The sequence below is a fragment of the Manis javanica genome, chromosome 5, assembly GCF_040802235.1.
Source record: "Manis javanica isolate MJ-LG chromosome 5, MJ_LKY, whole genome shotgun sequence".
Taxonomy (NCBI): Eukaryota; Metazoa; Chordata; class Mammalia; order Pholidota; family Manidae; genus Manis; species Manis javanica.
Genome location: NC_133160.1, coordinates 32,696,230 through 32,768,318, shown reverse-complemented (window position 1 = coordinate 32,768,318; position 72,089 = coordinate 32,696,230).

Sequence of the window (72,089 nt, the reverse complement as noted above, 5' to 3'; positions counted from 1 at the left end):
TCCTTCACTTTATAAAGTTAAAGGCATTCCTTTGATGATTAAATCAATGAAAATCTCATGCCCTGTGGAAAAGATCTAGACACCGAGCAATGGATGATACCACCAAATTCTGGAAATATTGATCTTCTAGAAGGCCCTGCCAATGATAACAAATACCTCTTAATCCTGGTATACTAGTAAATCCCATTTAAAGCCTTTTGCCAAAAACCAAGAATAGCTTACTTATTTAAAGAACAAGATGGTTCTACTGTAATCAAAATGACTTAAATAATTTATCTACTTCTTTTGATAGCTATTTGTACTCAGTCTCTACATGATATATTATTGAAACATGAAATATTTATAATATTTATGTAGGGAAAAACCACAGAATCTGCAGCATTATTTAATGAATGGTAACTGCTTGAGGACTTCAAAGGAAAAGATAATGAAGAAAAGAAGTAGAACATTTTAGATAAAATGAAATAAATTATAGTACCCTTATCTCTAAACAAAAACTTGTAACTTGGCTTAACATTGTATACTCTATATTCTCTTTAGTTTCCTACAAAGCAATCAAATAAAGTGAAATATCAAGGAGATTTCTTTAAAATTTTAGAGTATCTGGGATCTGTTATAGCATTTAGTACCCATTTCAGCTACCTGGTCACTACCCCTACCTGAATGCTAAGAGAACCTGTAGGTTATGAGATATGTAGCAATTATATTTCAGTTACCAGACTGGATATTTTCAAACAGTGGGATCACTGTAGTAGATATTATTATTTAGCAACTATTCCCTCTCTTTCATTTTCAAGGGATGAATGCACTGCCCCACTCCATTGATTTGGGGTTTGATTGGCTATACATCCAATGGAAAGTGGGTGAGCCTGAGTACTCAGTAACACCTGTTTCTGTTTCCTACCTCCACCATGAGAAAAGCCTGTCCAGTTGCCAGAATGAAATAACACTGAAGAGACCTGCATCTAACCTACAGACTGAAACCCAACCCCTGAGCTGAGACCAGATCATCTGAACCACACTGGGCCTGCTCTTCCGTGAGTGTAAGAATATGTTGGTTATATCCCACCCAGATCTTTTGGTTGTTATTTCTTATAGCACTAACTGCCTGATATATTCAGGGTTGAGTTGCTTTTTATTTTTATCTTTTTATTGGAATATAGTTGATATATAATATTGGTTTCAGATGTACAACACAGTGATTTACAATACTAAATGCTCACCAGGTTAAGTATAGTTAGCCCTGTTACCATACCAAGGTATACAATATCATTGGTTATATATTCTATGCTGTACTTCATTCCTGTGACTAATGTATTTTGTAATTTGAAGTTTGTACCTTTTTATCCTTTTCACCTATTTCACCTGTCCCCTCACCCCCCACCTCTATGGTAACCAACAGTCCTTTGTTAGTATTTATGGATCTATTTCTTTTTTGGTTGCTTATTTTGTTTGTTAGGTTCCACGTGTCTGTTCATACAAATTCCATATGGCATTTGTCTTTCTCTGTCTGACTTATTTCATTTGAAACAATGTGGGTGGACCTAGAGGGTATCATGCTAGGTGAAGTAAGTCAGGGTGAGTTGCTTTTTAAAAAATTACACCTTTCTGTAGTAGATGCTCTGCTCCAGCATCGGTGCTCCTCACTTTCACCTTCTCACACACATAATCTCCTCTTCTGAAGCTGCTGACGAGCAGCAAAGGATGTTCAAGCCACTTGAAACTCCAAGCACAGCCCAGATCTGGCAGTTTTACCATCACCTTAGAGCTTGTTAGAAATACACATCCACAGGCCCACCCCAGACCAAATGAATCATTATCTCTGGGCATAAGACCCATAAATCTGCACTTTAACAAGTTCTCCAGGTAGTTTTCTGGTCACTGATTGCCCAGGACCATTTTAGATTTAGCCAGAAAGTCCACTTTCCTTGGAAACCCCCTGGAAGTTCGGTCACCCTGTAAGAATTAATGGAGTATCCGAACCATGAGATTTCCACAGCACTGAGAAAGCATAGTTCTCCCGAAATCCTCTTTTGGAAAATACTTCTGAAATATTGTTAATACTTCATGGCTTTGGCAATGGCCAAACAGAGATTCCCTTGCTAATTTGTAAATCTCCACAGGAGGGTAGTTCACTGAATCTTTCCATGTGGAGTGTATTGCTTCATGAGAGAGGACAGCCTTCTTACATGGAAGGGAGCAAGGATTCGTAAGTTCCTCACTGACGCTTTGGGCCTAGAGTATAAATTAATGAAACTTTCAGGTTCTTACCTGTGAGCCAGTCTTTGCCCTGAGTATTGGAATAGGGGCTGGAGACCCTATGGGGTTACACAAGAGACAAGGAAAGAGAAAACACTAAGTGTAATTTTCTAAGTCTAACAATTTCGCTGTAACCAGTCTTTGTTCTCCAACATGACTTTTCCTTTCTTCAGGGAGAGAGTGGGGATGCTTTTAATCCCAATTTCCTTAGGCAGCTATAGCATGAATTTACTCATGTTCGATCTTACACTAGGTATGTAATTCCCTGTGTGGGTTAAGCTGTTGTGCCTTGTGAGTCCAGGGTTCTCTGTTCTAGCTGACTCTTAGCCTAAGTTGCATCCCATTAGGCTGTGGGGCCCAGAGCAACCCAACCACTTTTGGATAGAATCCATCCAGGAGTTCACCCAGTGCCCTGAAGTTCTGCACATGTGCAGGAGCCACAGGAAGCCCTTAGATCAAAGAGAGCCGAGAGAGACTCGATGGGGCTGCAGGAACATCATGTAATTTACCCAAACCATCTGCGAGTGACATAAATACCAGACGCTTAACACCTGCACCAGATGACTCAGCACCAAGTTGGGAAGCCAGCAGGGGGTTGAAATAAAAGAAAACAAAAACTTCAGTGACTGGAGCAAAACAAATCATCACATTTTGGCACCAGCTGCACTGGAAAGAAAAAAAAATGAAAGAAAGAAAATGAGTTGGCAATTTTTAGACAACTTCCAGTCAGAGGGATCTGCCAGCTGGACATGCCAAAGTTTGTGTTGGGGGTGGGGGCAAGGGAGGGGGGCTTAAAAAAACTTGAAGAAATACTAAATCTCAGAATTAAATATTAATTCCTCCAACAACAGTTTTAATAATATTTAATAATATTAAAACCTCCAACAGTAGTTTCAAGGTCCTGGGTTTCCAGATACAGAGTGGCTGCTGCTGAACTTAAGACACAGTATTTGCTTATGACCTGGGAAGATTAGAGAAAGAGGGGTCCTTTTGATAGAGATAAGAGAAAGTGAGCCGGTGTGGACTTTGTGTGTGCTAGGCTATAGCAAGCAAGCTCATGAAATCCTGATGGGCTACTTTCTCTCCACTGAGAAGGCACTCATTTATTTAGACACAATCCTTCAAAAACTGTCAGAAAGTCCCTCTGCAACCCCAGACACCATGAAGAAGTTCAGCCACACAATTTCAAGACTTGCATATACCTTCAATAGGAAAAGAAAAACCTGATTGGCTGTGAGCTCTTCTAATGAGGCAGTTTCTGGAATTTCAATTACTCTGGGTGCCTCCTGTTTGTACAGCATTGACCTTGTGTTTTTCTTTGGTCGACAGGAGGATGTGATGAATGGCGGGCACACCACTTTCTGCCTCATCCATCAGATGAATGGCTGCAGATACTCTTGGCATCTGAAGTGGCCTAGGGGGTCCCTGTGGCCTGATCTCAGCCAGTTTTCTTTTCTCATCTGGGAATTTTGACCCTCTCCCTTTCCAATTAATTGTATCATATTATCTCCTTTTGGTTCAAAACCGTCTTCTCAGAAAAAGGATGTAAAATCTTAGGCCATTGGGACAGAAAGTCTTGATTGACCTCTAACCTTATTTCAGTTGGGTTGGGTTATTCCTTATACTTAACCATGGGCCCCATTAACAGGTAGCCCCAAAACAAAACAAAACAAAACAAAACAACAACAACAAAAAACTGTTGTGACCAGGCTGTAACTGCTGTTAAATGACACTTAACATTGGCTGTCTTGTACTGCTATTAAGGGGGCAGTGTGGGCCACTCAGGCGCACTGGTAAACCTTCGAGTTGTTTGTAATAAAGGCCTCTTTGTATCTCTTTAAGACCTTCATCCAACAGCTCCCTTGATTGAAGGGTGGTCATTTTTTTGGATTGCCAGACCTGACAGCATAGCACAAAGCATGAAGGACAACTCCCACGGAGGACCACGGAAGCCTTCCTCCCCTCCTGCTGCAAATATAATTAGTTTATGTTAGCTGGAAAAGGTCAGAGGTTGTCAAAGGGTAGCACAGTCTTTGTTTTTAGGCAAGATAGTGGAATAATTGCTTGATGCTCAGATCTGCAGGTGCTGCAAGGAGTTCACTTAGGGTTGGCAGCCTGCAGGGAGAGCTCATTTCCTCTGGAAAACCACGGAATTCCTTGTGACAGAGTCTATTTGTCATGACAGGAATGATTATTCATCCATGCCCTCAGGACAATACGTGCACCACTCTGCCCTTACCTGACTCCCGTTTTCATGCACTCCATGCGCTGAGCCCCATTCCTCTCTTTCCTAAGGAGAACAGTGGGGGCATGATCAGAAAGACCAACTTTTATGTGACAGAATGTCTTGGGTATATTAGGACATAGAGGAAGAGGCACAGTTTTTCATGGAGCAATTTTTCAAGATAAAGGAGAAATTTTTTAGAAAAAGAAAAAGTCTGCTGTGAGTCAAGTGTCACAATAGCTTTTAAGTGGGAGAAAGAAGAATGAAGAATGAGAAGGCTTAAAAACAAGAGGGTTTGCTTAAAAATGAATGAATTTTTTTCCCAAGCTCACTACCTTCATTTGGTTTTTCTTACCTGTCAAAAGAAATAGTAATTAAGGTTGGGATGAGATATCTAATGCATGGGTCACAGAATCTTTAAAAACAAAGGAAAGCTCTCTGTACTTATTCTCCAGTGGACTCACTTCAGTTGTGTGGAAGTCCTTTTTCAGTTAACCCATGGGTGTTTTACATACTTATGATGAGGTTATCTTCAGCCATTTGTTGATGAAGCAAAGGAAAGTGACTCTAAAGCCAGATAGGCCAGATTCTCTTTGCACCTGCTAGTTGTATGAACTTGGACAAGGCATTCAACTTCTTTGTTTATTATACAGCTAAGTTTCTCCAACTGTACAATAAGGTAATAAAGCCTTATTATAGTTCTTGCCCAATTGATCTCAAGTTCAAATAGACTGCTTTAGTGTTACCCTTCCTATTCCAACACATAGCTTAATTGTGATAAATCTAATGTAGGTTTTGCTTTTAGTCTTTTTCTAATCTTTGCTGCTGGTGGCTTAGGCTGTGGCCATCTGCATGATGGGAGATCTAGACTCTGGAGGTTCTCATTAAGCCCTTCACTGAGAAATTGAAGGGTTGTATTTGATATCTAGTGTTTCTTACTCCTGAATAGTCGGCCTAACAAGATTTGCATTGTTTGTCTGCTTTCCAGGTCTATGCTTTTACCTGGCATCTCTGCAAAGGTCCTGAAATTATTTGCTAGCCTGACTTGTCTTTGGCCTCTGCATAAATTACTCAGATGGTGGGATTTGTTGGATTAAATCAGAATTTTACACATATATAAATGAGAGTATACTCGTATACTCAATACTGAGGACAGCACCTGAATTAACCCTATGTTGGCAGTAAAACAGTTCGTATGACTAAATCAGACAGGTTTGTAGCTTTGTGGTGGCACTTAAAAAAATAATGAACACATTCTTCTTTGGTATTTTAGGAAGCTGTGCCTTTAATGTGTTTTGACACCTGTTGTGAAGATAATGTGCCTGAAGAAGTGCTGGCTAAGGAGAGCAAGTCAGAAATCTAATTAACTGATGAAAAGAGTCCTGACCTCTTTCATATCCAATATTAAAATCCTTGTACCTAGAGGAAAGGGAAAACATAAGGAAAGAAAGGAAAAGATAAGAAAAACTAAATAAAGAATGGAGAAAGCAAGGGAAGGAGGGAGAAAACAGGGGGGACAAAGGAGGGAAGTAATTGGTGGGTTATATCCAATCACCAACAAGAATAAATCTTAACATGCCAGAACTCCAGAAAGAGGCCATAAGGGTTTATAAATGAATAGATTAAAAAAAAAATAAATCAAAGAACAACAATCAAAACTATTGATGAGGGACTATTTTCTGCCCAGCTCCTATCAGACTCTGTAAGGTTATAAAACAAATACTCTTCCTTAATATTTCATTGTCTGACTGGATAGTCCATTAAGAAATAACATTCAAGAACGTAGATCTAAAAGAAGAAAAGGTGGGAGCTAACAGTGAGTGCCTTAAGGTCTCGGGTGCTTGGGTGGGAAAGAAGGCCGATATGATCTCCTACAGAATTATGGACACATGCCCTGAGCCTCAGAGGAAGGTTAGGTGTAGGATCCTGCTAGGCAGGAAATCACAGGAAGATGGGAAGGGCATGGGGAGGGGAGCAAGACCATGTGATGGAAGATGAACTACATCATCAGCTCCACTGTTCAGCCTCTCCTGTATCCATGCTTCTTGCACTGTAATGTGCACTGTCTACCCAACTCTGGGAAGAGGGCAAACATGGTGTCAACAGAGCCTGTAAAAATACACTAAAACTCCAGAAAGTGTCTTCTTTCTACCTTTGTCTTCCAGCTTTTCCATAAGTTATGCTCATATTAGTCTGCTAGAAGATAAGACATAGGCAGAACAGAACTGTCTCAGTTTTCCCAGTGGAGTTCCTCTAGACAAGCTGACGGTGTATCCCAGATACAGGAAAGAGCCTAGCTGAGATCAGCAGAGCCCCCTAGCTCATCCACAGCGGACTGCCAGCACAGGAATAGACCCATTCAATACTACAGGGATCTCTAAACCAACCTACAAGCTCATGATGTAAATATGCTTATATTTAAAATCATTCAGTTTTGAGGTGATCTGTTATGCAGCATTATTATGGCAATAAGTAACTGGTACATATGTCATGTTGTAAATTGTGCATTTATTAATATAGGCTTTAATTTGTGAACAGATTCTTCCATTCTCTATGCTGTATTTGGAAATCATTTTTTGTAGAGGACTAGGCATTAGTATGAAAGGAAAGAATTGTGTTTGTTTACACAAGAGTAAATAGAGTTGAGAAAATTATCATCAGCAGTTCATTCACAACTAAAAGTGTTTCTGAAGTAGCTAGAAACTAAGGAAAAATACTGTACTCATTTAAATTCTCCCAACTAAGTGCCTTAAGTAATCAGACCTTATGGAATTAAAAAAGGCATTTGAAATAATCAAAATTTACTTTCTGGTACTGAACGTTTCTGTTTAGAAAGACAATCCATATTTACTCTTTTTTTACTTATTATGAAATATATACCATATATATGTATATATATAACTTAAATATATGATTTTTGAAAATAATAGAAAATTTGCTTCTAGATTATGGAAGCAAAGATTACCAATAACTTTTAAGACCACCCCTCAATGATCTTCCCCACACAAAGCCCCGTCTGCCTTTGCCTCTCCCCAGAAATGACCACCAATGTATATTTTGTGTTCATTCATTTTTTTCTTTAATGTTTATGCTTATGATTACAAATATTTAGGAGCAATTATGAGCTCTCTGTCTGCAGTGCCGTATTTCTAACTACATACAATTCCATACATGTGGACTCCTTGTTCAGTAGCCTGCTGTCACTTCAGAAATAGTATATCTAAAAACAGATCTACCACTGCCCACCAAAAGCAGCTTCCTTTCCAAAATGTCTGAGGTCTGCCAGTACCCGCACCCCATCCCACAAACACATGCCAAAGTGGCCATGATGTTGAACAAGAGAGGACTCATTAGGCAGGTTGGCATAAGCCCTTTACCACTACAGAAAAGCGCTTTCATCCACATACGGCCAGTGGGTCACTAGCAACATCTTGGAGTCATAAAGGTTACATGTAATTACAAATTGCAGACAGTCCCTATGTTTTTCCACTCACCTGACTGAATAAGGACTTGGAAGCAACCAAGATGTCCTTCAATAGACGAATGGATAAATAAACCATAGTGTAAACAGACCATGGGATACTATTCATCACTAAAAAAAAAAGAGCTATCAATCTGAGGGTAGACATGAAGGAATCTTAAATGCACATTTCTAAGTGGAAGAAGCCAATCTGTAAAGGCTGCATACTGTATGGTCACAACTACATGACACTCAAGAGGATGGAGAAAGTAAAAAGATCAGTGGTTGCTGGGGCAGGTGGGGCAGAGCCAAGAGGAGGTGCGCAGAAGATTTTTAGGGCAGTGAGAATATTCTGTGTGGTATTATAACGATGGGTGCATGTCATGATACATTTGCCCAAACCCACAGAATGTACAATGTCCAGAGTGAACCCTATGTCAACTTTGGACTTGGGCAATAATGGTGTATAAATGTAGGTTCATCAACCATAACAAATGTAGCACTCTGGTGCAGGATGTTGGTAATGGGGAGGTCAGGCACGTGTGGAGGCAGGAGTGTTTGGGAAATCTCTGTACCTTCTCCTCAATTTTTCTGTGACCTGAACATTGCTCTGAAAATACATGGTCTATTTTTTTAAAGGCTATGTAAGGAAAGACAAAAATGTGCAACTAATTCATTCATCAATTAGATGACAGGAACTTCCTGATAAATAAGACAGGAGACACCACTGCTTTCATGTAACTTACAGTCTATTATGAGATGAATAATGAGCAAATAAAGTAATCCCTTTCAAATAACAGAAAATGTTAAATTCTCAGATACTAATGAATTAGAATGATTTGATAGAATTGCATTTGAGTAGAAAGATGTTACTTGAATTAGGACAGTCAAGGAAGGCTCCTTGAAGAGATCCCAGTTGGACCAAAACTGAATGATGAGAAGTTGCCATGTATAGTTGTAATGCAAAACATGGGTTAAAGGGGGTCAAAGGTAGAAGGAAAAAATAAAATTTTAAAAATGCATCAACTTGTGAAGAACATGAAGTTTCTGTATAGAAAGATAGGGGGGTACAATTATAAATTTTATTTAGGGCCAGATTATATGGTGATGATGGGATGCTGGCAGGGGTGTGTTGCACCAGTTCCTGCTCAGCACACTTTTATATTCCTTCTGTTAATTCAACTAACTACTCATTCCTATTTGCTTGGGATTTTCTGTTTTAAAATATCTCAAGTTTGTCTTGTGCAAAGATTATTTATTTCATAAATGTGTGGAGTCACTCAAACTCCCTTATCTGGTTCTCCCTAATGAACCAGGGTACATCTAAATTTTAAAAAGTGGTGTGTCTACAATAGCTTCTATTTGTGTTCAAACTTTTGGTTTGTAAGTTTCAGAAACAAAAGAGAAACATCCTAAAGCATAAAATGTAAAAATGAGCCACGCAACTGAAATGCCCAGGAGGAGCATTGATTTAGGTGTGGCTGGATCTAGGAGCTCAGCAGAGAGTATTAGAGCTCAGAGTCTTGCCATCTTTCAGCACAGTGCTCCTCACATTGGCTTAACTCTTGGGGAGATTTTCTCTACATATGCCTCACAACTTCTCAGTTCGTGGCTTGTTATAACTTCCACTTTCCACCAGTTTCAAGAGTGTCTCTGGATTGGGTTTCAGTTGACTGCTGAGTTACATGTTCATCATTGAAATGGCTCACTGGACATAGGTAATAACACACTGCTTGGACTGAGAGTATAAAAGAGATTTTTCCCACAAGAAAATCAAATTTAGTTACAGAGTTGTGGTGAAATCTGTTCTGGGTGGGCACAAATAATAGATATCTATAGTAAAGATTCTCAAAGTGTTGTCTGCACACCAGCAGTGTGATCACCAGCTGTTAGAAATTCAGATTCTTGGGCTGTACACTAGAGGTGCTGAATCAGAAATTCTGGGGGTGGACCAAGTAATATATGCTTTAGTAAGTCATCCAGGTGACTCTGATACAGAAGGAGGTTTGAGAATAAATGCTCTCTATACCATTATATACTTAGAAGAAAATCCATACCCCCTTTTCACAATGTACAAATGCATATACTATATAGTCCTCTTCTGTCCCTTAAATAACCTCTGTGTCACTTCTACCTTGCTCATTTAATCTTCCTTTTAACATTCCAGGTATTGTGGCCTCATATGGCTAGTTGTTCCCATAATTACATTGCTCCTCAAAAGTTATCTCTCAAAATCCTAGTTACAGTAAGGCAATTCCCTCTCAACTCAAACACTATCACATTTTATTCCCTCTATATTTATATTGTAATCTAAAATTCACTTATCCTCTCATTGATTTACATATTCATTTAGAAAAGTATTAACATAGACAATTCTTTTTCTGTTTCTCTGTCCAATGTCCCTAGAATGTAAGTGCTGTCTGGTCAGGAGTGATATTTGGCTTCTGACTGCAATATGCCTAGAATGTAAAACAGTTCCTGACATATAGAATATGCTCATTAAATAGTTATAAAATGATTTAGTAAATAAATCACTGAACACACCGTGGTGGTTTCTGCTGCTTCGATAACATCAGGAATGGCATGGCAAAATCATTAAGCATGGGAGGAGACAGGATGTCCCTAAGGAAGGGAACTACAAAAACTACCAGCATAGTGTCCAGTGATACAAACTGAAGGGGCCCCAATTTCTCAAATAAAGTTATTTTGGTATTCCCACCAAGAAGACCAACCACATACTTTCAGATGCTTGTTCTAGAGGGGAAAAAGGGAGGAATTATCCCTTTCAAATAACAGAGTGTGATACTTAAATTTGGGATTTTCCTTCATTTACAGTACATTTTAATCTTATATGGGACAACACTAGACTAGGGAGAGAAAGAGGAGAGGAAGGCTTATTTTAAACAATGTAAAGACTGAGGAATTTGATTCCAAGGTTGGGGTAGGAGGAAAGCTTCATAAGCAAGGAACTCAAATTGGGACTTAGAGATAAAGACAAACATTTCTATGTTGGGTGAGAAGAAACAGATTTCCAAATAAATGCTTAGGAATAGAAATAATAAACTGCCTTTAAGTAGTCTGCAAAAATTAATTTATGCCAATGGTTCACAAATCCTTTGATGACCATCCTGACCATGGCATTTGTCTGGTGGCATGGTTCTCTATAAATAGATTCAGTCTGATCCTACAGAAGCCTAGGCTGTCTGTCACTGATTTTTTATTGTTCCAAATACATATCACAACTTATTCGTATAAGTAATCCTTGATGTGGAGCAAAAGGCTTGATAATAATTCATCAGTAAGTTTAAACTTCCCTTTCCCCAACATATTCAATATCCCCAATGGCAAAAATGTTTAGAAGTTGAATATGCAAGTGTGAAACTTGAACAGTGTGGACTTTCAGTTGATACATTTTTCTTGCTTAGGGAGAAGCGCATCAGTAATGACATTTTAAATCTACTACTACAGTGGATTTGGAGACCAAAACCCTACGGCAGACCAGGGTGCTATCATTGTGTCTGCATAACAGGAGGGAAACTGAGTTTATGCAAAACTCAGAGTCATTTACAGCCAGTAGGTAAGCTGTGACTAGAATCCAGGTATCCTGGTCCATGTTTTATTATCATTGTAACAATAACATGTATAATCCACAAATCAGACAAAACAAAAACAAAAACAGCCTTGAATGGCAGTGTATTAACAGCTAGCCTCGGAAAGCCATTTTACCCCATTTTAAACTGAATTTAACTTCCAGTACATCAAAGAGGTAAAAAGTATAGGTTCTCGACTAGGATAGCCAATGTTTGAATCCTGGCTCAACCACCCGGGCAGTTTTTAATCTTTGTGAGATGTTTTCTTGTCTGGAAAATGGGCTAATGCTAATCCCAACCTCACAGGGTTGTTATGAGGAATTAATGAGACAGTGTAAATTATGGGTTGAGATAAAGATCTCTAAAACAGGAAATGCTCTAAAAGCCTTTTGTTATTTGCTAAAGTGAGCCTAGAATTCCTGTTTTACCGACTGAGAATGAGAATTCTTGAAGAGTATGTTTTGATGATTTTGTTTTGATGTTCACGGAGGACAGAACTGGATGCCAAGGAAGCAACCTGAAAGGTGGCAGGATGTCTACCCACCGCCTTCACCTGGAATCACAGCTCCAAAGTCTCAGGCTTCCTTTGACCTCAAGTGATGGCGACGCCTTCAGGGATTTCATGGGAGGGAAAACCTGCTGTGAACAATCAGTTAAATTCGGATTCTTCAAATGAGCACAATGTAAATAGTTGAAATGATGGGGAGACACCAAAATCTGCCTCTAACTAAAGGGGCTACAAACACATGTGCATGTAAGATAATCGGTCTTGCCTTTCCTTCTATCACATTTAAAAACTTACCCACCATTTCCAAAGGTTTTGTGTATTACTGATTATTTTGAAAGGAATACCAGGTACCCATGTGGGAGACCTTTCTTAGAATAAAACTGGATTGGAAAAAGCAAGACTATGAATGTTTAGCAAAAACAAACTTTGAAAGGAAACTCATTTTTTTTTTAAAGTTTCCTTGGGCATTTTTCTAAAATCAGCCTCGTTTCTGCATAATATTTTTCTTGGTTGGGCAAAGGCTGGTTAAAATATTCATTATTTTCTTAAATGTACTATGCTTCTATTTGCAGCTTCAGGTAGTTAATATTTGTGTTTAAGCTTTGCAGTTCAAATGGGAAAATCCACCCTAAACAGCATTGCTGAACAGCATGAAGGAATCCTTCGAAACAGGAGGTCCCTTTCCTGAATACCAATCAGTGTGGCTTTCCCCTGTGGCTGGGAGAGGAAGCGCTGACCAATGTTTGCACTCCACCATGTCCTGCATGTCACAAGCTTAATTCCTAACACTGGCCGCCTTGTCGACAGAGTTTCCGGATGGCAGAATGAATTGAACCTCTGAAGACGGACGGCGCTGCTGTGTCTCCAGATGACGTCAATGTCTTCTGGGACAACAGCATGAAAAGGTGAAACATAATCAGCAAGAGCCTGGCTCAGGATTACCCCAAAGAGTGCATGGGGGTGTAAATATGATAAGTCAAACCTATAAAAAAATCACTTATGTATATATACAAGACGGGTTAAAATGCAAGTGTGAGTGGAAGATAGCAAGAGACCTTTGAATAATGACTACACAGGCTAAGGAAAGGATTCTCTTCAACATTTGCTAATTAAGATTCCAATGAACATTTGCTAACATCGACTGTCTATCAAGTCATACCTCCTACCTCATTTAATACCGTAATAGCTCAGAGAGAAGCTGTTCATTAGGAAAATAGAAATAGGGAAATTGAGGTTCAGAAAGGTTTAACTATACTTTACCAAGAGACAAGATATTTATTCATTTTTTTCAAATGTACTAATTGAACACTAACTGTGTATCAGAATCTGTGTCCCTACTAAGAATGGGGGCACAATTATGAGCAAACCAGGGCTGGGACATGAATCAGCTTATGTGCAATATTATATGTTATTGATCCTTCCAGCTGTCAATTCACTCAATGATCTTCTTGGGTCATTGTAGCAAGTTACAGTCAAGTTATAATCCTTGACACTCACATTATCTTTGAGGGGATACGTAGATGCATATTTACTTACATATGTTTTTCTTATATATTTTCTTTTTTTCTCTCATATGGAGAAGGAAGTAAATAATAATGTTATCTCTGTACAATCCCTGTGTGTTATCTCCCATCCTCTCCACAATGGTAAATTATTTACCCGCAGGGGCTTTTAGAACATTGATTGTCAGTATGGTTTTTGTCCTTCCCAAGGCAGAAAAGGGGTAACTTTCAGGAGGCATTGACTTCTTGGCAATGAACCATGAGATGACAGGGAGGGAGAATGAATGTGGCTCTGTTGTCTTCTCCCACCTCTTTCCCTTACCTCAGTCCCTTTCCCAACCTTACTGCTCTCTGGCCTACCCTGGTTTGACTAGAATTAATCTAGGTTACAACTGCCAGGCAACTTTAGCCAATACGTCATCACTACTGGTTCTGAAACTGTGTGCATTCTCTACAAAGAAAGTGTGCGGCCCCTCCATCTAGTCTGCCCTGTGGTCTGGGCTGCTCCTCTCCCCAGAGCTGATTGGTTGTTTTTATCACAGTCCATGTATTTCAATTTTGAGAGAAAAGCTTGATGATTTCTTTGCTTCCAATTCTTCCTTCCCTATGACAATAACAATATCAATCTGATCATAATATTCAACTCTCACATCTGATGCCATTTGGCTGTCCAGCATTCTCCCTCTCTCCACACACACTCATCTATCAACCTCCTGGGCACTCGCTCCCATTCACCCAGCATTAGGACACTGGACTAGTATTTTTCATGTTTTCTCCTAGGACAAGAATGACCCCACACCCACATCCACTCTTACTCATGCCCCCAGCTCTCTGCTCATGCCCACCACCCCCTTGAGCCTCCTTATTTCACATAAATGCTCTATCTCAAAAATTTAAGAATCCTCTTTCTGATTTCAGCCTTCTCCTTGTCAGTATTATACTTTAACTATGTTCATTATGACTCTCCTTTGGCTTCATGATGGCCTCACTCTCCCTTTCCCCACACCTTTACATGTCTCATTAGCCAGCTTACATTTTAAGATGCTTTACATCAATAACTGCCTTACACTTCTATCATAAATAGCCTGCTTCTCTGTCTTTCTGTATTTTGCTCACATTTGCTGAGAATTCCAACACATAGTTTAACATTTTTAGGGGGTACTCCACTCAAGCATTCAAATATTGCTGGAGAAACTTATGCAAGAGGGCTGTTGGATTCTGCTATCAAATTATGATAATTCTTATGGATGGGCTCTCAGTACTGAGGGCTTGTAGAGTGATTGCATTAAGGGTCCAGATTCTTTGCCCCTGATTGTATCCATACCCTTCTGACCTGTGATTTTAGAGTTTCTCCCACTAAAGAGGAAGAGTCTTTTTCCCCACTCTTTGACCCTGACTTTGGGCATGTGACTTGGTTTTGCCAATAGGATGTTAGCAGATGTGACAAACGCAGAGAACTACATGTTTAGACATTTCTATTTCCATTCTTGCATCTCTGCAGGCCACATGCCTTCTCTAGCCTCCTAGAGGTGAGAGCCACAGGAGAGGAGTCATTTCATCCCAGTGGTGCAGCTGGAGCCTGCCTAGATCAGGGGCAGTCAGCCAGTCTCAAAATATGTGAGGAAGCTGGACAACTCCAGAAGAACTAGCAGGCTAATCCACAGATTCACAAACTAAACAAAAGTCGGTTGTTTTAAGTCATTTACCTTCAGGTTGGTGTGCACACATAACACTGCTGTGGCAATAGGTAACTAACATTACTAGTTATTTTTCTTTGATCTACTTGTGCTCTAATTCCCAAAACAATTTGTTTCTTCTCCTCATTCTCAAAAATACAGATAAATGCTTCAAAGAGATAATGACCATCTAAACTCCCTCAATTTCATTCCATGAAATCTACAAACTTCCCAGCATTTACATCATGTACCCTGTGCCACTCAAGTCTCACTAGACAGCTGACTCTTCTGCTGTCCATGGAACCTACACTTTAGGTTCAGTTCCTTTCTATTATCACCTCTTCTGCCTCATGTGTATTCAGCCTTTCCTTCTCAACATCATATCTTTGTCCCTCAACTCATTTCCATCTGGCCTTTAGCCCCTTCCTTCCATGTACAAATGTGACCTTGGGTTATCAATGATCCCAAAATTTAAAAAATTTCAATTGTCATCTTAATTTACCTTTAAGAAGCAGTCAATACTCAGACCATTTTTTGATTCTTAAAGCATTTTCTTTATTTCTATGACACAGGCTGTTTTTGTTCTCCCTTTACTTATTTGTTTACTTCTCTTTAATTTGCACTTTAGATTTAATCTCATTTATCCTGCCAAAAAATGTTATTTTTCAAGATTTCTTCATAGGCCCTCTTATATTCTACATTAAAACAGTGAGTTCCCATCTGAGCCAATGGCTTCAATTATTACCTCACTACAGAAGACTCAAACACTAGTGGTCTCTATCACAGACCTCACTCCGAGCTCCAAAGTCATTTACCCAGCATCTTCCTGGATGTTTCCACTTAGATATCACTAAGGCACCTCAAATTCAGCACTCTCAAAATAAAATTATCTCCCCCTCTTCCCAAATTGACTCTACCTCCAGTGTTAACTATCTCATAGAATGACAACTGTCATCCATATGTCTATATAAACCAGAAATCTCAAGAGTCGTCCTTTACAATCTCCTGTCAAATAAAGCCAGCTACAAGTACTGTGAATTTTATCTTGTTAACATCAGTCAAAGATCGCCACTCCCACCTCCTGTAGGGCCATAACTTCATTCCAAGCTATTTTCTTCTTTTGCCTAGATTATGGCCTCACAGCAGATTCGCTGTCACCAAAGTAGACTTGAAATGTACAAAAATTGTCCTCTCTTTTTCTCTTTCATGCATACAAATAGCCATATTTAAAACACATTATACTTTTTTACTTCACTTGGAATAAAAGTCAAAATTCTTATGATGACCTGCAAAATAGGATCTGGTTACCATCTATTTTTGCAACCTCATTTCATATGTGTACCCCTACTCTCTGCCTTCTAACCACTCGACCTTTTCTTCAGTTTCTCGAACTTACCATGCACCTTCCTGCCATAATCCATACTTTCAGATGAACGACAGCTGCCAACTCCCCAGGCACTTATGACTTCTTTGGGCAGAAACATCAGCTTTCACATGTTACCACATCATCCATAGTTGAAGATCCAAACATCTGTAGTTTTATATGCTGCCTGCTGCTGAAAGTTCTTCTAACCCTATTCTTTATTCTGTCTTATCTTCTTAGTCCCTATTAAACAGCCAGTCTCAGTTTGCCATTAGAAGTGCCCTGATTTTGACACACATTCTTAATTGTGAAACATTTTAACTTCACTGTATTCTTGTATATACACCCCTAGATGGTTCCTATATAAAGAGGAGTTTCAAAGAAATCCTTTATGAATTCTTCCTCTCACTCTAGTTAAGTTCTACTGTCAGGGGCTGTATCTGTCTTGTAAATATATTCCTAGCCCCTAAAGCAGTGTCTGGAAGAACAACCATCCATGGACATTTGTTGTATGAAGGAGGGAACAAAGGGAAAGAAGGATGGAGGGAAGGATGAGGGAAGAAAGGAAAAAGGAAGGAAGGAAAGAAGCAATGAAACCACATGGAATAAATATGATATTGTTGTTATTTTTAGATTCCAGAACTCAATTGTCAATAATCAGGAATGAATCCTGCCCCCTTGCATTATAATTACCAAAGCAGTCTTTCCATAAAGAAAGGTGAAATCTGCTCACCCTGGACCTAGCTCTTTCATATTGTGGTGCTTTTCTTTCTTTCCTTTGAGAATAATACAGATGTATGTTTTTGATGTAGCACTGGAAAGCCAGAGTCTGAAATGGCCTCATAAATTTCCAGAAAATGAATGTGAGTACAAACCTTCAAAGACTCTCTCCTGGGCTGTGCAACGTGCCTCTACAAGCTTCCCTTCCAGCCTTGCAACCACTTTGGAATGCAGTTCCCTCATGGAAATATTTCAGTACCTACAAGATGAGAGTTTCTCTTTTGACCTCTCTTTCCCTCTCTTTTGATCGCTTATGTCGCCTTTACATTTTGACATGTATTAGATGTACATTTCTGTCTCTTGGCCTTGCCCAACAAATATCTAATGCGTTGCTATGGTTGTGCTTTTGGTTTTAGTTTACGGCCAACATTTTGAGAGGTGGGGTCTGAAAATCTAGACATTAGGCATAAGGTTTTTTTGTTCAGTTCCCTACAGAGTGATGATTTCCAATTAGTGCTTCCTGCATATTCAGCTCAATAATTCAGCAAATATATACTGTGGTGGGAAGGAAGCAGAGAGAATCCTGTCTGCTACATCAGAAGCTAAGGCAGGGTCCTGATAGGAAAGATCTGGGGAGTGGGGTGAGGGGTGTATTGGGGGAGTTTAACAAGAAAGGGCAGGGGATTGCTTATATCATATTACTGAAATTCAGAGGCAATTTGTCCCAGGGTTCGTCACCCAGATACATAGACCCAAAAGACAGCAGATCCATCTTTCAAACTTTATCCCTAGTTTGTAATGTTAACATACATTTTGAAGCATTTATATATAATATATATAGATCTGATTCTCTCCATCAGGTAAAAGTCCTCCTGTATCACTCTTTCTCTAGAGGATCCAGAGGATCTTGACCCAAAAGGAGTGGTTTGGATGAAGATGCAAGGGTATGTCATCCCTCTCATTCTGTTGACTGGGATGGGTTTTGGCTTCAGCCCAGCAGGCTTGGTTATAACTCCCAACTCTACTACTCGACGGCTCTAAGGACCTGGGCAGGGCAGGTTATGTAACATTCTTAGGCTTCTGTCTTCTCATCCCTTAAAATGAGCTAATGATAAATACCAACCTCCTGGAGCTTTTATGACGACTAATGCCTGAGGTGCCCAGATAATAGCAGGTTCTTATAGCTGTTGGATTCCTAACTATCTTTCTTGTGGAACATAAGACTTATAGCATCTTATGTAGTAGTATGATTTCTACCTATATTACCCTGATTCAGGAAAAGCTGCTCATCTGTAAAGAGAAATTTGACCTTCTAGAAGAACATGTTATCTAGATTTTTCTTCCAATGTAAAACTGATCCCAAATTAACTCATCTACTCATTTTAAAATTCTATTTGCTTATGCTCTATTTTACCCCCTTCATGGTTGGGAGGTTGTTTTATTTGAAGGTAGCACAAAAAACATTATGGGTATAAAGATATACAAAGCTCTATCTTAACTGTAGAACATCTTAGTGTTTACATGTGCACAATCTTACGAAAGGTACTACAAGAAAGGTTAACACAAATTCCCGCCTTTCAGAATCCTTTTATATTCATTAACACTTACCATGTTTGAAACATTGAATTAGGATTCAGCATCACTTTGGTGACCAGGCACAAGAAAGTCCTTGCTTCCAGGAACTTATGATATAAAAGGGAAGATAAATATTAATCAGGAAATCACACTAATAAATATACAATTGTGAGGCCATGCCACTGTGTGCTTCATGCTCAGAAGCATGCACTGTGCAGTATATCAGTAAATATTTGCTGAATCAGTGAATGAATATGGTTGACTGAAATTGAACTATGTATTTAAAGAAACAGGAAACTTGGTTAGAGAATGGAGAAAAGGAATTTGTTTCATCTGAAAGATGAGTAGAATGCTTCTGTGAATGGTTATTCTAGAAAGAGAGTGTATCAGTCAAGGTTCTCCAGAGAAACAGAACCAATTATGTATGTATTACACACAGAAAGAAAGAGCATTTATTTCTAGGAATTGGCTCATGCATTTGTGCTGGCTGGTAAGTCTAAAATCTGTATATCAAGCTTGCAGGTTGGCAGTTCAGATAAGGGTTGATGTTGCAGTCTTAATGCTGAAATATATAGACTAGAAACTCAAGCAGGGGTTCTGTGTTGAAGTCTTGAGGCAAAATTGCTTCTTTTGGAAAACCTGTCTCTGTTCTTCAGGTATTCTTTTTTTTTATTAAGGTATCATTGATATACACTCTTATGAAGGTTTCACATGAAAAACAATGTGGTTATTACATTCACCCTTATTATCAAGTCTCCCCCACCATGCCCCATTGCAGTCACTGTTCATCAGTGTAGTAAAATGCCACAGTCCCTATCTGTCTTCTCCGAGCTATACAGTCTTCTCTGTGACCCCACACACACCATGTGCACCAATCATGATAGCCCATAATTCCCTTCTCCCTCCCTCCCAACCTGCCCTCCCACATCCCTCCCCTTTGGTAACCACTAGTCCCTTCTTGGAGTTTCTGAGTCTGCTGCTATTTTGTTCCTTCAGTTTTGCTTCGTTGTTATACTCCACAAATGAGGGAAATAATTTTGTATTTGCCTTTCTCTTCCTGACTTATTTCACTGAGCATATACCCTCTAGCTCCATCCATGTTGTTGTAAATGGTAGGATTTGTTTCTTTTTTATGGCTGAATAATATTCCACTGTATATGTACCACTTCTTCTTTATCCATTCATGTACTGATGGACACTTAGGTTGCTTCCATATCTTGGCTATTGTAAATAGTGCTGCGATAAACATAGGAGTGCATATGTCTTTTTGAATCTGAGAAGTTGTTTTCTTTGGGTAAATTCCTAGGAGTGAAATTCCTGGGTCAAATGGTATTTCTGTTTTTAGTTTTGTGAGGAACCTTCATACTGCTTTCCACAATGGTGGAAGTAGTTCACATTCCCACCAGCAGTGTAGGAGGGATCCCCTTTCTCTGCATCCTCACCAGCATTTGTTGTTCTTAGTCTTTTCTGTGTTGGCCATCCTAACTGGTGAGAGTTGATATCTCATTGTGGTTTTAATTTGCATTTCCCTGATGATTAGTGATGTCGAGCATCTTTTCATGTGCCTTTTGGCCATCTGAATTTCTTCTTTGGAGAACTGTCTTTTCATATACTCCACCTATTTTTCAATAGGGTTATTTGCTTTTTGAGTGTTGAGGCATGTGAGTTCTTCAAATATTTTGGATGTTAATCCCTTGTCAGATATATTATTTATAAATATATTCTCCCATTCTGTCGGATGCCTTTTTGTTCTTCTCATGGGGTCCTTTGCTGTACAGAAGCTTTTTAGCATGATGTAGTCCCATTTGTTGATTTTTTACTTTGTTTCCCTTGTCCAAGGAGCTACATTTAGGAAAAAGCTGCTCATGTTTATATTCAAGAGCTTTCTGCCTGTGTTTTCTTCTAAGAGTTTATGGTTTCATGACTTACATTCAGGTCTTTGATCCATTTCAAGTTTACTTTTGTGTATGGGGTTAGACAACAATCCAGTTTCATTCTCTTGCATGTAGCTGTCCAGTTTTGGCAACACCAGTCGTTGAAGAGGCTGTCATTTCCCCATTGTATATCCATGGCTTCTTTATCATATATTAATTGACCATATATGCTTGGGTTTATATTTGGGCTCTCTAGTCTGTTCCATTGGTCAATGGGTCTGTTCTTGTGCCAGTACCAAATTGTCTTGATTACTGTGGCTTTGTAGTAGAGCTTGAAATCAGGGAGCATAATCCCCTAGCTTTATTCTTCCTGCTCAGGATTGCTTTGGCTATTCGAGGTCTTTGTGGTTCCAATACAGAATTTTAGAACTATTTGCTCTAGTTCATTGAAGAATGTTGTTGGTATTTTGATAGGGATTGCATTGAATATGTAGATAGTTACAGGCAGAATGGCCATATTAATTCTTCCTATCCATGAGCATGGGATGTGTTTCCATTTATTGGTATATTCTTTAATTTCTCTCATGAGTGTCTTGTAGTTTTCAGAGTATAGGTCATTCACTTCCTTGATTAGGTTTATTCCTAGGTATTTTATTCATTTTGATGCAACTGTGAATGGAACTGTTTTCCTGATTTCTCTTTCTGCTAGTTCATCATTAGTGTATAAAAATGCAACAGATTTCTGTGTATTAATTTTATATCCTGCAACTTTGCTGAATTCAGATATTAGATCTAGTAGTTTTGGAATGGATTCTTTAGGGTTTTTTTATATACAGTATCATGTCATCTGCAAACAGGGATAGTTTAACCTCTTCCTTGCCAATCTGGATGCCTTTTATTTCTTTGTGTTGTCTGAGTGCCATGGCAAGGACTTCCAGAACTATGTTGAATAAAAGTGGGAGAGTGGGCATCCTTGTCTTGTTCGCGATCTTAAAGGAAAAGCTTTCAGCTTTTTGCTGTTAAGTATAATGTTGGTTGTGGGTTTGTCATATATGGCCTCTATTATGTTGAGGTACTTGCCCTCTATACCCATTTTGTTGAGAGTTTTTTCATGAATGGATGTTGAATTTTGTCAAATGCTTTTTCAGCAATTATGAAGATGATCAAGCAGTTTTTGTAGGACAGTAGTTGTAGGTGCATAGCATGTTTCAAAGAATGTTTTGGGAGGCAAATATTTAATACTTATTATTCATAATATCTCATTCTAAATCATTTTAACTCAGAGATTTACAGTTATCATTAAATTTTTTTCTTAGACCATATTTGTCTAGATTTTCAAAATATTTTAAGAGAATAGACATGTTAAGTTTATGCATCTTTCCAGAAAAAGAGGTATTATTACCTACATTTTACAGATGAGCTACATGAATCAAAAGGTGAAGGAATAGCCTACAAATCATATATAGAAGGATACACTGTTAAGTAAACAGTTCCTATATCGATTCAGGATTTCGCTGTCTTCTGTTACCCAGTGTCAATGTCAATGCCTGTAATAAATGGTTGTATTATATTCACAGTGGCCCATGCTGATTTCTGAGGACTAAAATTTACTATCACCCCTTCTATTCTTCTTTGGTCTTCTCCTTGCACTTCTTTCTTTTGCAAGTTAAATAATTACCAGTCATGATTCCCATTTAAACATCTAGGATTGAGGACAAATAAAAATTTGGTATGATTTGTACTGTGCCCTCTTATAAACAGGAAATGCCTTTGAACTTTCTTTTATTTATCTAGATCAGTAGGGTAGTGAGAAATATTTAAAAAAGAATTCCTTCCCAATGATGTTGCAGCCTTCATGGATTATAACAGTCCTTTAGATGACAAGTTTTCCTGAATAAACCCTGAATTACTCCAACTTATTTCTCTAAGTTGTCCTGGGACCACCATGCTTTATAAAATAATTGTTTACTGTATAAATATCATGATCTAGTGCTCAGTATTCATTGATGAATGGACTAGACATGTTCTGGTCTTCATGAAACTTATATTCTACTAAGGAAATGTTTGATTTTCAAACAACTGATTCTCTAATCTTCAACACCAACTGGGTGTCCAGTAAGTCAATTAAATTCTGACATCACCCAGAGTTAATGCAGGCTCACAAGACTGTCCCCCTTTCATATGTCAGACACCAATGGGGTCCCCATGATGCTGGGGTTCTTGTTTGCAGAGTCGAAGAATGAACTTAGCAAACACTCAAGGTAGGAGAGCCAGGGAGAGGATTTTATTTAGAGATAAAGTGAAAGGACAGAGCTCTGGCTCACATCAGGAGGGGAAAAGAGAGCCCTACTTGTGGATTGTCTAGGGGATTTGTAGGCAATTGAGAATTTTTAGGAATGTGATAAAGGGCTTAGTGGTATGGACTTGTTAAGTAGTCTTAGAATGCTCACCCTTGATGAGACATTAACTCTCTTTTCTCATCAGTCCTAGGTAATTTTGTTAAATTAACCTAAGAAATTTACTGCAGGTTCTTTCTCAGAATAGCAGCTTCTTGGTCTGGGAGCATATCAAGACTGCCTGCCCTGCCCTCAAGGTGGGCTGAGTTTTTGTGTGTTTGCTAAAGAGTTTGTTAAGAACCATATTTCTTAACTTCTGGAGTTTTAAAAGGCAATCTTATGTTTAAGATGGAATCCTTCTTGCTTTCACTATGTTGTTTATGGCTGGGCTTGCCATTATTAATTGCCCAGGTTGCAAAACACTTGATCAGGTCTGAAGGAGGAAAAACAGCACCTAGGCCTGGGCCTTTCAGCATGCTAAAGTGAATCTTACACATGATTACAAATGATTAGTATAATGAAAACATGGGTTGTATGCTGAGAAACTTTCCTTTATCTGGGGAATATTAACTGATCTCACTGAAGAATGACTCTAGAGTTTAATGTTTAACATGGAGTTTTGGTAGGGGGTTTCTTTGCATATAGTTACATTGCTCTGACTGTAATTATCTTGCATTACTTTTTCCAGAGGTCTTCACCCTACTTTGTTTAAGCCCACAGTCCCTGTCTCACCTAGGCTACTTGCACTTCTGCCTAGCTGACTACCAATTGAGGGGCTCCCTTTAACTCTCCCCCTAAGGTCCAGTAATTCACTAGAACACCTCACAAAACTCAGCAAAGTGATAAACTTACTACTAGAGTTTTACTATAAAGGAATACTACTTACAAAGAGCCAAATGGAAGAGACACATAGGACAAGAGCTGGGTGGTGGGGAGGAAAGACTTCCATGCCTTCTCTGGCATTTTAGGTAGAAAAATAGACATGAGCATCCAGGGAAGATGTTCAAGGATCCCAACACCACCCAGTTAAGGGGTCCCACTTGAAGACAACAAAGGCTTTGCGGGGAGATAATGTCCTTGCCTATTGGGACCAGGCCAAACTGGTCCCAACCGGAAACCAATGCAAGCATAATCAAACAAAACTAACAAACCACATTTTATCATAATCTCATTAAAATAAAATTACAGTTTTGCCCCTCCATGGGATTTTCTGTATGCATTCTGGGAAAGGACATGCGCACTAAGAGGGATGGCTATATAAAGGGACCTGTCAATCAAATGGCCTCACCTTGTCAATCAAAGAGGTACCTCCTAGCCAGGATGGAATAAAAAACCTCCCACCTGAAGGATCAGGGCCTTTGTTTACCTTGACTGTGGCCCACTCCTCCTTTGAAGTGTATTCAATTAAAATGTTCACTCTGCTTTGCTATTGTGTCTATGTCTTCCAATTTTTTCTTTTAGCAGGAACAATAACCAAGGAGAACAAACTCAATCCCCAACAGGCACAGCACCCTCGCAGCACATTGATATGTTCACCAACCCAAAATCTCCTTTAATCTCATTGTTCAAAAACTTTGAAATTTCATTACATAGGCATGATTGATTAAATCATCAGCCACTGGTGACTGAACTCCATCACTAGCTCCCCTTCCCTCTCCAGAGATCTGGAGTGCCTACTCCACTTCTCCCTGTTAGGAAGGAAGGAACTTTGCTCGGTGTCTCAGGGAAGTCAGATATAGTGAGATAAGAAACCAAAGTCAAGAGAGAAAAGTATGTTTCAATGCACTCTGCATAGAGTAACAGAGCAGGCCTGCCTAAGATAATACAGGCCTGGATGCTCATTCGGAGGGGCTTCTTTTATGTGGTTTTGGGCAGAGAGGTCCTTGATTGACAGCTGTCAGCTCTCTAGGCTTATTCTGATTGGCAAAATGAGGACATGGGCTGTGCTATGCCTGTACTTCTGATGTTTCTTATCTGAGGAGACCCTGGACGTTTCCTGAGTCACTCTTGGACCCTGTGGCTTCATCTGATTAACTCTCTGAGTCATTTCTGGATCTCTGGCTCTATCTGATTAACTTCCTGAGTCATTTTGGGGGGCCCTCTCTCCTTTTCATCCCGCTCATTACTTTCTTTCTGCCTAACATCCCCATTCATAGCTTGTCAAACACTGTGTGGGGTCCACTGTCAGTACTGGTCAGGAATATGTCATTTCTAGAAGGAGGAAAAGACACACCATGTGGCATTATGGAAAATTTTAATGGGCTTATGTACAGAGAGATGGCAGGGTTTAGACACCCAGCAATAGATGTGAGACACTCAGTAACTAACAACAGTAGAAATCCATCATTACCTCAAGAACTGAGAGCAGCAAAGATGGGGAATCTTATTACTGAGAATTGGTAAGAATTCAAGTAGTAGAAGAAGGGACCCCCAACAGAGCTGCAGTCTTAGAGGGACACCACCCTGGCCAGATTCTAGGTACCAGAAAAGGGAGAGAATGGAGAAGGAAACAACCCAACCTTTCCATTTTCCACCTACCCAGTCTCCTAATGGTTAGTCCTAGAGCTTATGTGAGCCTGGGAGAGGTAGCTATTGACCTAATAATGCTATGACACTGTGGGTAAAATTGCAGTATTTCTAGAATCTCTCACCTGGCTTTATTGCATCTCCATATCAACAGGTGTTCCTAAGAGGTGGAGAGAAATAGTTCATCTCCATATCAATGGGTAATTACCTGGGCAATGGAAGGCTTATGTGAACCTGAGAGGTTGGAGGGAGGCTTGGCTTACTTCTGTCAGAGCAAGAGACAGATGGCCCCTGGAATGCTGCTTGTAAGCAATAAACAGGTTTTAAACTTTATTTCTCCCCCTGACTGATTTTGGTTTCAGCTAGGTATTTTGCCCCAGGATTTCCTCTCCCTGGAGTTACATCTGGCGGTAGTTGGCAGGACCTCTGAACCTGAATTCTGTATAAATGGATGTGACCTTTGGGTGGGCTGCCCCTAGAGATGGTGGGGAGATGCCCAGAACACCCCCTGTGGATAGTTTGGAGGTCCCAGTAGATGCAGCAGCAGAGGGTGCAGCTTCCTCTGTGAATGTCCCCCTATCTTTGGGGCTTCCAATTTGGGAGCTCCTAGTGGAAAATTGATCTAGGGTAAAGCACCTCCTAGAGGGATGGGGCCTTCCCCAGAACTGGGGAAGCGTGGGGACACTGGAAGCTGCAGAATTAGCCCTCTGTGAGATAGAAGACTGCTTAGAGGCCCCGAGTGGCCATGTAACAGCTGGTATTACAGGATCTCTTTTCCTTGAGATAGTGGAAAATGTTATCAAGGAGAGAGAGAGGGTCAGACAGGAGAGAGAGAGGGCTATTGAGGAGAAAATGAGGGTTATTGAGAGGGTTATCAAGGAGGGAGAGGGACTTTGGCAGGAGAGAGAGATACACTTTGGCATTGCTTGCAGGAGCTGGGCAATGATTTATGGGATGGCCTTAGGAAAGAGAGACAGTTATTGAGAAAAAGGATCATGCTCCTGGAAGATTCCTTAGCAGTGGAGAGGGGGGGAGGTGGCAGGAGAAGCCACGTTGTAGGAGGACATGGGGGAGGGCAAGGAAAGAACAGTGCCTTCAGCCCTGGAGATGTTGGAGTGCACAGGGGGGAGAAGGTGAGGAGACAGGGCCATGGGCCAATCTGCTGCTGAGGCCACTGCCCAAGTCACCAGCCTCTCCTGAATTAAAGACCCGGCCCGCTGTAATTAAAAAAATTAAAACAAAACAACTGTGGGATCCTCAGTAGGAGGAGCCATCCCCTCCCCAGGTTGTGGAGCACTCCATGATCCACCCCTACACCCAGTCTGAGCTGGTGGACATGAGTGGCCGGTATAGGCAGAAGCCATCAGAATCTCTGCCTACATGGCTTTTACATCTCTGTGATATGGGGGTGGAAAACATTGTTACATCGGTTACTGAGATAAGTAGACTGGCTTCCCTGATGACTCACCCTTCCCTCCAGCAGCGGTTGCAAAGTGACCGTCACACCTCAGGGAATGAGACACATTTGAAATGGCTGACAGCTGCCATCAGGGCAGCTTGGCCTTATCAGGGTGATTTTCCATATTTACACACTAGCTGGAAAATGTATGTAGAGCTCCAACAGGTATTGCAGGAATTGGGCATGACAAATATCATCTACAATATGGAACCCCAGGGCCCTGATGAGGAGGTATTCACTGTAGGAATGAGAAATCTGGTGCTGCAAACAGCACCCACATCTTTCTTTGGTTCCCTAGTGACCACTCTTGCCCCCCACACAGGGCAACCATAAGTGAGGCTACTCATACTTTAGCAGATCTGGGGGAGTTTGAAACAATAAAAGCACAGACAGAAGTATAGACTACGACTGAAAGGAGAGATGCAAAAGGCCCTGTGAAAGGTCTTGAGGACTCAGATGTGGCTTGATTTGATAAAAGCTGGAGTAGTGAAAGAAAAACATGATGGGCAACCCAACAGGATCTTGTTAGAACTGTGGCACCAATTAAAGTGAGAGCAGCAGTTCCAGCCACTGAGGTCCAGGACATGGAAACTGGAGTCAAGGCCTCATGCCTGCCTGTGTCCCTGCAAAACTTCCTAGGGGACAGTACTCAGGATTCGCCTGGGCCCTCACCCCCACAGGAGGATGATAGGACATTGCAGTTTGACTGGGGAGTGGGGGGCCAAGGTCGTCACCTTGGGGGATCTGGTGAGGACCAGAGGCCACATGTAGAATTAGCAATGAATTGTGAATGCACATTCCCCTGTGAATGTACATGTCCTGGCACTGGTGGACACAGGAGCTGAATGTTCTCCTATTTATGGCAACCCTGAGCATTTTTTTCGGGACCCCTGCTGTGATAGATGGCTATGGATTAAGGCAATTAGAGTGAAGAAAGCCCAAATCCCATTGGGATAGGGCATTTACACTCAAAGGAGTATACTATGTATGTTTCTCCCATCCCTGAATATATTTTGGGGGTGCATATCCTGCAAGGCCTGTGGTTACAGGCCACTGCAGGTGAGTTCAGACTGAGGGTACATGTGGTATAAAGTCAGCTAAGACATGCTAAGCACCTACCTGTAGCTCTGCCTGTACCTAGGTGAGTGACAAATATTAAGCTGTATAAATTTCCTGGGGGTCACAAGGAAATTGGAGAAACTCTACAGGAAATGGAGAAGGTGGGCATCAAAAAGCTGACTCATAGCCCTTTTAATTCCCCAGTGTGGCCAGCGGAAAAGCCAGATGGCTCCTGGTGTATGTGGACTACAGGGAATTGAGCGAAGTCACACCCCCTTTGCATGCTGCTGTTCCCTCTATAGGGGTGGAGAAGGTGGGCGTCATAAAGCTGACTCATAGCCCTTTTAATTCCCCAGTGTGGCCAGCGGAAAAGCCAGATGGCTCCTGGTGTATGTGGACTATAGGGAATTGAATAAAGTCACACACCCTTTGCACGCTGCTGTCCCTTCTATAGCAAACATTCTGGACATCCTCAACCATGAGCTGAGAACATATCATTATGTAGTAGACCTTGCTAATGCTTTCTTCTCTATTGACATAGCACAGGAAAGCCAGGAACAGTTTGCTTTCATGTGGGAAGGCCAGCTGTGGACATTCACTGACATTCCACAGGGATACCTCCACAGTCCCACCATTTGTCACGGACTTGTAGCTTAGGACCCAATTGGCCACATGGAAGAAACCACAAATGGTGAGGCTGTATCACTACATTGATGGTATCATGCTCACATCTGATTCTCTTTCAGATTTAGAAGGGGCAGTTCGTAGACTGCAGCAACATCTACAGGAGAAACGATGGCCTGTGAACAGCACCGAGGTTCAGGGACCTGATTTGTCTGTAAAGTTCTTGGGGGTTGTCTGGACAATAATTTTCAATAATTTTACAACTAAAATTATTCCTGAAGCAGTCATAGACAAGGTCCAGGCTTTCCCTACCCCTACTACTGTGGCAGTATTATGAGAGTTTTTGGGTCTTTTGGGGCTACTGGAGAATGTTTATCCCACACTTGGCACAAATTCTGAAGCCCTTATACTGGTTGGTACAAAGAGTATCAGGTTGGACGGGGATGAGATATGTGCGGCTGCTTTTACTGCTCCTAAGCTAACAGTTAAGGCCATGCAGGCCTTGAGTGTAATGGACTCATCAAGGCCCTGTGAGCTAGATGTTTATGTAACCGAAGATGGTTATGGATGGGATCTTTGGCAGTGGCTTGAACAGACATGCCAACCCATTGGATTCTGGTCAAAACTATGGAAAGGAACAGAGGTCAGGTACACCTTGATAGAGAAGCAACTGGCTTCTGTGTACCATGCCTTGCTGGCTATAGAGCCCATCACCAAAACAGCTCCAACAAAGGTAATAACAACCCATCCCACCACAGGTTAGGCATAGGACTGGACCCAAAGGCCATGGAGTGGTGTGGCACAGAAGCACTGTGGCACTGGCCATATGGGGTGCATATTTACAGCAGTGTAGTGCCCTCTCTAGTAGCCCCTTAAGTGGAGAACTCCAACACTTATTGAAAGCATGAAGAACTTGCTTTTGAGCCATTGGCAGCTGAGAGTCCTTATCAGGAGGGAAAAGCCCCTATACCTGAAGATGCTTGGTATACAGATGGCTGTAGTCATGGGCAGCCCTTGAAGTGGAGGGCTATAGCTTTCCATCCTAAGACTGAGACAATATGATTGGAGGATGGAGAGGGTACGAGCAGCCAATGGGCAGAGTTGCAAACTGTGTGGCTTGTGATCAGCCAGGAGCCCTCCCCTATAGTTCTCTGCACTGACAGCTGGGCTTTCTATTGGGGCTTGAAGCTATGGCTACCGACATGGTACCATGTCAACTGGGTGGTTGGTCACCAGCCCCTTTGGGGGCAAGAGTTATGGCAAGACCTATGGGCCTCTGGTCAGACTAAGACAGTTACTGTATATCACATGACCGGCCAAGTGCCTTTGGCTTCCCCAGGAAATGATGAAGCAGACACATTGGCCCAGGTTGGTTGGCTAGAAGGAAAGCCAGCCTCTGATGTAGCCCAATGGGTACATCAGCCTTTGTTGCATGCGGGGCAAAAGACAATGTGGGCTGTAGCCCATCGGTAGGGCTTGCCATTGAACTTTGAAGAAGTCTGAAGAGCCCAGAAGGAGTGCCTTGTGTGCTCTAAGAGGGACTTACATCGAGTCCTGCAGCAACATGGGACAATAGGAAGGGGGTCGATACCCCTTGTCAGATGGTAGATAGACTATATTGGGCCTCTGCCCATATCAGAAAGATATCAGTATGCCATGATTTATGTAGATATGGCTACTGGACTATTGGTTGCTTTTTCTTTCTTTTTTTTTTTTTGAGAGGGCATCTCATATTTATTGATCAAATGGTTGTTAACAACAATAAAATTTTGTATAGGGGACTCAATGCTCAATGTACAATCATTAATCCACCCCAAACCTAATTCTCATTAGTCTCCAATCTTCTGAAGCATAATGAACAAGTTCTTACATGGTGAACAAGTTCTTACATAGTGAATAAGTTCTTACATGGTGAACAGTACAAGGGCAGTCATCACAGAAACTTTCAGTTTTGATCACTTATTATGAACTATAAACAATCAGGTCAAATATGAATATTCGTTTGATTTTTATACTTGATTTATATGTGAATCCCACATTTCTCCCTTATTATTATTATTATTATTATTTTTATTTTTAATAAAATGCTGAAGTGGTAGGTAGATGCAAGATAAAGGTAGAAAACATAGTTTAGTGCTGTGAGAGAGAAAATTTAGATGATCAGGTGTGTGCCTGTAGACTAAGTGTTAATCCAAGCTAGACAAGGGCAATAAAACATCCACGGGTGCAGAAGATTTCTCTCAAAACAGGGGGGGTGAGGTTCTAAGCCTCACCTCTGTTGATCTCCAATTTCTCACCTGATGGCCCCCCTGCAACTGTGCCTGTCTTAGGTTGTTCCTCCCTTAAGGAATCTTACCCGTCTCTGGCTAACCAGTCATCTTCCAGGGCCATACAGGGAAATGTGAAGTTGGTAAGTGAGAGAGAGGCAATATTGTTTGAAAAGGTTAGCTTTTTACTTCTTTGCAGATTTATGCCCTGTGGCTTCTATGCCCAGCACTTGTCTCGAGGTATCTTTACCACCTGGAGGAATTATGATACTCGGTAAATTCGATATGAGGCACGAATTCTATTTAAGGGTTGTAATTAGGAAGGAAGAAGAAAAGCTATAGGAGTAGCAGACAGAAGATAACATGGGAAGATTGATTATTTCTTTGACATATTTACTTGTAACTTAAGCATGTATAGGTTTTAAACTACTAATTAAATTGTGCACACACATTAACATAATAGGAATACACTTACATAACCAAAGCAGGCCTATAGTTACCAGCCATCTCCAGTGAAACCAAGAAAACCAGTTAGGCACCCTAGTCATTGGTGAAAACTTATCTACAATATGGTGGATATTGTCCAACTGAACTTGAACAGTCTGAGAGAAATCAGACAAATTAAAACAACCCATTCCTGGGGACTGTTCACATCCCATATGTTCTTTTAACAGTAGATAGTCTGTAGTCGTAAGATTTTGGAGCACTACAACTTGCACTTCTCCTGATTCTTGGTTGAGTTCCAACAGTATAGATCCAGTCAAATTTGCTGTTTTACTGTATGCACAGGCCAGCTTACATATCTCCTTCTTCATTCCAATGGCAAGTCCAGGAACCGGTGGGATGAATGCAGCCACAACTGCAGCATCGCCTGGATCTTTGTTGAGGTTTTTTGATGATCATCTTCTGGTATGAGTCTTCCAGAGAGTGCTGATGTTAGAAGTTCTTCATATCATATCTTAGTTCATTTTCTGGGTAGCCAAATTAGGCTCTGATCTTCTGTATAAGCACAAACAGACCCTTTGCCCACACTTTGATATGCCCTTTATACCATTGTGTAGAACTCATTGGAGGTCACCACACAGGAACTGCTTTTTTTTTAAGAGAAAGGAATATTATCAGAAAAATGTACCTCCATAGCTGATCATCTGACACCCTTTAAGTGATCAAAATTAAGGATATTTAAAGCATGCATTAATAGTTGATTTACAGTTATTTTTTTATCCTATCAGGGAGAAATCCCCCTTTTCTTTCTTTCTTTTTTTTTTTATCATTAATCTACACTTACATGAAGAATATTATGTTTACTAGACTCTCCCCTATACCAGGTCCCCCCTATAATTGGTTGCTTTTTCTACATGATGTGCAGATCAGCAAACCACCAAGAGGGGCCTGGAGTGTCTCTTTGCAGTGTATATCCATCCACAGGTGATTGAGAGCGATCAAGGCACCCACTTTACTGGACATGCATTACAAGAATGGGTGCAGCAATTAAGAAAAAAGTGGAATTTTCATGTATCATATAACCCTACTAGGGCAGGAATGGTAGAGACGTACAACAGTTTGTTGAAATTTGGTCTGAAATTGGACACCAATAGTCAGTTCGCTTATGGACAGTGCTACAGCATTTGAATGAGAAGTCCTGAAAAGCAGCCTTGAGCTCTGTGGATATGCTTACACACCTTGCTGCCTCTCCTATACAACTGTGCAAACCAAAGAAGAGTTACTGAAGCCTGCATATGGCCTGCAGAGCAACAGCCTGCTGCCAGCCCCCACTATGTTAAACCCTGGAGACACTGATGAATGGATGTGGCCCTGGACATTTTGACACATGGACCAGTGATGGCTGACCCTTCTGGCATGTTTGGGAGAAGCCTGGAAGCTGGCCTCGTGTGTATTCCTGGGGCAGTAGCAAAGTGGCCCCCAAAGGTCACGGTAGTGCACCCAAAACGTCTGGGAGGTAAGAGCATCTTACGGGGAAGTTTTGTTTTATCTTTATGGCCAGTGCATGTACCTTCTGTAGCCCTATATATTGACCCATCTGTAATTCCCACAGGAAGGGGGGTGAAAGTTCAGTTTACTAGACCAGGACAAGATCCCAATCCTGCCACTGTCCTATCATAGGACCCCTCTCTCTTGCATCTGTCCTACCTGATGGACAAGATTTGCCTATACTGGTGTCATTAAAACATGTATCTTATTGTCCTGAAGGCTATTTTCTATAGTCCTTGTGTTCCCCTGGCTGCAACTGCCTCGTGATAAACTCCCTGCCTGTTCAGCTACTGACTGCTGGTGGTATAGGCGAGCTATGGACTTAATATGCATAGGACTTTGAATCTAACTGAAGCCTCTGGCTTGAGGATTATCATGATTTTATTGCTGTTGCTATTTTATGTTATTAGCCTGTTTACAATGCTCCAGTTTTCTTGCACAGGGGCCACTGTGAAAGATGGGGAATGTGTAGATTGTGAGGTAAGATTTTTGGAGGGGTGGGCTGTGGGTAAAATTGTAATATTTCCAGAATCTCTTGTCTGGCTTTAGTGCCTCTGCATATCAATAGGTGATTCTAGGGGGTGCACAGCTGCAGGCTGTCTACACATCAATAGGAATTCAGAGAGCAGTGCGAGGGTTTATCTGAACCTGAGCTCTCTTCTGCTGCAGCCTGGTCAAGAGAGAGGCAGGACAACTACTTGTGAGAAATAAATGGGTTTCTTAACCTTTATTTCTTACTTTGTCTGATTTCTGTCTCAAAGGTATTTTTTCCTGGGATTTTTCCACCTGGCGTTACACCAGACATCAGGGAACTGAGCACCAATAAATGCAGTGATCAATGCAAACTATAAAATATAGTAATGGCCTCACATGGGACAGCCCAGGTCACTAATATCCAAGTGGCAGTAGTCTTACCTTTTTCATTATCCAGCCTTCTCCACTCAGACACAAATATTTTTATACTGGAAAAAGGGGCCCAACCCTAGGAAATTTAATAGTAGAAATTTTTCTCTTTGAAAGATTACTTGAGGTAGAAGAATTTATATCCAGGAAAGGAAATCTATCACTTGGAAATTCTAACAAAATTCAGGTGACATTTAGAAGGAAAATAGTTCATGGATCTACATAAGATAAGGAAGCGCTTGACTCAGAAGGAACTGAAATTGTTCACACACATGGTAATGATCTTGTTCTTGCCAGTCACTGTCTATAGCCATCTCAAGACCTTTATGGCTATTTTGAACTTCTGAATTCGATCACCTGTTTAAGTTCTTACACATATAAAAAATGACATACTGCTACTTTTTCAAATTATACACTTATATTATATGTAAAATATACATAACACAAAAGTGACCATTTAAACCATTTTGAAGTGTGTATAGAATGAGCATCTGCTACCATCACTAACTCTTTAGTTTAAAAAATTGCTCTTAGGATAACGTCAACATTCCCTCCAAGCCCCACAGGACCACTATCCCTCTCTTCCCAGAATCAGTACATCTCCATTCTGGCATGCCGTCAGCCCTGCCCGTCTGCGCCCTTCTGCTCTGCTGCGCCCACGGGACCTTCCCACACAATGCTCCCTTTCTCTGGACTGTTCTTCCTTTCTCCTTGCACACAGGTGATTTCTACTCACCGTTGAGCTTTCATTTCAAGCGAGACTTCCTCAGACATGTCTTCCTGGATGATCTTCCGACTAGGTCACTTCTCCCTATTAGAAACTCATCATCACCATTTAACCCTGATTTCTGACTTTTGCAGATGTTCAAATTCACATACCCTGAGGCATGTATATGAAGAATGTCTGTCATGCTCACATGCTGATTGTATCACTGTTGGGTCAGCATTTTATGTCTAGTGCAGATTTCACAGATTCCATTCTATTGACATTTTCGGCTGGATAATTCTTTGTTGAGGGAGGCAGTCCTGAGTTGCAGGACGTTTACTAGCATGCTTGACCTCTAATCACTGGATGCTAAGAGGGCCGGCCTCCATCCCCTATGTGGCAACCAAAAGTTCTTCCAGTCATTGTCAAAATGTCCCTGGTTGCAAAGTCACCCCCATTTTAGAACCACTGCTCTAGGGCATAGCATAGAACTTAATACTTAGAATACTCTAAAAAAAATGTTTATGGGAAATGAAAAGAAATTTACTTGGTTTCTTCCCATCATTCATATACCCAAACATTTGTCTGGGTTTCCTATGTTTTGCAATAAGTAGAATGAATCATAATTACAGTAGAATTTGAAGGAAGGGGGGGAGAAAATGGCAAGTTAATTTTTGGATGTATGTCCTTGACTGTTAACCTGAAGGATGGGACAAGTACTAGTAAAACCACACAATATAGGCATCTAAAGAAGTTTACTGGGGAAGTGCATAGGCAGAGAGTCCACAGAATACAAGCCAAACTCACTGTCTAACCATTTCATACAGAGGCGCACTTGGACAGGCAAGCCTCAATAGCCTGTGGATTTTGATCTAGGACAGGGGTCCCATATCTCTGCTGCCATTTCTCCCATTTACAGGGAATTTAGTTGCTCTTTGGTTAGGTGAAATGTCCTTCGAGTTTATGCTTCTGTCACATAGAGTAATTTGTATACAAGTGTCAACTTTGAGTAGAAGTCTTAGATCCATAGCTGGCCACGAAGTTCATTGCTGGTGGCCCAAGATACAAAACGGAGAGGGGACTGAGGAAGAAAGTTTATCTGGGTTGCCCAGCAGAAAAAAAGACTTAATTTTCCCTCCTTGATGAATAGCTCACTATCTTACTCTTTAAACTGGGCAACCAGCTCCTTGGCCTACTAAAGTAAGACAAGGAAACATTCATTTTCAACCCCAAGGCCTCAGTAGGCTAGGTTTTTCATAGATTGCCAAAAAGTTGGCTGGGTTTGGAAGGCATTTCTTTCTCTTTGTTATGCATATAGGTTTACTGTGAGCCTGTCTGTTACTTCACTTGGGGCCTGTGTAAAATGTGTGTTTATACATCTGATGGTTTCTTTCACCTAAACAAGGATTAGTGAGTCATCTAAGGCTAAATATTCTCTTCAAATGCAATTTTATTGGCTAGGAGTAAATATATTCTTTAAATGTATATACTTCAGAAATGTCAGTTCCTATCCAGGCTGGGGGATGAGTTCTATTTGCAAAGTCAAAGACTCAAATTGTAGACTGAGCAAGAAAGAACATTCACTATTAAAAAAAAACCCCAAATCATGCTATGGATGGTTCCCCACTCACAACAATTTGATTTAAGACTTTTTGACTTTATGATGGGGAAAAGCAACAGACATTCAGTAGAAACCATAACTTGAATTTTGAAGTTTTATCTTTTTCTGGGTTAGTGTTAGGTGGTACAACCCTCTCTCATGATGCTGGGCAGCAGCAGAGAGCCACAGTCCCCAGACAGCCACAAGATCCCTAGGGTAAACTACTGATACACTTTCAAGCATCCTACACCCAGACAACATTCCGATTTTCACTTTTGGAATAGTATTTAATAAGTTACATGAGATATCCAACATTCTATTATAACATAGGCTTTGTGTTAGATGATTTTGCCCAATTGTAGGCTAATGTAAGTGTTCAGAGCACATGTGAGGTGGGCTGGGTTAGGCTTTGATGTTTGGTAGGCTAAGTATGTTACATACTTTCAACCTGTGATATTTTTAGTTTATGATAACCTTATCAAAGTCAAACATCTGCAGTGGGAGGTAGCAAAATTCAACTAGAATCCAGGTGATCTGACTGCAGTGCCTGTGCCCCTCACCTTGAATTGGTACCTTTAAATACCTGGACGGATGGTATTTAGATCAGTGTGTGCGCATGTGTGTGTCTTTGCAGTTGATAATAAATGTAAACACATGCTTTGTCATGAGCTGTGATGTCTCAATCCCATGGGCATATTGTGGAATGGGCTCTAATGTATTTTACACTCCCAGCTAAGGCTGTGGTAAGTGTTGATGGCAGAAGTGTACCCAGACATCTCTGGGGACAGCACTCTGAGATTTAAAGGTGTAGAAAGGCCAGAATTTTCTGATTTTCAGACATTTTCAACTGGATATGTTATAAATTCCTCTCAGGCAACCCATCTTTAATTGAACTTCCTATAGTTCACATCAAAACTGCCCTTCTCGGTAAAGGCATCATCTCCCTGTCAGTTGCCCAAGCCAGAAACCTGGAGTCTTTCCTGAGCACTCCTTTCCTCAAACCCTCCATGTCAACACTAACTCTTGGCACTTGTGCACCCTAAATAGTTTTCAAACATAGCCTTCCTGTCCTGGTATGGTGCTGGTGCCACGGCCCCACAGAGGCCACACTATCCCTTCATGCCTGAATGGCTGGGACAGATTCCACCTCTGGAGTTTCATTCTCCATACTGATGCCACAGTGAGCTTTCCAAATGCAAATCTGATTATGGTTTTCCCCTGTTAAAACCTTTCCAACCCTGTGCCTGCCTTCATTGCCTTAAGCATGCAGTACAAATTCTAACATGATGGAGTTCCAACTGAACTGTACCTCCAAGTAATCGACACTGAAATTATTTTGAACTATGTGAAAGTTCCGACATGTGCTTCTTCTGCTTATCTTAACAGACTTGTACTTATCCTTTAGGAATCAGTTTTGGTGTCTCTTCTGCCCTGACTGGCTGTCACAATGACTGATTTACTACCCATCCTCGTACCTGGTACTCCCTGCACTGTACTAATGAACTTACGGATGTCGCTAAGAAGATTTACACACAACCTTCTTTTTAAGTTGCATTTAATTTTAATTTTAATTTTAATTTTAATTTTAATTTTAATTTTAATTTTAATTTTAATTTTAATTTTAATTTTAATTTTAATTTTAATTTTAATTCATGAGAAGGGAGACGTAAACTAAAGAAGGAGATATGGAATTTGCTGGTAGAATTTAGAGGAAATAAGAGAACTGCTGGGTTGGAATATAAAACTATCTAATCTCTACTCTCCCCAGAAAACAAAACGTTCTTAAATAAGAACAGTCTCATAGTAAACATTTAACCAATGTTATACCTGTAAGACACTTAGTTAAGATCTCTGAAAGATCTGTTATTTAGTAAGCCTTCCCATCTAGACAAAAAGGCTTTTATGAAATTTAAGAGCAGAGTCATAAGGAAACCCTATTTCAAATGGCCCTGAAAAAGTCTAAGAAAAAGGTCACAAACAATTGCAGGTGTGTTTGTGTTGAATGAAGTAGATTATAATTTGATATATAGGAAAGTCAAAAGAATTTTCAGGGAGTTACAGCACCTTGATCTATAGCGCAAAATGAAAACATACCTCTGAAGTCCAAATTTTCACTAAGTAAGAAACAGGATGAGGAAGCTACTCAGCTGGAAATATGTGGCATTTCTTATGTAAAGAAAAGACATCTCAGAATCAAAGTGAAAATCCTAGAGGGCAGAGCCAGATAGCCAAAAATGCCAAGACTTAAGGACAGCTATGGACTTAAGAGTCACCCCCAAATTGCAGATCAGGGTCCTAATCAAGGACCTGTCAGCTCTTGGGGAACAGAAAATTAATAGATGCTATATATAAGTTGGTGTGTACCAGTGTCTACTCTGTGATATTTGATCTTCTCCTTTTTAACTGAGAAGTATTTTGTCCCTACCTCAAAACTGTGCATTGGAACATGGAAAGCAGATAATGTATCTTTTTACAGGCTTATTGATCAAGAGAAGCCACACTCAAGAAGCCGCATTTACATCTGGACTAGATGCTCATTTTGATACATTGTACTTGAGTCTGATGTCCTAATTGGAGACTTTCTGGCAGTGGCGTGCAGTAGTGGTCAGCTCATATCAGCTTTCGAGAGCAAACTGTGTGCATCTTTTCCTAACTCACACTTAGTAATATCCTATCAGTAGCTTGAAATTATGCATGCTGGTAGGATTTATATCACAAAAATGAACAAATGATCCAAATGATGGCTCTTTTTTTCCCTTAGAGAGTTGGTTGTCATACACCATTACTTTGGGTGATGTCAGGAGGTGGGTATTTTTCTTAAGAGGAATTTAAATAATGGTACCCAAGGAGAAGGACTTGCTACATTTAAAATGACCACAAATTATTTGCAGTGCCCACCCCCCCACCTTTGATAGGTGAAATCTATTTCCTTACTCCTGAATCTGGGCTGGCCTAATGATTTATTTAACACAAAATAAGGTGGAAGATACATTGTATGACTTCTGAGTATGGGCCTCAAGAAGCCTTGGCATTTCCCTTAGTCCTCTTTGAGCACGCTGTTGCCATGTGAGTGAGCCCCGGCTTGCCAGCTGGAGTGTGAGATCAAGAGGATCAAGGATATGCTGTCCATCTGAGTCCCCTTCTCCTAACTAGCTTCCAGCCAACCTTCTAGCTGATTAGGGCTTATGTGTGGCTCTAGCAGAGGTCAAAAGAAAAAAGTCACACAGCTGAATCCAGCTCAAATTGCTGACCAAAAGTATCATAAGAAATAAAATATTGTGGTTTTTAGCTAAATTATTTAATAGTTCAGTATGCGGCAACAGATATCTACTAAAGAGATACTTTGTTATGCAAAATGTGACAGAAAGTGATTTACACCCCAGCATTGAGCTAGTGTTTGATGGTATTGATATCCAGACATCTACCCAAATTTTATTAATAGTTAAATAGAGGATCAAAATCTAATCCTTGTAGAGCACCTTGAGAAATCCCTTCCAGACTGACATCTGTTCATTAATAGGCAAGTTTTGGATGTGATCATCCAACTCTTCCTAACCTATGAAGTTGTCTACCACTTAGTGCACATTTTTCTCTAACTGTTCATTTAGAGTATTGCATTGGTTTATTAAGTTTCTGTTTTTTATATTTAATCAGGACGATTAAACAGGACCATGCTAACAGTATTTTACTAAGTCTTTACAATTTGCTTTGCCATATTTTTGTTTCTGAAAACTTTTAAGTGAATAGCTTTCAAACTATGCAACCAGAGGCCTATTAGATGTCTGTGTTGTAATATTGCTGTGATTAATTCATTAATTTATGAGCATAGTCCCTACATGTATCTGAGGGAAAACTACATCAGTCCCAGACGTACCACAGAGCTTAACTTGGCTGACTTTCCTGAACTTGACAAAGTAATGCTGAGACCATTTAAGTCTATTACATCTAAGACTTTTAAAGTTCTCTGAAAGCTAAGTCAAACCTTCCATTTTAGTTCAACAGAAGAGAGAGCCAAGAAGCCATGTGAGCTCTGAGCTCTTATTATTAATCTTTCGGATGTAAGTGCATTGATTTATATATCTGAAACAAATTTTAAAACTCATGCCCAATAGCAGGAAACCAGATGCAGATGTGTTTTCCAGAATCACATGCAAGGTGCTCAATTCACATTTACCATGGGTGACTCTTTATGGGAGCACCTGCTTCAAATTCACCAGTATTTCTAAATTCCCTATTTTTATTAATTTTTTTTCCCATGTCTTTGGTGTTTCAATTTAGATTTTGGTCACACTCATAGACTTACAAGGAAATAAAATATTCTCACTCTATGTTTTCTTCTTTCATTCTGTGCTCTGGGGATCTATTAGAAACAGGTGCCATATAAAGAACAATTCAGATTAAATTTGGATTTCACTATTATTGATTAAGCAATTATTATTTTTGCATCATCACAGTAATATTCCTTGTACAGAGGTGATGCATCTTTTTTTTCAGTTTACCAGTATTCAGTACATTTTATGTCCATGAAAATGCTCAAATCTTGTGTTACAGTTCCATGATCTTTGGCACATGCACAAAAATATGTAACCATTTTCCAGATACAGATATAGAATATAGATATAACTCCAGAAAATTTTCTTGTGAACCTTTTTAGTTAATATTCACCCAAATCCAAAATAACCACTATCCTGACTTCCACCACAGGGTAATTTTGCTTTTACTTGGGTTTTGTGTAAATGGGTTCATAGAGTATGTACTCCTTTGTATCTAGCTTATTTTACTCAATACACTTTTTTGAGGTTTAACTATGTGCCTATCAATAATTAATTATATTTATGGTTGTGCAGCCATTATCTAAGTGAAATAAGTCAGTCACAGAAGGGCAAATACTGCATGATTCCATTTATATGATGTACCTAAAATAGTCAAACTCACAGAAGCATAGAATAGAATGGTGATTACCAGGGGCTGGGGAGAGGGGGAAATGGGGAGTTGTTTAATTGGTATAAAGCTTGATGAATAAATTCTGGAGATCTCCTGTACAGCATAGTGCCTATAGTCTATAATGCTAAATTGTGCACTTAACAATTTGTTAAGAGGGTAGATCTCATGTTAATAATTCTTACATTTAACAAAGCAAAACCCAGAAAAAATGAGAGACATACAAGGAAACTTTTAGAGTGATGGGTATGTCTCTTACCTTGATTAAGGTGGTAATTTCACAGGTATATATGTATGTGGGAAGTCATCAAATTATATACCTTAAACATGGATACATTTTAAAAATATCATTTATACCCCCAAAGACATTAAAATGATCTACCTTGATTTCCCATTGACACGATTGGTCTAATTAGTGTCAGAATTAGTGTCAGAATTAGATTGGTCTAATTAGTCATCAGACCAGGAGAAGGTAACATTTATATTGTATGGAAGTGGCTATTGTATAATATAAACATTTTATAACTGCTCTTTAGAAAAGAAATAGAGTAGCATTTGCAGTAAGCAGACCCTGAGCAAGAAGTATGTATCTATTTCTAGGTACAAATGCAAAAAAGTTAGGGCTGCTTTTCAACTCCCCTAATGCCCTGAGGACTGCCCCCTGCCTGTCCGAAATGCTTATTTCAGTACCTACATCCAGGATTTTCTATTTTCCCCAACCTTTACCATTAAAATTTTCACCTGTCTTCTGTTTCATACCTTCAGCCATTTGCATAGATGGGCAATTTTATACCTTCATTCATGATGAAATAATGTAACTTGGGACTAATTTATTACTCTTTCCAGTTAAGATATTCATATTTTGTTGGGAATCCTGTGAAGGCAATGATTAATCCAGCAAAGTCTCTTTAAGAGTGGATCTTAGTAATTACAGCTGATTGATGAGTAAGGGATATATTTGGTGAGGTGGTATTTTCAATACCTCCAAGTGGTTCAAAATAGGCTTATCCATCTGTGTGGAAGCTATTCCTGGCCAACAACACAATCCTGATACAGCCACCAATGCCATTTATTCCTTTCAGTCTCATAAGTATTTTGCTGACACCTAGTAGGTAAGTGAGAACCAAGGGAACTGACAGGTAGGCCAGGAAATAGTAGAGACTATTTTAATATTTTAATGTCTATAACATTATTCTACTTTATAATATGCCAAATAAATATATGTTTATTTATTTCTTCAAGAGGGCTCTTTCTGATACTGCCTGCATAAGTGCTGAGTAATTTTTAAAGGGGGATACCACTAATCAAGTATCTTCTACTGACGTGTCTCTGAAGGCAATACCAGCCAGGAGATCTGGATATGTAGAATAAACAGACTGTTACCTGGAGCATTCCAGAATAAATAACATGAACATAATCATCTTCTTTTTTGAATTTACTATATTAAATGGGGCCCATGTTGTATCACAATATTTAACTGGACTTACAGGAGAGTTTTGCTAAGGCTGGCTAGCTGCTAACCAAACCCACTGCCTCTTCTTCCTAAGCACACAATTAGGCTACATTTCCGGCCTCTCTAGCGCTTAACTGTGACCATGTGACTGAGCCTAGCCAATAGAATGTGAGTAAAGGTAAATATGTGGCATTTCCAGGTCTGGGCAATGCAAAAGTGCCACTCGTGGAGGACAAAGGATGGGATGTAAGGAGTCTGAGTTCCTTTTGTGTGATTTCTCTGAGAAAAAGAATATGTGTAATATCTATGGAAAAAATAAGAACAGTTCATCAAAAACAAAACAATCAAAAACAAAAACACTGCAAATAACGTGAAAGAGACACATCTACAAACAATAAGAAATATCAAACTCTAGAAGGAATTGACATTCTAATTTTTCACAGGTGTCTTTAGCTTCTCATTTGATTTAAATTAGACAATTAAAACTAGACATCATAGCCAAAGCAGTAAGGATTATGCTATTTCAAGATCTAAAATAACTCCAAACATTTCACAAAAATACTTAAAGAAAAGTCCTTGAACCTATGTAAAAAGATCAGTAAAGGAAAGCACATATCTATGTGTAACATTAAAATAAAATGCTAATTATGGATGTATCCTTTTACAAATTTTAGCTTGGAACTGTCTTTTTGCTGTGATTACAATTATCCAGTTAACCACTGGTTCCAATCATATGAAATGAAAAAGGCTCTAGTGAAGCGACAGTATGTGTAAAGTACTCTGGAGAATTAAAATAAAAAACAGAATGGTGGGAAAAAGACTAGTAGGTCATACATTGATACAGTTAGCTTTATCACAGAGGCTCTTCTAGGGAGTCAGCATTAAAGCGGAGAACTGGAGTTTGGGAAGGTGGTAGCACTGACAAAAGTCAGTGCAAAAATGACACAGAACAATCTAAGAAAAAAAGGTTTCTGGACAAAGTGGGAAAGAACTCAGCCTTGTGAGGATATGAAAGTAGGTAAAGTTGTGGTGACTTCAGAGAGAAGTAAGCAGGGGCCAGAGCAGGTAGGGAGTTGCTGTGGTGGGATATTTGGATTTTACTCTAAGTATAATGAGAAGCCATTGCAGACTCTTTAAGCAATAGGCCAGTGAACGTTATTTTTAAATTTTAAAAAGGTCACTTTGGATATTCTCTACAGAATATATGGGGAAGACAACAGTGAAATGAGAATTTTGTGAGAGGATTTTACAGTAGTCTAGAAAACTGAAAGTGATGGCTTGGTCCAGGGTCATAAAGATGGTGATGTAAAACATTGAGTGCATCCAAGATAAATCTAGAGATGGAATCAATAGGGTGTGATTGCATGTGACAGTGACAAGAGGGCTAGGCAAGACAACTGGACATTTTTATTTGTTTGCTTTTTACTCTTTTTGTTTGTTTTGCTTTATTTTGCTTTAGCAACTCTATAACTAATAAAGCCACCTCTTCAGGAGTGAATGACTAGAGAAAGGACAGGGAATTTAGGTTTTGTTTTTGTTTTAATTGTGGTAAGAACAGTTAACATGTAATCTACCCACTTGCCAAAATTTTAAGGGTACAATAGAGTTTTGTTAACTATAGGTACAATGTTGTGCAAAGGATATCTAGAACTTATTTACCCTGCGTATCTGAAACATTACACCTATTGAACAACAACTCACTATTGCCCCATCCCCTATTAACCATGATTCTACTCTTTGCACCCATGCGTTTGGCTGTTTTAGATATAACGTAAGTGGAATCATGTAGTAATTGTCCTTCTGTGATTGGTTTACTTCATTTAGCATAATGTCCTTAAGGTCACTTATCTTGTTGTATGTGGCATGATTTCCTCCTTTTTTAAGGCTTATTATTTCATTGTATGTATACACCCCAATTTTTAATAGGCAATTCTCCAAAGAAGACATACAAATTACCAACAGGTATGTGAAAGATACTCAATCTCAGTAATCATAAGGGAAATGGAAATTAAAGCCACAATGAGATACCACCTCAGACTTGTCAGGATCACAATTACAAGGCAGGTGGGGAAATTAACAAGTATTAACAAAGATGTGGAAAAAATGGAACCCATATACACAGCTGATGGGAACGTAAAATAATTGTTTAATTGCTATGGAAAATGGTATGGAGGATCTTCAAAAAATTAAAGACAGAACTACCATATGATCCAGCAATCCCACTTCTGGATATTTAACCAAAGGAACTGAATCAGGAGATATTTGTACACGTGTTCATCTCAGCTTTATTCACAATACCCAATATGCAAACCACCTAAGTTAGTTCTAACTACCTTTAATGTACCTGCAAAGCACAGTATATATGGAGATAATAAACACACAGTTCAATATATGAATATATGAATATATTGATGACACTTAAAGCCTCAATAAGATTTTATGATGAAGAAGACAAAAAATTTCTTTCCAGAAGTAAATCTGAAGGAATTAATGTAGAGAGAGTATAACTAGTGTGTCTTAGAAAAGTTTGCATGGCACCAAATAATGAAACTAAACGATGAATTTATCACTGTTTATCCCATACTTATGAAGTCACTATTCCCCACTCATAAACACTCAAGAATAGGTCAAGTGTCGTTTTATAATAAAGATAATAGGTTTTTCTTGAGACTCCATTTGATGGGGGAGAAAATATGAATTAAAATTTCCAAAAACTCTGATTACAACAAATGTGAAAAAAAAATTCCTCAAAAACTTTCTGGACACTTTTTAGTTAAAGCTTATTTTATTGTTTTTGTTAGTTTCTGTTCTTATTTTATCTTATCCCATGTAGAAAAATAAAAAGGAAAAACAGGGTTAACTCAACAAATATTTATTGAGTGACTAATATGTGCTAGCCATTGTGTTTATGAGATAAAGTTCTCTGTCTCACAAAAAATTATTTTAAAATGGTTTTTTCTTTTGCACAATTTAAAAATAATGGATTTTTAAAAGACAATAGCTGCAGATACTAAAATAAATGGGGAATAAGTAAGTTCAAGATGATGATATATATATATGATATATACACTTCTGGAGAAGCATCAAGGTTAGAGAACAGAGGTGTGGTTGCACACACTCCTGTCCTTCCCTCAATATAAGAAAAATCTGATGCAAGGCATGAAAAATATTACCAGGTTAGGTTGAAAGAGTAATATGTTCCCAATTATCTTGTTCCATCTCCTGATAAGATGAGAAATGTATTTCTCCATGTCCATCTAGTGTTAAACAAATTGCAAAAATGCTGTTGGCAGTCTGAAGCAGAAGGAGAAGGAAATTCCATCTTAAAGAAAACTCACATGTTACCCACCTGCTTAATTTCCAAATATGTTTCAGATGGATTGGAGAATGAGATGGGAATAGACATTTTTTTTTACCTGAAAAGGTCTTGCTGTTTAAATAGCATTGGAATTTCTTATCCCTTCAGAAATCTAATATTGCTCAGATGGTTTGTGTCCAACAAATGGGATGCACATATACAGTGGTTTCTAAAGAGTATTTTAGGCTCTCTAGGGAACTCTGCCTTCACAAACTCAATCCAGACATAGCATGGCAGGCTCTATAAAAGATAAGGCCTCATGTTCATGACCTGTAGAATCCATCATTTCTGATGCTTCAGGAAATCTTGGATGCTATTTTATTCACCTTACACTCTGGCCCAAACATTATAAAACACTGTCAAGAAAGAAAGAGAGAAAGAAAGAGAGAGAGAGGAGAGGGAGGGAGGGAGAGAGAGAGAGAGAGAGAGAGAGAGAGAGAGAGAGAGAGAGAGAGAGAGAGAGAGAGAGAGAAAGAAAGAAAGAAAGAAAGAAAGAAAGAAAGAAAGAAAGAAAGAAAGAAAGAAAGAAAGAAAGAAAGAGAGAGAGAAAGAAAGAAAGAAAGAGAGAAGGAAAGAAAGAAAGAGAGAGAGAGAGAGAGAAAGAGAAAGAAAGAAAGAAAGAAAGAAAGAAAGAAAGAAAGAAAGAAAGAAAGAAAGAAAGAAAGAAAGAAAGAAAGAAAGAAAGAAAGAAAGAAAGAAAGAAAGAAAGAAAGAAAGAAAGAAAGAAAGAAAGAAAGAAAGGGAGGGAGGGAGGAAGGAAGAAAAAGAAAAGAAAGGGAGGGAGGGAGGAAGGAAGAAGAATTGTAAATGAGACATTGCTGTATTAAATCAATCTTGTTGTAATAATAAAATGTGTCTGTTTTCTATCACACCCAGAACAGTGGACCGTAACCCAGGTCATAAGTAAGTATGGGGCATCAAGAACACTGCTAATTTCCTGGGGTCACCCGGCAAGGTTAGGGGTGGCCTTGCAGAGGACAGAGCAGCTACTTTAAGAATTGGCATTTGCCATGTGTGTACGGCATAGGGTAACATAGGCACCAGGGGTATGTGACAGGAAACATGCTCTGGGGAATAGCAGATGACATGGCACCATGGAAACACACAGCCTTGTTAGGGGACAGCAGAATCGGTGGTCAGACAAGTCTTCACATTTGATCAAGAAAGGCCTTGAGTACCAGTGTACGAAGTTATGGGGAGTTCCTGGAAAAGTGTAAAAAAACGACCAAATTTGCAGTTTAGAAACTGGATTTCCAAAGAAGATTGTGAAGCCTTAAACAACAGTTAGGAGATTTTTCTATAAATTCAGGTAGAAAAGATGACACTTTTGACAGGTATAAAGAGATATATATTTGAGGGAGGTATTTACTTGGTAGAGTCAATGAATTTAATGATTATTTGATGAGGAAAGAAGTTTTAATGTTGTCTTTTTTTTCTCTTATCACCCAGCTATACTATGTTTCCCAACCTCCAGCTAGACTATGTTTCCCAACCTCTGCTACACTTAAGTGGGCCCATACCTTGAGTTCTCATTAATGAATATGACAGAAGTGATGTGTGCTTCCTCTAGAGGAGAGAGACTCCTTCATGCCTTCTTCATCCTTTTGCTGGTTGAATGCCAGTAATAATAAGGCCCTAAGGGATGGAAGAACCATAACACGTAAAACCCTTTGTTCTTAAATCAATAAATAGGAGAGAGTCACTTGCTGGTAAGGAACACTTGGATTGGACTATTATATGAGCAGAAACAAAATTCTATTATTTCTGACTTGGGAGATAGGGTGCATTTCATAAGAAATTAAAATAGGGTAGTAGAGTTGGGTTGGGGAATTAAGTAAGTGCCATGAGTTATTTAAGATTTGGAAAGTTTGATGGTAAAGAAGCAGAGCAGCAAAGTAGACACTCGTTTGCTCAGAACCCTGTAATGACCTTCCCTTTCATTTAGAAAAAAGGCCAGAGTCTTTACAACAGCTTGTGTGGACCTGCAGGATGTGTCCCGTATTGCCCCTCTGACTTGGTCTATTCACCTCCGCCTTCACGCAGCTCTGGCAAGCACCCATCTCCTTACTGTCCAAAAGACAGGCTCACATCGGCCGTACAACATTTGTATCGCATTCCCCCTAACGTGAATGCCTCTAACCAGATGCAAGGCCTAACCCCTACATTTCCTGTAACATTTTGCTCAAATAAACCTTCAAAACAAGGCCTACCCTAATAACTCTTTTTAGGGCTGCAAGCCCCACATTCATCCCAGGCACTCCACTCCTGACCACTTTGCCTTAGGGTGAATTTTTTTTTTTGTAACACTTACCACCCTATTGCATAATGTTTATTTTGGGAAGTATTTATTATCTGCCTCTTTCTGTCTCTCTTTCTATCTCTCTCTCTCACACACACACACAAACACACACGATGATGTAACCTTCACAAGGGCAAAAATCCTTGTGAATTTAAGTATCTCAACCACTTAATTCTAGCACAGAGTACAACTCAAAAAGTCTTTTTTAAAGGAATAAATAAGGGAATGGATGAGTTTGGGGGCCTATAGCTGAGGACATTCAGAAGGCATTTGAAAATATAGGTCTGGAACCAGGATATTGATCTAAGTGAGTTAGGGGTCCATTTCACTATGCTGGGACATGGGAATGGCTGAGATCACCCAGTGGGACTCTGGAGATTGAAACTAAGATGAGGCCAAGAGAGAATTTTGGATTTGACATCTGAGACTGTACAAAGGAAAAGGAACCAGACCTGAAAAGAGAAGATGAGTAAAAGGTGCAGAAGGAAAGCTGGGAGATACATAGTATAGTAGATGTGAAGTTAAGAGTCTTGATTGTCTCAAACTTGACAAAGTAAGGACTTAGTGCTGCCTTGAAGATGCTAAGGAAAAGTAAAAACATAAAGACAACATAGTCAAAGTCTAAATGTAGCATCATAAATGAGTTCAGTATTTTTTATTAAAGAAATTTTTTTGTTTTCCCTTTCTTCAAATTACATATTCATAAGAATATATATGTACATATATATATTATGTTAAACATATGTTAATAATTTCAGTGAACAAAGCTATACTACAGTTCTAATTCAATGTCAAAATTTAAATGGATATAATCTGAACATAAGATTAAAAGTTCCTAAGCAGTCATAACTCAAATGTCTATTGAATTTGTTATACTGCATTACAGGTTCGTAGATTCGTGTGTAGATAAAAGAGTATATTCATCACAAAATCCTAACTCCTACAGCTCTACATTCATGGACTTATTATTATATTGTCTATACTTCCCTAGACAAATTGGCAACATGGGCCATGATGACGTTTTGTTGATACTGTGGTTATATACCCTCCATAAAGATGCTATTTTAAACATTGTAATTTTCATTTTAAATTGTTTGAAGATTTCTGTTAATTTGCTATTGGACTACACCAATTAAATTTACTAGCACACCTGTGGGAATACATTTAGTGACCATTATTTCTGGTTATTACTCACTTTGTACAACTGCAAATTAATGCCCCATAATATATTCTTTATTTACTTAATCATCATAATTCTTTAAAACAAAAAAAATTTCCAAACTGGAGGAAGAGAGGGAACCTTTCAGTTATTGTATTTGTAAATATTTAGATCACCTTCTAAATCCTCCTAGGGAATTGAGAAATTCAGATAAATGCTCTTGAAATAATTCTTGTTTTTAACAAAATTATCCTGAGTAAATAAAGGAAGTTTACTTTAATTCTTTCATATACTTCATTAAATAAATTAATTTTCAAGTTTCACTCTTGCTAATTTCTCAGAAATATGAGATAATGGCAGATCCTTCAATAGTCCAGAGTGTGATAAATATTTAGTTTAAAGAAAAGAAGGAGGAGGAAAGGAAGGAAAGAAGGGAGGAGGGAAGGAAGGGAGAGGGAAAGGGGAGGGAGGGAAAAAAGAAGTGGATTCTAGAGACTAGAGATCAGTAAATTACATTTGGCTAAATTTCCATAAATGATTGTTGAAAATATAAGACATTTCAAGAGTACTGTAATCAGTTGAAGTCAACATAGATTTGTTAAGAACAGATCACAGATAATGAAGGCATAGAGGTAATTCTTTTTTTATTACATCAAAGAAGCACCCAGTAGCCTTCATGAGGCATTGTAGATACAATAGTGAAACTAAGCCCATTTTAAAATTAATCATATAGATTCATAGATAGGTTAATCAGTAATGCACAGAGCATAGATTAATGGCTCTAGCTAACTTGAACGGAAATTTCTGTGGTTCTGTCTTGATCTCACTATATACAATTTTTCTGTGATAAAATGTAACTGATAAAAACATTGATGGACTATTAAGCAAATTTGAAGATGAGAGTTAATTAATACCTTGTATAAATGAAATTATATATTTAAAGTAATCTTGACAAGAATGCCATACCACAAACAAAAGATACTTAATTGAGTTAAGTATAAAATAGCAAATTTAGTTGAAAAGTCCATTTGCAAAAATGAGAAATAATGGAAGGCTTGCTATGTCGGTAGTTTATGGTCCAATCACCTAGAAATTTTAGTAACCTCCAAGCCTTATAAAAAGTAGGAGTAATACAATTATTAATGCCAATTCAAATTAAAATTTAATCATGGAAATTTAGTGTCAGTGCACCAAGTGGACTAGTCTTATAGAGTTCTGCTTCAGATTATATTCAGAATATTCTATGCCATTGAAGTTAGCTCTCTTTGGGAGGGAGAGTCATACTAGAAAGAGTCTAGAGGAGGCAGGGGAATTATACCATAAAAGTTACTGTTACTAAGGCAGTCATTCTAATTCTGGTAAATCAAAGCCTATGGAGAAGCATGCTGTCAACCTGAAATGATTTTCAGGACTGGACAAAGGCAATTGGTCTATGAGTTGATGATGACTTAATTCAAATATCTTGTATATCTCCTCCCGAAAAACCCTATATAGAACAAACAGAAAAACAAGACCAGTGGACAGTTATATAACTAGGAGATGGAGTGGTGGTGGGTGGACATCTGATTTTAGGTTAGTGAAGAAAAGAAGCTCTGGTCCTTGAGATAGAAAATGCTGGACAGGCAGACAGTTAGTAACTCTTCACGAGCCCATCAGAAAACAAGGTCACAGAACAGATGGTGATCCTGAAACTTAGAGAAACAGTCACCTGTGGTGCGACACAGTGCCCAAGCATTTGTTTGCTTTGAGCAGAAGCCATTGGAAGCCATATAAGCTGTTAAAAACATTAAAGTAGAGATTTTGATGAATGAATTTTCAAGGCTGAGAGTTGCCTAGCATGAAACCATGGAACTTCAGGGGGTCACTGTCACAGGAGAGTTTCCATAATTTTGCAAGCTCTTCCTCAAGGAGCCCACCAGGCTCTCACAGGGACAATCAAAAAGAACATAGAGAAAGCTTCCTTATGGCGCTTTCCTAAGGAGGCAGTAGTAACCACTGCTGAATCCTCCTAGATGCACTGCCCTTATGGAGCAAAATATTTAATCTTCAGAAATTAAATGGCCAGATTGTGCCATTGCTGCTGAAAGATGGAAACTCTTTTTATCTCCAGCTGCCCTGTCTCATATAAAAAGCAGAACAAAAGAAAAATAAGTACTTAATCTGTAGGGTGGAGCACATCTGGTACACAGACTGAAAATACTGTAGGATATCCACTGCGGCAAGATAAGGAAATAGGGAAAGGGAGAGAAAGCTCCATCTCTGGAAAGGGGTCAGAATCACTTATAAAGGCCACACCCCCAAGAAATGACCCTAGTGTAGACACCAAATATTGATATTTAATGAGACATTAGGACTGGTCTTCTTGCCTACACCCACACTAATAAACCTCCAATAACAGTAGCAATGTATTTTAGCTGACAGAGATGCACAAGACAGACTCTCTCTGGGTAAGAGCACAAAGTACAGCCAATATGGAAGACAAAGGCAAGTTAACTAGAGGAACTTCAAGTCTGGTATGCAGAGCAACAACAACCCTCAACATAGGAACAACAAATTTCAAACACAGCCCAACCCTGGATAGTTTAACATAAATAGGTGTACCTCAGTATCTACTGCCCTATACAATATATCCAACTTTTAACCAAAATTTACAGGGTAAGTCAAAAGGCAGTAAATGCACACTCTGAAGAGACAAAGCAATCATCAGAACCAGATTCAGATATTTTCAAGTCTTAATGAAAAGATAATAAACATGCAAAAGCAGATATCAGAAGTTATTTCAGCATAGAGAGAAATGAATAGAAACTATAAGAAAGAATCAAATGCAAATACCAGAAATAAAAATTATTGTAACAGAAAAGAAGACCTTCAATGGACTTAGTAGTAGATTTGACAGACTGAGGAAAGAATCAGTGAATGTGACGGAAAGGCAATAAAAATTATACAAGTGGAAGTACAAAGAAGTAAAGTGTGGAGGAAAAAAAGCTCCCAGGAGCTGTGGGATAATATAAAATGGCATAAATTATATATAATTAGAATGCCAGGAGGAGAAGCAAGAAAAAAGCACATGAAATATTTGGAGAAATAACGTTCATAATTTTCCAAAACAAGTGTCATCAAACTAGAAATTCAAGTAGAATAAATACCAAAAGCAGAAAACCTAGGGATATCATATTTAAACTTCAGAAAATCAAGGTAAAAGAGAAATTCTTAAGGAAAGTCAGAGGGGGAAAAATAATTTAGCTATAGAGGCACAAGAATAAAAATTACAGCAGATTTATCATAAAAAACATGCAAATAAGAAAACAATAGTAACAGCTTTGAAGTGTTGAAAGAGAAGGAAAAGCTCTATCAACCCAAAATTCTCTATTCAGCAAAAATAGCTTATAAAGATATTCTCAGCAAACAAAAACTAACAGAATTGTCAGCAGACATTCCCTATACCAAACATTAAAAGAGGCTCTTCAATCAGAAGGAATATGAATCAGGTCACAGACTTAGATCTACATAAATAAATGAATGTTGAAAATAGAATAAATGAAGGTAAAATATAACTTTATTTGACTTATTTTTAATTACTCTAAAAGATAATTGTCTATTTAAAGCAATAAGTATAAAAATGAATTAAGTGTTCATATGTATAGTGTATATGAAAATGAAATATATGATAACACTGACAGAGATGGGCGAGATATTGGGAATATATTATTATAAGATTTTTATTACATGTAAAGTAGTATACTCTTATTTGAAAATAGACTCAAGTAATTTTTAAAAAGTATATTTTAAATTCTAGCACAACCTTAAAAGTTGTTCTTTAAGTGTAAATAATAAATGAATGGAGAAGATAAAATTGAGGGGAAAATATTTAAAACCAGAAAAGAAGAAATACAACAAACAGAATGCAGCTACCAAGATGATAAATTCTAATGCAAATATATTAATAATTACTTTAAGTGTCTTCTTTAAATATACCTGTTAAATGACAGGAATTGTCATATTGGATAGAAACAAAACAAACAATAACAACAACAATAAGACTCCTCTATATGCTGTCCACCAAAAGCACACATTAAAAAAATCAATATGTAGGTTACTAAAAGTTAAGGGATGGAGAAAAATATACTATGCAAACACTAACCAAAAGGTTAAACTAGCCATATTAATTGCAGACAAGGAAAACTTCAGGACAAAGGAGATTGTCAAGGATAAAGAGGGACATCACATAACAACAGAGGAGAATATTCTCCAAGAATACATAAAGGTTTAGACATGCATGCACCTAACAACATAGCTTGAGGCAAAAGTTGATGCATCTGAAATGATAAATAGCCAAATCTACAATGATAATTAGAAAATTGAATAGGAAATAAATTTGGAGTTTTAAATCTGCTAAAACAGAATAGAATAAAAATTTCTATTTCCAGATAGTTTTACTGGGAATTCTACCAAGAATTTGAACAAGAAATAATGCCAATCTATATAGTCTCTTCCAGAAAATGGAAAGGAATATTTTTGAAATCATTTTGTGAGATCAGCATTACTCTAATACCAAAATCAGACAGATCATTATAAGGAAAAAGTGTTTATCTCTCATGAACTGAAATTCATAACAAGTATTAATAAATCAAATCCAATAATATATACAAAGCATAATACACCAAAATCAAGTGGAGATCATCCCAGGATGCAAGGCTGGTTCAACATTCAAAATTCAGTCATTGCAATTCACCATATTATTACACTAAATAAGAAAAACCATGTGATCATATTGATATATGCAGAAAAACCTTTCAACAAAATCCAACATATTTTCATTCATGATACAGACTCACATATTAAGAACAGCAACTCTTTGTAAGCAAACTCACTGACATAATATAGGATATCTACAAAAATACCTACAACTACTATGATACTTAATGATGAAAGACTCGATGTTTTCTCTTAAGATCTACAATAAAGCAAGGATGTCTGCTCTCATCATTCATATTCAACATCATAAGTTATAGCTAGTGCAGTAGGACAGGAAAAAGATAGACATTTTGTGCCTTTTCTCCCCTTCACCTATTTCAATCACCCACACCAATAATATTGTATATCAACTATACTTCAATAAAAAAGAATCAAAAAACAAAAATTAAAAAATTTAAGTTAAGACCAAAAAAAATCAAACTAATCAACTAACATGTGCTTAGTACTTATTATATAATAAACTATACTGTAATAAGCAACTATGGGGGAAAAAGAAAGAAAAGGCATACATTGGAAAGGAAGAGATAAATTTATCTTAGAGATGATAAAATTATCTATGTAGAAAAATCCCAAAGGATCAAAAAATACTTCTAAAACTAATAACTGAATTTTACATGATCTCAGAATACAAACTCAACCCACAAAAGTCAATTGTATTACTATATATTGCATGACAAATTGAAATCTGAAATTTAATAATAATAATAATAATAATAATAATAATACCATTTACTGTAGCACCTACAGCTGAACTATTTAGGTATAAATCTAAGTAGGTACAAGATCTGTATATAGAAACCTACAAAATATAGGTGAAAGAAATCAAAGGAAAATCTAAATAAACCAATCAAAATTTCAGTAAACCGTTTGCAAATATCAACAAGCTAACTTTAAAATGCAAATGAAAAGCCTAAGAAACTTGAGCAGCAAAATCAATTCTGAAAAAGATGCTGAAATATAATGGCTAACATACAGTGGGGAACAAAACATATAACGCCAGCTAGTTGATCTTGAATGTATGCCAGAGGAGAGGTTCAAATGGGGAACTGGAAAAAAATGGTGGAAAAGACTAATATCAATTCACCAACAGCAAATCTGCATTCTAAGAAATGTTAAAGGAAATCTTTCAGGCAAAAGGAAAATAAGATCAGATGTAAATATGGATCTACATGGGAAAATGTATTTTTTTTATTATTTACATGTCCTTAAAGATATTGACTGTTTGAACAGAAATAATATGTATTATGGGGTTTATAGCATATGTATAGGTAAAATGTGTGATAATATCATAATGCTTCAGAGGGGAGAAATAGAAATAAACTGTTATAAGATTTTTTTAAAGATATCTTGATATACACTCTTACAAAGGTTTTACATGAAAAATAATGTGGTTACTACAATCACCCATATTATTAAGCCCCTTCCCCATACACGAGTGCAGTCACTGTCCATCAGTATAGTAAGATGTCAGAGTCACTACTTGTCTTCCTGTGCTACACTGTCTTCCCATGATCCCATGTACTAATCATAATACCCCTCAATGCCCTTCTCTGTCCCTTCCCACCTGCCCTCACCCACCCCTCTCCTTTGGTAACCACTAGTACCTTGGAGTCTGTGAGTCCACCCCTATTTTGCTCCTTCAGTTTTGCTTCCTTGTTATACTCCACAAATGAGGGAAATCACTTGGTATTTGTCTTTTTTCTGCCTGACTTATTTCATTGAGCATAATACCCTTTAGCTCCATCCATGTTGTAAATGGTAGGATTTGTTTCTTTTTTATGGCTGAATAGTATTTCATTGTGCATATGTACCACTTCTTCATTACCCATTCATTTACTGATAGACACTTAGGTTTCTTCCATATCTTGACTATTGTAAATAGTGCTGCAATAAACATAGGGGTGCAAATGTCTTTTTGAATCTGAGATCTTCTTTTCTTTCGGTAAATTCCTAGGAGTGGAATTCCCATGTCGAATGTTATTTTTATTTTTAGTTTGTTGAGGAACTGGCACATTGATTTCCATAATGGTTGAAGTAGTTTACATTACCAGCAGTGTAGGTGGGTTCTCCTTTTTCTGCATCCTCGCCAGCATTTGTTGTTCCTAGTCTTTTCGATGTTGGTCATCCTAACTGGTGAGAGGTGATATCTCTTTCTGTTTTTAATTTGCATTTCACTGATAATTAGTGATGTGGAGCATCTTTTTATGTGCCTACTGGCCATCTGGATTTCTTCTTTGAAGAAGTGTCTGTTTATACCCTCTGCCCATTTTTCAATTGGGTTATTTGCTTTTTGGGTGTTGAGGCATGTAAGTTCTTTATATATTTTGGATGTTAACCCCTTGTCAAAAATGTCATTTACAAATATATTCTCCCATACTGTAGGATGCCTTTTTGTTCTGGTGATGGTGTCCTTTGCTGTACAGAAGTTTTTCAACTTGATGTAGTCAAATTTGTTGATTTTTGCTTTTGTTTCCCTTGCCCGAGGAGATGCGTTCAGGAAAAACTTGTTCATGTTTATATTCAAGAGCTTTTTCTTCTAAGAGTTTTATAGTTTCAGCCTTTACACTTAAAGTTTGAAGACTTACATTCAGGTCTTTGATCCATTTCAAATTTACTTTTGTATATGAGGTTTGACAATAATCCATCTTCATTCTCTTGCATGTAGCTGTCCAGTTTTGCCAACACCAGTTGTTGAAGAGACTTTCATTTCCCCACTGTATGTCTATTGCTGCTTTATCATACTCTGATTGACACTATATGCTTGGCTTTATATCTGGGCTCTCTAATCTGTTCCATTGGTCTATGGGTCTGTTCTTGTGCCAGTAGCAAATTGTCTTGATTACTGTGGCTTTGTAGTAGAGCTTAAAATTAGGGAGTGTAATCCCCCCAGCTTTATTCTTCCCTCTCAGGATTGTTTTGGCTATTCGGGGTCTTTTGTGGTTCCATATTAATTTTAGAACTATTTGCTCTAGTTCGTTGAAGAATGCTGTTGGTACTTTGATAGGGATTGCATTGAATCTGTAGATTGCTCTGGGCAGGATGGCCATTTTGACAATATTAATTATTCCTATCCATTAGCATGGGATATATTTCCATTTATTGGTATATTCTTTAATTTGTCTCATGAGTGTCTTGTAGTTTTCAGAGTATAGGTCTTTCACTTCCTTGGTTAGGTTTATTCCTAAGTATTTTATTCTTTTTGATGCAATTGTGAATGGAATTGTTTTCCTGAGTTCTTTCTGCTAGTTCAACATTAGTGTATAGGAATGCAAAACATTTTTGTGTATTAATTTTGTATCCTGCAACTTTGCTGAATTCAGATATTAGATCTAGTAGTTTTGAAGTGGATTCTTTAGGGTTTTTATGTACAATATCATCTCATTCTGAAAACAGTGGCAGATAAACTTCTTCCTTGCCAATCTGGATGCCTTTTATTTCTTTGTATTGTCTGATTGCCAAGGCGAGGACCTACAGAACTATGTTTGTTGAATCAAAGTGGGGAGAGTGGGCACCCTTGTCTTGTTACCAATCTTAAAGGAAAAGCTTTTAGCTTCTTGCTATTAAGTATAATATTGGCTGTGGGTTTGTCATATATGGCCTTTATTATATTGAGGTACTTGCCTTCTATACCCATTTTGTTGAAAATTTTTATCATGAATGGATATAGAATTTTGTCGAATGCATTTTCAGCATCTATAGAGATCATCATACGGTTTTTTCTTTCTTTCTGTTGATGGTGGATGATGTTGATGGATGATCTTTTTGATGTATTTTTTATTTCAGGTTGCTAATATTTTGTTGAGGATTTTTGCATCTATGTTTATCAAGGATATTGGTCTGTAACTTTCTTTTTTTGTCGTGTCTTTGCCTGGTTTTGGTATGCTGTGATGCTGTCTTCATAGAATGAGTTTAAAAGTACTCCCTCCTCTTCTACTTTTTGGAGAACTTTAAGGAGGATGGGCATAAGGTCTTCACTTAATGTTTGATAAAATACAGTGGTGAAGCCATCTGGTCCAGGAGTTTTGCTGTTGGGTAGTTTTTTAATTACCAATTCAATTTCCTTACTGGTAAGTGGTCTGTTCAGATTTTTTGTTTCTTCCTTAGTCAGTGTGAGAAGGTTGTATTTTTCTAGTAAGTTGTCCATTTCTACTAGGTTATGCAGTTTTTTAGCATGTAATTTTTTCATAGTATTCTCAAATAATTCATTGTATTTCTGTGGTGTCTGTTGTGATTTTTCCTTTCTCATTTCTTATTCTATTTATGTGGGTAGACTCTCTTTTTTTTCTTGATATGTCTGGCTAGTTGTTTTTCTCTTTTGTTTATTTTCTCTAAGAACAAGCTCCTGCTTTCACTAATTCTATTGTTTTATTCTTCCCAATTTCATTTATTTGTGCTCTAATCTTTATTATGTCCCTCCTTCTACTACTTTGGGCCTTATTTGTTCTTCTTTTTCTAGTTTGGTTAATTGTGAGTTTAGATTCTCATATGGGATTGTTCTTCTTTCTTGAGACAGGCCTGTATTGTAATATACTTCTCTCTTAGTATGCACTTAGTTGCGTCCCACAGATTTTGCAGTGTTGAATTATTGTTGTCATTTGTCTCCATATATTGCTTGCTCTCTGTTTTTATTTGGTTACTGATCCATTGATTATTTAGGAGCATATTGGTAAGCTTCCATTTGTTTGTTGGTTTTGTTTTCTTTGCATAATTTATTTCTAGTTTAATACCTTTGTTGTCTGAGAAGGTGGTTTGTACAATTTCAATATTTTTGAATTTACTGAGGCTCTATATACTGGTCTAGTATATGTTCTATTCTGGAAAATATTCCATATTTTCAAGTCTGCACTTGAGAAAACTGTGTCTGCACTCCTCTCTGCACTTGAGAAGACTGTGTATCCTGCTGCTTTTGGGTAGAGTGTTCTGTAGATATCTGTTAGGCCTGTCTATTCTAATGTGTTGTTCAGTGCCTCTGTCCCCTTACTTATTTTCTGTCTGGCTGATCTGTCCTTTGGAGTGAGTGGAGTGTTGCAGTCTCCTAAAATGAATGCATTGTATTCTATTTCTCCCTTTAATTCTGTTAGTATTTATTTCACATATGTAGGTGCTCCTGTGTTGGGTGCACATATATTTATAATGATTATATCCTCTTGTTGGACTGACCTCTTTATTCTTATGTAATATCCTTCTTTGTCTCTTGTTACTTTGTTTTGAAGTCCATTTTGTCTGATACAAGTACTAAAATGCCTGCTTTTTTCTCCCTATAAGTTGCATGAAATATCTTTTTCTATCTCTTCACTTTTAGTCTGTGTATATCTTTGGTTTTGAAGTGAGTCTCTTGTAGGCAGCATATAGATGGGTCTTGTTTTTTTATCCATTCAATTACTCTGTGTCATTTGATTGGTACATTCAGACCATTTACATTTAGCATGATTATCGATAGGTACATACTTACTGCCATTGCAGGCTTTGAAGTCGTGGTTACCAAAGGTTCAAGGGTAATTCCCTTACTACCTAACAGTCTAATTTAACTCACTTAGTATACTATTACAAACACAATCTAAAGGGTGTTTTTTCTCCTTTTCCTTCCTCCTCTATTCTTTATATATTAGGTATCATATTCTGTATTCTTTGTCTATCTCCTGATTGACTTTGTGGGTCATTGATTTGATCTTGCATCTGCTTAGTAATTAATTGTTCTACTTTCTTTACTGTGGTTTTATTTCTCCCGGTGACAGCTATTTAGCCTTAGGAACACTTCCATCTATAACAGTCCCTCCAAAATACACTGTAGAGGTGGTTTGTGGGAGGTAAATTCTCTCAGCTTTTGCTTATCTGAAAATTGTTTAATCCTTCTTTCAAATTTAAATGCTAATCTTTCTGGATAGAGTATTCTTTGTTTGAGGCCGTTCTGCTTCATTGCATTAAATACATCATGCCACTCCCTTCTCACCTGTAAGGTTTCTGTTGAGAAATCTGATGATAGTGTGATGGGCTTTCCTTTGTGTGTGATCTTTTCTCTCCCTTTGGCTGCTTTTAATACTCTGTCCTTCTCTTTGATCTTTGCCATTTTAATTATTATGTCTTGTTGTCTTCCTCAGTTTCTTTGTGTTGGAAAGTCTGTGCACCTCCATGGCCTGAGAGACTATGTCCTTTCCCAGATTGGGGAAGTTTTCAGCAATTATTTCTTCAAAGACACTTTCTATCCCTTTTTCTCTCTTCTTCTTCTGGTACCTCTATAATGCAAATAGTGCTCCGTTCAGATTGGTCACACATTTGTCTTACTATTTTTTCATTCCTAAATATTCGTTTTTCTCTCTCTGCCTCAGCTTCTTTGTATTCCTGTTCTCTAATTTCTATTCCATTTACCATATCCTCTACTACATCTAATCAGATATTGAATTCCTTAATGATCAAAACTCAGTCTGAATTTGTTCCTGAGTTCCTTAATATTTTTCTGAACCTGCATGAGCATGTTTATGGTTTTTATTTTGAAATCTCTTTCAGGAAGATTGTTGAGTTCAGTTTCATTTGGCCCTTTTTCTGGTGTTTGTGGGATTTTGATTTGGACCAGATTCCTTTGATGTTTTATATTTGTATGTGGCACCCTCCAGAGCCCAGAAGCTCTACTCTCTGGAGCTGCTCAGCCCCTGAAGTGATATTGGGGGTCGCAGGGTAGCAGCGCTGGTGCCTGGGGGGAGGAAAGAGCTGTTTTCTGCTTCCCAGCTGCTACGACTGCCTCGACTGCCAGAACCAGTGGGCTGAGTGCACAGGTGTAAGCCTCTATGCTTTTTTATTTGTAGCTGCCATAGGCGGGGCCTCCCTCTGGCTGCCTGGTGCAATGGTGGAGGCAGCTGGTTTTCAAGCTGGTGCTGGCTGGGAGAGAGGTGCAGCACACTGCTTATCACGGTGATGGGCCTTTGAGCTGCATAGCCAGCCAGGTGGATGGAGCACCTGAACCTTCTGAAAGTTTCTTACCTGCTGGGTAGAGTGCACCCAGACAATTTTGTCCACATGTTGTTTCTCCTGAGCAGTAATCTCTGTGCAATCCTTGCCCATTTAACAGCCCACTGGCTCTTAGGAAGTCTCTCAGACCGTCTGCCTTTCCTTTGTCCCAGAGTGGCTGGATGTGGATCCCTGTTGTCAACAAGTGGCTGGAATCTCAGTCTCTCCAAGTATTCCACCTGTCTTAGCTTTCCAACCCCACTAATCTCCAGAACACCATGTAATGTAGGTTTCTACTCCCAGAGAAGATCTCCATGGCTGTGTGTTCAGCAGTCCTAGGCCTCCATCCCCTCCCTGTTCCATTTCTATTCCTCCTGCTGGTGAGCTGAGTTGGGGGAAGGGCTTGGGTCCCTCAGGATCATGGCTTTGGTATGTTACCCTGTTCCATGAGGTCTGTTCTTTTCTCCAGGTGTATGCAGTCTGGCACAGCCTTCTTTCCTGTTGCTCTTTCAGGATTAGTTGTATTAACTATATTTTCATATTATAAGTAGTTTTGAGAGGAGGCCTCTGTCTCACCTCTCATGCTGCCATCTTTGTCATTCTGTTATAAGATTCCTATACTACATGTGGAGCAGTATAAAATCACCTGAATGTAAAGATATATATTACAAACTCTAAGCAACCAATAAAACAAAAAAACACCAACAGTCTTAGCTAATGAGGCAACAAAAGAGACTGGAAAAAGAATGTACACTGTTTGATTCCATTTATATGAAATTGTAGGAAATACTAACTAATTTATAGAGACAAAAAACAAATCAGTGATTGCTTTAGAAGGTATCTGGGAAAAGAGCTGGGAAAGGAGGAATTATAAATGTGCATGATGGCAGGAGGCAATTTTTAGTCATAATGGTTATGTTCACCTTTGACTATGGGGTAGTCTTGGGTGTATGAGAAAATAATTGGAAACCAAACACTGGAGGGGTTTAGAAAACCAAATATGTGTTTTTAACCATAAATACAAGCATTTGTAATAAGGCTCTATTGTTTGCACAAAAGGGCTCCCTTTGCAACCCTTCAATGTAACACCTGCACTTCTCTTACTGAATAACAATCCATTTTGATGGATACCTGAGGAACAGTTCAGAAGTCCTTTTTCAGGCTCAGTAGAACAAAGCTGGATTGCCAGAAAATATTCTAATATGTTTTTTAAGATTCCAAATACAGTCTGTTTAGTTTGTAACCCACTCAGATGAGACTTCATGTTTTGGCCGCAGCCACCTGAAGTTGGCTTGAGACCAAAGCTCCTCCAGGCCATGTTTGGAGAAAGCATTTGAGGTTTGCTAAATATAGGTAATAAGGAATGATGGACTGGATTTTTCAAAGAAACATAAAAAGGACCAAAACAGAAAATATGGAAGTAAATATGCATCTTTCACAGAGTTAGAGGGAAGAAAACAACCAATTCAGCTCACGTAAAAAGAGATGGTCAGCTTTTCCAAAGGCTAGAAGAGACACTATTGGGAATAATTGTATTTTACTAAGAAGAAACAGAGTTCAAAATTTTTAACTATGCTTAATGTGGATGTGCAAATGTGGGTGGCATGTGGGTACATTTTAAAAGGGAAGAGGATGGCAGTTCTGAACTCGAGAACTAAGAATAATATAGGAAGAATCAAATGATTACCCAACTCTGTGATTATAAAAGAAAGCAACACCTCCTTCTCCAAAGAAAGGCATCCTGATGTGCCCCAAGCTGTTTCAATGCACAAGTCTTTATGCCGCTCCCACTTTGTTCATAAACAATAACTTCAATTTTCAGCAAGTCACTTAACTTTTCGGAGTCACTGTCTCTTTATTTATCAAAGGAACTATTGACATGGATGAAGAATTTTCAGTGAGAGCATGTGCATAGTATGAATGATGCTGTCCAGATGATTGAGGAAACACTGGACCAGCTGATTTCTGATGTACACTCTGATAATTTTATACAGATCTACTTTTTCCTCAACATTGTGATCACTCATTTTTCACTTGTATTATTATAAGTAACAGTACCAGATATTAGCATTTCCTTACTCCAGTTCACACCCCAGTGTGTTCCTTGATCATGGTTTCTTTATTCCATCCAGTTCCTTAAAACTTTAGTTAAGTCCTAGTTTAGTTTTTACTACTACAGCAAGACTAAACCTCTTTCCTGTCTTACCCTATTCTAGTTGCCCAATCCACAACCAGTATCTCGACTGTCTGACCATTCTTTGTTTTAGAAGATCACCAACTTATTGACCATCCAGGAAGATCCTGTCTTTGTCATAACAAAGATCCTCCAAAATGAGGCAAGGACGTACAGAAAATCCATATAAGATCCTAATGAAATAAATTTCCTATGAAGTTGAGAAAGAATTACCTATAATTCTAAAACCAGCCTATACTATTTGCAAATAACTACCTCTTTACCTTCCGCATGGACGAAAGCAGAGACTCCACAAGTGCCCATGAGAACAAATGAATGAGAACGAAGTTGGGAATTGAGTGTAGAGAGGCAGAAAGCCATCAGATAATGTCACAAACCTCCATCTGTGTGTTTACATCATTTCCTCTTAACAGTTTCAGGGACTGTAAACCAGGGGTTATAGTTGTCTACCTGGTATATTACAGTGTATTCATCTGTCTAACGTTTACATATAGAGAGAATAGATAATTTGTTATGTCTAGTGTATGTAGTGTACCTCTCACTTCTCCTTTATGTCTGCTGAGATTATAGGTCATGATGTCCCAAATGATTAAATATCATAAGTTGATAGAGAAGGATGATGAACAAAGGCCTAGACATTGTTTACTTGGAATATACAAAAGCTGAACAAAGGATTCCTGTGTAACTGTCATTGACTTAAATAAACTCCTACTTACATTAGCCTTGTAAGTACTTGAAAAAGTTCAAAGTATCTCCTCATTTGTAAACTCTGGCCTAATGCTTATCTTCTCCCTGTTCTCTCTGTGTCATATGTCCTGAAGAGGGATCTCCAGATCCTTATGACAGTACAACCAGGAAAGGACATGCAGGGAACTTCATGTTCTCTTTGCTATATTCTGTAGATCTTCTCCCTATGCTAGAGAAAGTGTAGTATAAGTTTGATCCAGATCAGTTTTTACAAAGTGATTATGAGGAAATTGAAATATCACATAGCCTAATATGTCCATCTGACAGAAGAGTAAACTGAGGCACAAAAGGTTTAGATTACACTGAAGGAGTCAGGATTTAAGACAAGTCTTTAAAAAAGAAGTATTTTCCATTCAGTGTTCCAAATGTGGCTTTAGTGCTATAGATATTATAGAATGAAAGCTCAGTGGCACAGCAACATGAGTGAAGAAACATGTGCAGCTGAAATGGCTGTGAGACGTGATTCTTCTGCATCTCTCCAGATCACTGATCCTTAGTGGACCTAGAACAGCAACGGACAGATAATGTGAGTCAGGAAGTCTCCAGATAATGTGCTATTTTTGCTATATTTACACCTTTCAGCAAGTCTCCTTATTCATATTTTCAAACTACCCATTTCTGAAATTCATAGTTTGTGTAGTTCAACACAGATATATATATAGCTAGATATAAATTTCCACTTTTAAGTTACTGTGTAAGAGATTGCTCAGGCTATGGCACTCTGGAAAGATGTAGCTATGTTTTATTCATTTTCCCTCTTTATTTATTTTTTTAAACCAACAAGCAGATTTTGGCTATAGCTAGAATAAAAATGGGGCTGCTGCAAGGTCTTTTACAGAAAGAGCTCACTTTTCTACATTTATGGCAAGAGCTGTGAATATGAATACCCTACAGGGGGCACTGTAGTGGTGTAGGTAGTTGTGTGTCATCTCTCCTTAGGCATGTTTGACAAACAACTTACTAAAGGGTGAAGATGTGAATCGTGCCCTTCCCAGGATTGAAAAGTGAAATGACATTTTAGGTGAGAGATGTCAGTATGCATGAAAACAAATGTACATAAGCTGAGTAGGGTAAGGGAATAAAAAAAGACCACAAACTTGTAACAGGGAAAGCATGCACAGAACCTATACAGAAAGGGTCAGCTAGAGAATAAGTGCTGGTCCATTTCCATAAGTTCAAAATCTAACCTAGGGCATGCACACCCTGCTGCTTTACTCAGCTTATATGAAAAAGAGTAGATTCATCAAAAAGCAGGATTCTTGTTGTTTCCCTTCAGCAACAGCACCTTCTAATCATCTGAAAATCTCATTCAACCTTGTCTTATTCACTAGTCACTCATGATAAACCTGGTAATTAATACCGATAAGCATTTAAAACTGTAGAAAGCTTCACTGGTTTTCCTTTTTTTTTTTTGTCCTGAAACCACACCTAGAAGTCATGGATTTCACCTTCATCACAAGAAAGGGCACCACGAGACCATGTTTAATTCATGATTGAGGAGATGCAGGTCCCCTGAGCAGACAGTGTGTGTTTGTTAAATAACACTGTGAAACCCAGACATTTTCCTGTTTCGTCCTGTTTGGAAATTTTCAAAAATGATTTTTCCAGGCTTTGCCCATCCATTACTTTTAATAATGACTATTGGGATACCAATTATTTTCTTTGGACTGGAGAAGAAGTGTTAAGCCATATTTCTCCTCTAATTTAAGATTTCTTTTTATAGATTATAAGTATGCTATTCTATATAGAAGATGAAGTCAAAATAGCTGGATTGGAGAGCTGAAAATGCTAAATTTTGAGAAATTCTTCACTATTTGTTTCCTACAAAGGAGTCAAACAGAATGGGAAATCTGTAACATTGATTTCAATGTTGAGAGAGTTCTGTTCTGTAATACTTACACGAATATGGTTAACAAATACTTTGGAGGAGACAAACATGTACATAAGGCATGATGTGTGCTGAAAATCTATCCTTCAACCTTCAAATTCTGGCTTGATTTTATAACAATAGATTCAACATCCACTGTTCAATTTGGTCATTTCTGCCAATACTTGTAGCCTTATTATGCCCACACCCCCTGACTCAGACTATTTTAAATATATCTGAAGCAGTCCAGGAATCTCAGGGAACTTTTAGTTCCAAAGTGGCTGCAAGAGGACTTGTGAGTAGTTAAGAGCTGATGTCTGCTTGGGAGTATGACTTTGGAGACATGGAAAGCCTGTGCCAACCCAGAATTCCTCCATGTCTATTCTCTGATGCTTGCCATTACAGTAGGCATTGGATAAGCCATTTATTTCATTTAAGCACCTGTTGCATTTAGAGAAAACACCCCATGGGCTATTTTATATTGAAGAATGTTTGTACTAGGGTAAGAAGGACTGAAAACCTGTTCTTTTTAAATAAATTGTTTTGAGAGGAAAAAGGAAAGGTGGGTTAAGGAGGAGAGACAGGTAAAGGGTGGAAAATTTGAGAGTGGGGAGAGGGAGAGGAGACAGTACAGGACAAAGGGGAGAAAGGACAGAGAAGATGAGAGAAGGAAGATAGGACAGAAGAGGGAGGGATGGGGTAAGCAGGCAAAGAAGGGACAGGAGAGAAGCCAGAAAGGAAGAGAGAGAGGAGTGAGGAGAAAGGAAAGACAATGAAGGGGGAAGAGGAAGGTGGAGGAAAGTTCAATAAAGAATAAAAATGCGTAGTACCTACCACTTGCAGATGGTTAATGTAAAGCTTTAGCTTGGGCTGAACAGACTACCGTAACCATCCATGTTTTAAATAAGCAGTGAGACCTGTGCATGGGACCCTAAGGTCCACTCTCTTGGAGTTGTTAAAGAGCAGCTTCACTGCATAGATGTTTCCAGAAGCTGCCCTCTCATTACGTCTTCCAGGTGGGGATTTCAGAGATAGCGTTCAGGGTTGTATTAGTCTGCTAGGGCTGCCACCAAAAAGTACCACAGCCTGTGTGGCCAAAACAACAGAAATTTGTTCCCTTATGGTTCTGGAGGTGGGAATTCCAAGATCAAGGTGCCGGCAGAGTGAGTTCCTCTGAGGACCAGAAGGGAAGGATCGGGTCCAGGCCTCTGTCCGAGCTGGGCCTGCAGACGGCCACCCACTTGCCGCCTCTTCACCAAGGCTGTTGCTTCGTGCTGTGGCACCCTGGGGCCTCGTCTTATAAAGACATCAGTCATCCTGGACTGGGGTCCACCCTAATGGCCTCACTGTAACTTAATCACCTCTTTAAAGACCTTATCTCCAAATGTAGTTTCATTCCGAGGTATTGGAGGCTTTAACTTATGAATTCCGGGAGGACACCGTTCCGCCCACTGGCTGACACAGAGGAGGGATCAAAATCATCTAGAGAAAACATCTGGCTACCCTTGCTCTGTCCCAGTTTTCCTCCCAGTCCGAACTCAGAAAGTGACTGCAGATCTCAGAGAGCATGTATTATTTACCCTCTGGCCCCAAACTCCTTCAAAGACAGCACAAGGAAGCAAGAAGCACACCGGCTGCCAAGGGGTGGGTGCTAGTCTGGGATCCACAGGCCATTATCTGCATGACATTTTATTATTTGACTTCTCAGTCTGAGTCTTGTTTTCTCCTTGGGTAAGACCATTAATTACCTGCTGCAAAACACGGTTGGCCTAGGCTAAGTCTTAAATGAGAGAACATCTTTGATAAAAATCTGAAAATGCCCTGAAAAGCTTTTGTACACTGTCAGGCTTTGAACAAATGGAAGGGGTTATTATAATCATCATGGTGTATTTGATTTTAAGGGGTTGCTCATTTAAAACACTTGGAGATTTTAAATAGAGCCAAGTTTAAACCAGTCACCATTCATAACAAATGAAGTGCTCTGTACATACGGTTTTTTCCATGGGGCGTGACCATTATTAACCTTTGGTTCAACATTCATTAGCACATGCCTTTCAATTAAATTTTGTCAGTAACACATCTCACCAGGGCCATATAACTGATGATAATATCAGTCTGTAGTTTGGCAAAATATTAAAGAATAAGACAGTCTTAAAGATTTCAGTGTTGATGTTCTTTTTTCTGTGGGAGCGACATTGAAGCCTGAAAAGGAAGAATTTGTTTCCATCTTCTTATTCTTGCATTTTTGGTGCTTCTATATCCCAAATACCCAAAGACATCACAGGCCATCAGAAAATGACTCTGACAATGGGACCCACAAGAAGGTACTCCTCTTAGAAACAGAAACATTTTGAAGAAGACTACTGCTTAGGAGGAGAATAATCAGTGATTAAATCAGTAATGCTGGAAAAGTGGAATTCCAGGCACCGTGGTGGGAAGACAGGGGAGACAGACAGGAAAACATTCTAGAAGCCTGAGAATTCTACAAGACTGACACTGCTTTCTTTGATAAGAGCATCGAAATATTATTAACATTTCTAAGGCCTTCGTAGTTAAGATGCTGCCTTAGAAATGAAAGGTAGTGATATTAGTCCTTGCATAAAATATGCATTTAAAGAATAGCACTGTATACCAAAGACCTCCAAGACTAGACTGTAGCTTCTGTTTGTTAAGGTACTGAGGAAATGAAGTAAACTTTCCATTACCCACTGACAATTGGTAATTTGTCTTTCTAATAAGATTGGTGATGAGAATTTTATGAATACTAATATGGCAGAACAGATGGATATGAATAATGAACTAAGTGACTATTTAGAAATAGTGAATAACATATTATATATAATAAATAATATTAGTGATATATATCACCTATTATATATAAATATATCTTCTATATGTATATTTTACCTTCTGATATTAATATTAATATAATTGTATATGTAATATTTTAATATATGTTATGTACAACTTGTATATAGGTACTTCTTAAATGACTGCATATAACATGAATACAATTAATAAATTATTCTAATGTCCTTATGTATTACATAATATACATTTAAAATATTTTATATCTAATACAAACATGATTATATTTTATGTAATATTATATGCATTACTTTAGTACAATATGTATCATATAATATTCCCTTTTAAGAATTTAAGTAATTAAAAATTGTATATACTTTACATATGGGTATTTTGTCTTACTTTTAAAAAATGATGTGGATATCAATGTGAATGCAATTTATATAATAAACACTGAAATCATACAGTGATACAATGACTACTTTACATATAAAGACTGTACACTTTTAATTCTTTAAGTAATGTTGCATATATTATACCCCAGGGAATTTCTGATTGAAATAATTGTTTGCATTAAGTGGCTTTCTATCTGCCAGTACTTTTCTATACTTTTCACATGAAACACAGAAAGGTTAGGTACTTGCTAAAGGCTCAGAAATGAAAATGGACAAATAATACTTGCATTTCATTGGCAGCACTTTGACTCCAGAAAAACTGACCTAGAGTATAATCAGCAGTGTAGGGAGGCCTCTGGGGAAATGCCTGCTTCATTCTACTAGCCTGAAAAGGGTACAGCCACTCAACTCTTTCTGGGACCCTTGAATGTCAATCAACTTCTTCAAAGTTGTAGAGGGATGGGGCTGGAGCTGGGGCTGGGATGGAGAAGACAGTGAGAAGCAGTTTCTGATCCCTGGTACTGATAGAAGAAAAGATCCTGATCAGAGAGATGCTCTGGGATAGAGTAACAAGCATGGAGGACTTCTGTTTGAAGCAGAGCAGTGACACTCACATACAGTCCCAGCTCAAGAGCAGCAGCATCGCTTGGTAATTTGCAGGACACCAGACACACTGAGTCAGATACTCTGCGCCTCGGGTCCAGAAATCTGTATTTGAACAAGTCTGGCAGGTAGTCCAGGAAAACTACTGAATTAGACAAAGAAAGGAGATACAGGTGGTGAGTCTGAGTTGTTTTGGTGAGCAGAATATGCCTTGTTTCCATGTGTGACCCACTGAGTCAGAGCAAGGCCTGATGCACTGATGTCACCCGACTGACCGGTGGCCCTGTAACATTCCTGTGTTCCATAAAAACTGTTACCAAGCGTAGGTTCCTTTCTTCTCCCATTTTCTGCTTTACAAACTGCCACCTTGTAAAGTACAATAAGCAACAAGGGGAATATGTAATGTTGTCAGAAATTAAGCCCAAGGAGAAGCTAAGAGCCCTTTCTTTCTGTAAAGTCACTGTGCACTTGCCTCGTACTCTGCTGGCTTTCGGGAATAGGAGCCAGGAAATCTTTGAGGCAGGCGCCGTTATAGCAGGTATTACAAAGTCCAAAACAGCTCACGGCTTCCCCTGTTTGTTGTTAACTGAATAGTTCCTCCACAGAAATCACCTTGGTTCCCCACAGAGAAATGTCTCTTTCCTACTTAGTCCAAAACAGTGTATTTCTCCAGGGAGAAATAAACTTTCTCTTGGTGTCCCAGCCAACCTCTACTGTGGCCATCAGGGGACACTGATGATTGCTTTACTTTTATTTCCACCTCTTAGAAACTGGCCTTGACCAGCTATTCTCTCTGCTTTACAAATGTAAAATTTCAATTATTTGGAAATAAAGTGTCTCTTGTAAGAGCCATTCACTAACCAGATGTTTGTTTTTTGGTTTTGTTTTTTTGAATTCTGTAACATAAAGGAGACAAAAGAAGAGGAAACATTTTTCGGAATGTAATTTTTTAGAAGGCATGGCATTTGCTGATACGCAGAAGCCAACAAGAAAGAATAGAATCCTGGGCTCTACAGCCATCCAGACTCAGTTACCTAATAGCTGTGTCAACTTGGGCAAGTTTCTTAACCTCTCTTTTTCAATATATGGGAGTAAGAATTCCTAGAACATAGGGTTGTTGAGAGGATTAAATTATTAAATTACAAAAAGCTCTTACAAAATTATCTGGAAAGTATTAAGTATTCCATCAGTGGCTGCTATCATATTCTTGTTATTACTACCATTGGCCTAATACACCACGAGAAACTGTATCAACAGAATGGCCCAATTCCATTTGCCATCTTGTATTTACTAGGGCAGGAAAATAAGCTGGTCTAGAGAATGAGGACCTCACCTTTAATACCTCCCCTTTAGAGGCAAGAAATAACCTTGCTACACTGCCTAATTAACTCTTGTTAATTAAATTTTCATGCATATATGTCTTAAGTCCTCACCTGGATTCACTGATGCTTGAGAGCAGGTGCAGGTGCTCTGTGTTGTTCTCTTTGTACAAACCAGAATACTAAGCACAGAAACTTTCATATCATAGTAGATTTAATTTTCAGAAAGACATTTTCCAGTCAACCAGAAACAATAATCACTCCTAAATCCTCACTCATCCTGGCATATTGAGATTTTACTTTTGCTTCAGCTGTTTCTCAGGACACACCCTTGGTGCTGTGACTAGACCCTGCTCTCTACACTGCCTACTTCAATGTGATCTTCAAAGTGACTTTCAGGCCAAACAACCATGTGATACAATACTTATTAGGAGCTACTTCTGGAGGCATTGTGGGAAATTCTAAATAAGTCCATAATATAGTGCTTGTCTCCCTTTCCCCAAAACATATTGGACTACCAGACTTAAACATTATGAAGAGATTTTTGGAACAGTAAAATAGGGAGGGCCTTGGTCATTTGGAAGAGCAGAGCTCAACACAGGTGGCTGTTGTCAGAAAAGATTTCACCAAACATTTGCAAACTGAGCTGGATTTTCTATGCTAAGGAGCCTGAAGCTCCCCACCTGTCCGATCAACATGATTTCACATCACATAGCACACCCCTCCCATGTCCAGGCTGGCTACAACGGACACTCTACAAGGAAAAATAATCCACAAAAGGTTTCATGTGACAATGACCAATACTAGAAGAGCACGCAGTGCTAAATGCTGCTAGTTCTTAAATATACCCAGTGAGTACGAAGAGATTTAATGTAATTTGCTTCTCCCAAACTGTGGTGCCTCAACAACATATAAAAGGGATTTCTCCTTTAGAAAGCTTTATATCAAGACTGCTACATTTAAAATTGTTTTTTAATGTTGTAACATCTGTGCGACCAGGTATTCTATTACTCTGGGATTTAGAGC